The sequence below is a fragment of the Chenopodium album genome, chromosome 10, assembly GCF_948465745.1.
Source record: "Chenopodium album chromosome 10, dcCheAlbu1.1, whole genome shotgun sequence".
NCBI lineage: Eukaryota > Viridiplantae > Streptophyta > Magnoliopsida > Caryophyllales > Amaranthaceae > Chenopodium > Chenopodium album.
The window spans coordinates 52,047,409-52,119,497 of NC_137843.1; the positions used below are offsets into that span (position 1 = coordinate 52,047,409).

General features: G+C 32.6%; 3 protein-coding genes and 1 pseudogene across 3 annotated transcripts in view; 1 reads left to right on the forward strand and 3 right to left on the reverse strand.

The window, feature by feature from the left end:
- Positions 1-26,961: 26,961 nt before the first annotated feature.
- On the forward strand, positions 26,962-27,819 carry LOC145565381 (uncharacterized). Its single transcript, XM_081625407.1, has one exon. It carries the CDS (start codon positions 26,962-26,964, stop codon positions 27,817-27,819), a length of 858 nt encoding a protein of 285 aa, XP_081481533.1.
- Positions 27,820-47,421: 19,602 nt separating this feature from the next.
- LOC145564080 (putative galacturonosyltransferase-like 9 pseudogene) lies at positions 47,422-49,180 on the reverse strand (annotated as a pseudogene).
- Positions 49,181-63,496: 14,316 nt separating this feature from the next.
- LOC145565383 (zinc finger BED domain-containing protein RICESLEEPER 3-like) lies at positions 63,497-65,302 on the reverse strand. The gene is made up of 3 exons (XM_081625408.1): positions 64,714-65,302; positions 64,257-64,587; positions 63,497-64,154 (listed from the first exon to the last, which is right to left on the reverse strand). The coding sequence occupies exons 1-3, from the start codon at positions 65,300-65,302 to the stop codon at positions 63,497-63,499; spliced, it is 1,578 nt and encodes a 525-aa protein (XP_081481534.1).
- A 4,900-nt stretch (positions 65,303-70,202) lies between these two features.
- The window catches only part of LOC145562520 (pyruvate dehydrogenase E1 component subunit alpha-1, mitochondrial-like), a 6,864-nt gene continuing 4,977 nt past the window's right edge, over positions 70,203-72,089 (reverse strand). The window contains exon 8 of the mRNA XM_081622824.1: positions 70,203-70,660. Within this exon, the coding sequence (XP_081478950.1) occupies positions 70,616-70,660 (45 nt within the window). The 3' untranslated portion in view covers positions 70,203-70,615. The remainder of the gene's footprint in view (positions 70,661-72,089) is intronic.

Sequence of the window (72,089 nt, forward strand, 5' to 3'; positions counted from 1 at the left end):
CCTAGTCATCTTCTAGTAAAGCAAATTGTGGAAATTTTTTATTATAAAAAAGTGTTAAATGAACCTTGTACTCGATTGCCCTACTCAACATTTCATACGGTGCTATTTTTATAGCCTTTATCCTTTGTTGCCTGTAAAAAGCTTTCCATTCCTGATATCTCAAGTTAGAGCTATTAATAGACATAATAGCATTTCTAATTTTGTGATAAAATGGACCAATAGCTTGTGTTCCATCCTTCACACACAAGTTAAGAACATGACAAATGCATCTAATATGAAGTGCATCTCCATCTAATAGTACATCGGTCAATTGGGGTTTAACCAAATTTGCACTAAATGTCATAGAAGTTGCATTATCAAAAGTCATATACATGATTTTATCCCTAAGACTATATGCATCAATAGCTTGCATTAAATGATGAGAAATGTTAAGACCGGTATGAGGGTATTCAAGCATTTTAAAATGAATGATGTGTTTTTGTAACAACCAATCATTATCCAACCAATGACAAGAAACACATAATTAATGAAGTCCGTAACCACTATCCCATGCATCGGCAGTTAAAGAAACTCTACTAGGAAGATTACTCAATTCATTTTCTAATTTCAATTTGTACTCTTGAAAATTCTTCATGGCAGTAGAACGAACAGTTTTTCGGGAGATTTTTTTGTGTTGGGGTTGGAGTGCTCGGTTAATTTAATTGTTAAAAGCATCATTTTCGGCGAAAAGAAAAGTTTGTTCGGCATGGACTATCATTCTCCCAAGTTCATCTATATCTCGCTCATAACTATAAGTGAAGCCTTGTGGATGGAAATGAGAAACTTTGGGTTGGGTTGGGTCACTAGATGGTCCACCACATCTTTTTGCATGTCTACTAAGATGTCTTGTCCCTCCCTTGGTTACGGCCGAGAAAATTTTCCTACAACTCCAGCACTTGGCTTTGGTTCCATCTTTACTTAATTGATAAAGTACCCAAACATTACTCTTTCGGTTAGTTTGGGCAAATTCCTCTTCGATACACCACTCGTCTAATGGGTTTGGAATTTGGGTGTTTGGCAATTGGGTGGATTGTTCACTCGACCCAGAGGCTTGTGTTTGGCTACCTTGGCTAGTAGGAATAGAAAATTCATGTTGTGATACGTATAAATGAGGTGAGAAATGGTTTTGTTGAAATCCCGAACTAGACATAGTCCAAAGAGCCATATCATCCATTTGTTCGAACCCTCCCGTGGTTTGGGGAAGAAAGGGGTGGAAGTGTTTGGAAAGGGCATGTTAGGGGAGGTAAAGAAAGAAAGGGGTGGAAGTGTTTGGAAAGGGCATGTTAGGGGAGGTAAAGGGCATGTTAGGGGAGGGAAAGGGTATGTTAGGGGGCGCATTGAAGTGTTTGGGTTTGGTGATTCCCTACGTTTTAACTTGGCTTTCCTAGAGGAGGAGGAAGTGTTCGGGTTTGATGCCATGATTAATATTTAATAATAATAACAATAATAATATCAACAACAATAATAATTTATAAGAGAGTAGGATTTTTTTTTTTCTTTGCACAAAAGAGAGTAGGATTGAAGGAATTAGAGAATAAGAGAGGAGAGATGAGTTGATGAATTGTGAAAAATTTGGGAGGAAGAAATGTGGTATTTATAGGATTTTTGGGTGGGAAAACCATTGAAAACTAGCCGTTTATGGCTGTTGGGGTTCCAATGGCTAGTTCCAACGGCTAATTGGCACAGGCCGTGCCGGGCTGGTGGGACGTGCCAGCGTGTCGACCCAAGGGCCGACGACCGTGCCGCCTGCCGTGCCCGTGCCAATTTTCCATATTTTTGTTCCCGCACGGCCCACGGCCTACAAGTGGGCCACCGTGCCATGCCGAAATCATGTCAAAGCTAGGGATTGGGATACTGGCTGACCTAGGTCTTTGCTTAGTGCCTGTCAAAAAAAAAAATGATAGTTTGGATTATTTTGAGCAGATCGCCAAAAGTTGGGATTATTCCCATCAATTTTTTCCTTTTCTAAAACCAAAAAGCTCTTTTAATAAACTATTTATCAAACATCCAAATTAGCTTTTTAAATTGGTCAAACCTCTAATTGGACAAAAATAAGCTAAGCTCTTAAAAAAAAACTCTACCAAACAAGGCCTTATTCTGAATTTATGTGTATAGCATCCACAACAATATGGAGGATGTCCTTTAGATGGTGCTTGCAGTAACTACATGGCTGGCCAGAGCCGTGTAGTTTCAATATCTTCAATGTAATACTCTATTCGTTTCATAATAATCACAATACTTTTCTTTTACATTTGTATTATAATAATTACAACACTTTCTTATTAGGTAAAACCCACTACTATTGTATTATTTCTCTTTTCTATAAACCCCACTTAGGTCCAGTTTACTTCACCTTAAAAATTAATATTAAGTAAAAATAATTTCAGTTCGGTAAAAATAATTTCAGTTCAGTAAAAATAAGTTCGGTTCAGTAAAAATAATTTTAGTTCAGTAAAAATAAGTTCAGTTCAGTAAAATTCAGTATCTTTAAAGAAAAAATATAATAGAAAATCAATTAAAAAAATAAATAATTTTAGTTCAGCAAAAATAATTTCAGTTAAGTAAAGTTAATTTCAGTTCAGTAAAAATAATTTAAGTTCAGCAAAAAAAATTTCAGTTCAGTAAAAATAATTTCAGTTCAACAAAAATAAGGTGAAGTAGACGGGATCTTATACTACATTTTTATTATTTCTCTCTCTTGTAAACTTTGCTTAAACTTTGTGCGATTACTACGAAACGGAGGGAGTAGCTTACAAATAGTTTGCATGCATTTGGTTATTTTTCTCTAAGTTTTGTCATGTTTCATTATTGTTTAAGTTGCATGTGATTTGGTTAATTTGGTTGAGCACATTTGGAAATCAAAACATACATTAAATAATGTAATACGGTTTGCAATCTATCTATACTTATATATTAAAAACCGTTCCTATAAATGTTTATATGCCACGTGGCACCCTCGCCATGTCATCTTTTAACTATGAGCATTTCTAATAATAATGTCTATCATAAGATTCGAACTCATAACCACAAAAATATGCATTAGTTGTCTTACCATCTCATCCATATATTAATCATGCTTTAATACTCGACTCATAAATATATAAGTATATTGATTGGATGGAGATATGAACATTTAATAACCGCAATTCTTTAAAAAAAAATCGATCCTATTATTTGCTAATTATGCTAATCGAGGTAATACATACAAGAAAGAAAAATTAACTTTTGTTATAAATTAATTTTAGTTTTTAAATTATTTTGATAATAATTATGTCTTTATTTTCATTATATTATAATTTAAATTATAAACAAAGGACACGTTTATATAATTTTTTTTTGACAGGAAAACGTTTATATATTTATCAATAGTTGTTCCATAAATAATTTATTCAAAGACTTAATGAAAAACTATTATAAATTATAAACAATAATGAATATATAAATAATAAAGAATGAACATGTCTATTCAATTACAAGTGTTCAAAAAATAAAATAAAATAAAAAACTCAAAGCATCGCCTGGGCCACACACTAGTTAACTATTATTTGTAATTGATTTCATCTTAATTTTTCGTTATCATATACATAGTATATGATTTTATGTATTTTTAATGCGTAGCTTTGTCTATCTAATTATAATGTTGCATTAAAAATTGTGCAAAATACAAATATGACCCAAAAAAAAAGGGAGTAATAACTTTGGTATTACAAAAATTCAAAATTTATATCAAAAAATGACTAAAAATGTATTTAGAAAACAATTTTCAGAATTAAAAAAAAAAATAAGTTTAAACGATAAATTCTTTTTATTTGTGAAGTAATTAAGAAAAAGTATTCCTCAAAAAAATGGAAAATTTGGTATTATTAATCCCAATTTTAGGTCGTGTATATTAATTAATCTCAACTTTCGATTATTCTTAAATAATCCCAACTTTGAGGGACATTTACTTTTCTTAGGCCAATTGATCGGTGACTTGATGAAGGGGTTATTATTTTTATTATTATTACTTTTTTAATGCCACATGTCTTATTATCATTGGTCACAAAATGTAAGAAAGAAAAATAAAAAAATAAAAACACAGCCACCAATCACCATTACCAACTTCAGCCCCTACCCCCATCAGCCGGCCACCACGCCGATGCCCAAAACCCTTACTCACAAAAACCATCCCCTCCTCCTTCCCCCTTCATCGGTGCCCAACCCAGATCCTTTATCCATCTCCCCTCCTCCATCCTCCTTTGTCGGTGGCCAGACTCACGAAACCACTTATCTCCCTCTCAAACTCACGAAAACCACCAATCTCACCACCAATCTCCCTCCCTCACACACGAAAACCACCGATCTTTCTCCCTCAAGCACAAAACCACCGTTCTCCCTCCCAAATGCACGAAAACCACCGATCTCCCTCCCTTATGCACGAAAACCACTGATCTCCTTCCCAAACTCATGAAAACCACCGATCTCCCTTCCCTCACGCACGAAAACCATCGATATAGGGGTGGTTGTCTACGACGTAACGGGGGATTACTGTAATACCCTGGAAAATTTCTCCTTTTAAAATACTCATTTTTTTCTAAATTAAACCCTTTTTAGGAAATAACCAAAATATTACCGCCACCATGATAACGACTAAGGCTAATTTTTAAAGTCACACAGCAGAAGTCTAAAATATAAACCAACTTTTCAAAATAAAACTTGAGTTCACAACCTCAAAACAAAGGTAGAATTAAATCGTTCACAAGTTGGAATCAATTCAAACATGGCCCTTTTTAAAACCAACTTAAAAATAAACATAACAATGTTAATCCAAAATCAATAAACCAATAATTCAAAACATAAAACAAAAAGTATAACAAGTAACACTCTACACTCATTCCCTTCATGCTTCGAGTAAATGTCACTTTCTCTTTACCCTCTACTCACCATATAAATGGGTCATAGTAGGGTCAATCCTAAGGAAAGCCAAACACAAACACAAAAGCATGAATCAACAAAAGCTGAGTACATATGCACCACGCTAACATGAATATCCTAGTATCAATAAAATAGTTAAAACATGCTCGCCATACAATCACAAGTCAACTTACCTTTGATTCATAACTAATAGCAATATTAATTATTAAATAATTAATTTTGATTATGCATCTAACGGGTTTCCTTCCTTTAAAAATAGCCCATTAAACATGGAGCTTCTAATTAAGGAGCTAGCCCAATTAGCACCTACTATGTCACACTTGTGACGGAATTCCAGCGCATTAATAATAAAATAAAGTACAACGTCCTGTACCCTGGTAGAATCTATGGTTAAATATAACCCCATAACTCTCCCCCATATGTTCATACTCAAGGTATATACATTCTAAGAGTTTTAGTGCGTATCCTCTTACATTTTACGTGATTTACCAATTTAACTTGTAATGACTTCAACCAATTGTTATGGGCGTAATTCCTACGGCACAAAATAAAGTCCAAAGGGTTGTCCTATTACCAAGACGGTCATGTGTTAGACGAGTCTTGGTGTTTAAGGTTGAATTAGATGGAGAATGCCAAGGAGACTAATGTCAATGTCCAAGCAACAACTACGTCAGTGGCGCATCTCAGTGATAGACGTCAATACTTGATGCCCGATGACTATAGTGACGTCTAAAGGCCTCTAGTGACCTCCGTCGACCTCCATTAGCCTCCGACGACCTCCAGTGACCTCTGACGCAACACCGTCAGACGACGTCAGAAGATGACGTAAGACGCCGACGCTCGACGTCCGAACAAGATGCGTCTCATAGTGCGACGCCAGAAAGCTGCGGAATAAGTTAAGGTTGTTACTAAGTGGTTCCTATAAATAAGGATAGCATTTCTACCATCCTTTAATTAGTCAAGAAGGTTGTTACAATGAATGTGAAGCCTCAACCAGTCTACATTCATCATATGACCAAGTCTTGAAGTCAACCAACTACTTCCTAGAATCAAGGAAGTCACCTTTATCTTCCCTCAACCGATTTTCTACCACTTAAAGGCTTAAAAAAGGAGGGCAACGACCAGCCATAAAGGTAGAATAAACACAGCTTATTACAAGCATGAAACACCAATACACTATTGTAGGGAATATTTCAAGCATCCCACACTTGAGCCCCACTGTGATCATACACTTAAGCATGGTGGCGTCCAAAGGGAAGGAAGCTAGAGCAAAAGAGTCGCCAACAAGTTTTAGGAAATTGTAAACCGTTCACAGGGTAAAGTTACACCTCTTCACGATCCATGAGATCGCTAACTCCATAGTGGTACGGAACCATGACTGGATACTAACATGATAATATTAGCAAGATCCTAGGCATGATACTAACATGATATAATAACAAATCCTAGCATGTCACTAAACAATAAAAATCAAAGTTTTAGCCCTAACATGATAGAAGAAAATAGGAAGGAACCTAAATGTGATACTGGAAAGCAATAAATAACATCCTAACATGATACTAGGAATTAAAATAATCTAAGCATGCTTTCTAAAGATATATAATAATAAAACTACTTACTTTGTTGACTCGTATCTCTTTCTATCAAAATAATACACACGTTAGTAACTTCAATGAAAATATTAAAACAGTAAATCTAATCAAATAATTGAAATAAGATTTGGGACCAAACCCTCGGAAATTATCAACCTTTCACGTTTAGGGCGAAGGGAACTTCGAGTTTGGCTAGGTGTGTCTAAGTCTCGTGATGGATGAATGTTGTTTTGAAAAGGCTAGGCTTAAAAATCAAGAGAGAGAAAGAAAGAATAAGCTTTAGCTTAAAGAGAAAGAGAGAGAGATGGTGATTGTTGGTTATTGAAAACGGGGAAATACGACCCTATTTATAGAGAAAAACATCCGAAAATGATCAGAGAAGATCGAATTCCAATCGAAGTAAAACTGCTCCCATCGCAGCGCGACAGGGCTATCGCGACACGATGGCGTTGTGGCGGCGCGATGGACCTGTGGGATAATTTTTCGCCGTATAGAGTCCTTTTTCCAGTATATTTGGATAATTAGAGTCCGTACATTATCACTAAAAATCAGATTTAAACCTTCTTAAAACACTTATTTTATTTCAACTAAAATTCTTTATCTTTTCTAAAATATATAAAAATATAATTTTTAATCCTAATCTCTTTAGAATTTAAAATAACCTTCTAGACTATTCTAGAAAATTAAAATATTTGCTAATGACTTTAGAAATGATAATTAATGGACCCTCCACCTGATCATTGGGTCACCCATAAAACTCATTTAATATCCAATTTAATATTCGGGCCATAACTTCCTCACTATTCATCGGAATTGGGCTTATAATATATTGTTGGAAAGCTCTTCTCGAGCCCCATCCAACTACACTATTATTGGACCCATATCATGGACCAAATTAAATTGGATTGGAAATTTTCTATAAATAAGGTACGAAAAGAAGATTTTTGAAAACAGAAAGAAGTATTTTTATTAAAAGAAGGGAATCACGAGACTCTTTCACATTTCACTTCGTTCGATAATCAAATGACGTGAAAAGTACTCATCACTGGGTTTGGTTTTGGGGAGACACAATTTGGTGTCTACAACTACAAAATACATCATCCAAAAGATACATCTTGAGGCTACGTTCGACGATCTAAACGACAACATGTTTCATCCAATTGTTCTACAAGCTGTAACGATCAACTCAATGTTCATATATCTTCTCAATAGTCTTAATGTATACTCTTAATCTCTTGTTTTTATGTATTTCTTTACTATCTATGGCCTTAGACTCCCGAATAATCATTGTATTTGTATCAATAATGGCTATAACGCCCGTATCATAGTGAATTGGTGGACAAGTAGCCACCCGCGGTTTTTACCCACCTTCATTGGGATTTTCCGTGTCACCATATTGTGTCTTTCTTCTTTTTATTTTATATTTTACATTTCGCAACCCCTTTTAATCTAGTTATCAGCATCCCAACCAAAATTCGTCTCTTTAACGATTTTTGGCATTAACACCAATCAATCAAGAACAAACATAATAACCATCAACACGTACTTCCAATTCATTCTTGAATTAATTATTGATCACATACTATTTATTTTAATTAAGGTTCTTTACCTACTTTTGTGCACAAAATTGCACGATTACTACCTTGGTGCATAATATGCACTAATAAACTTCCTTGACTCAAACTCAACTTATATGAGCGAGTAAGTAAATAAACTAACTTCTTGAATCAACACCAATAATAAATGAATGAGAAATAAATTCATGAATCATATTAAAAAATTCTAATTATAGCTCTTAATTACAAACATACATAAGCCTTGCTTATTAAATTCATGTTTTCTTGATACTTGAAAATAAAACATACTTCAATGATTCATACAAATTCAACTTGTATCATGCCTCAAATAACATATTCACATGCTTGCATAGTAATTCATGTTCAACGAACATCAATTCCAAGCATATAATCAACCAAACATGCTACTAATTCATCAATTAAGTCATACTTTACAATCCTAGCATGATACTACATGTACACAAATATTCTTGTGCACATACATACCTTGAATAATGCCTAAACTCGGTCACACTCGCTAGAAATCACCAAGCTCGAAACTTCCTACAAATAAGAATACATAACTATAATTAATCCACTATTTTCACAAATTTCCAGCAACTATAATACACTTTAAACCTTACTAATCGACCCAATTTAATGACATAAAAGCCAGAAAAACTTTTCTTTAAGTGGGTACTTTAAATCCTTTCAAAAAGATTTAGTTTTTATGACTTAAATAAAATTTCAGCATATTTATTTAATATAAAATATCACTAGAAAATCATATTTAAATCATTAAAACTTTTTCCTCTTGTATGGGTAATCAAACCCTAACACAACAATTAAAAACAAGTGTGTATAATAAATTCCAGCATTAAATTGAGGGCTTTAAACTCATTAAAAACATGTTTAAATCATTAATTAATCAATAACAACAACCTAGGATCAAACCTTAACCATATACATTAGATTTCCCAAATTCTAGGGTTTTTAAATTTGGGTTTTTGATTGAATAAAAATCTGGAATTTATATGAATAATTTAACAACATTAAATACCCAAAATCAATACCAAAACATAATTAAAATCATGCTTCAAAAATAATAAAACACTAGAATTAAATTAGGCAGAGAGAAGAGTTTTTTTTCTTTTGTACCAAACTAAAGAGGAGAGAGAGAATAAGGAGGACGGTGGTCGCCAACCGCTGCTACTGGTCGCCGGTGTTGGAGAGAGAAAAAAATAAAGAGCAAACTTTTGGGGTTTTTGTGAAATCTGACAATTATGATTTTAGACTGAAAATCCTTGAGATTTTAAAGTATTTATACTCCCCTATTAAAACAAAAAATCATAATTATTTGACTGCCATTACTAAATCCTACTCCCCCTTAACTTCTTCCTTTTGGGCCAACTTGTTGGGCTCTTAAGTGTCCTCGATTTCCCAACAAGTTGATCTAACCATTTAAATAAAGATCACCCAATTCAAAATTATTTTATTTCCTCAATTAATGACTCATACTTCCTCTGTTTTTTTTAGTTGACACCGTTTGACTTTTACACTATTCACACAATATGCTTTATTTGATTCGCTTTTGTGGTTTATAGATACGATAAAACATATTCATGTGGGATCTTTTTTAAATCGTTTCAATGTATATTTTATTAATATCCACTTTTTATAATTTTATAATGTTGATAATTAGAGATATTAATCGTTAAAAACATGTGTTGGCAAGCGTGATAATAGAAAGGTGTCAACTAAAAAAACAGAGGAAGTATTATTTTACGCACACTTACAATATATTTAAATAATTAATTCTTTTAATAGAGATATTAATCGTTAAAAACATGTGTTGGCAAGCGTGATAATAGAAAGGTGTCAACTAAAAAAATAGAGGAGGTTTTATTTTATACACACTTACAATATATTTCATAATTAATTCTTTTAAAAATGAAATGAATCATTTTAATTTATAAAAATAAATAGAATCAATAATATATATATATATATATATATATATATATATATATATATATATATATATATATATATATATATATATATATATATATATAGGGGATGGATCCGGTAAGAACCTCTTTTTATATAAGAACCCTAGTTATATAAGAACTAATCTCAATCATAGGATTAGAATGTGATGAGCGGTCATGATTAAAACAAAACTAAAACCAATGTCAGCCAATTCAATTAACTTTCACGTTCGTCACTTTCTCTCTCCTCACTCCTCAAACTCCCAAAAATCTCCATAGTTTTAATATGAAGGATTTTCAACTTTTTTCCTTCAATTTTTTGCATACATTCAACAAGAAGGATCATATAACAAGTCAAATTGTTCAAGAAAAGTACAATTTTTTGTGATAAAACCCTAGATTTCGCAAGTTTCAAATCCATGTACATATTCATCATTGTTTTTGTCTATATATTGTTTGGATTTGTTATTTTGTTGTTCGATTTCAGTAGATTTTCCGCAAATATAAACCCTAGATTTCTGTTTTTTTTTTTACATCGAATTTTTTATGATTGATTTCGTCAATTTTTTTGCGATTTTCTGTTAGATTTCAAGAGGATAATATTTTTTTGATTACTTTGTTTTTTATTTTGATTTTTTCGTTTTTTATGGTTTGGTTTTTGTGCGATTTATGTGCGATTTTTCTGGTTTTTGGTGTCTATGTGTGGGTACTGCTGCTGTTTTGCGGCTGCTATGGTGGTGGGAGTTTGGTGGTGGTTGTTGGCTGTGATTGGTGGCAGAGGAATGAGATGGTTGGTGATGTTGGCAGAGGTGGAGGGTTTTGCGTGATGGAGCAGCATGGGGTAGGCCGAATTGGGGTGGCTATGAGTGAGATATGTGTATTGGAGATGCGGTGTAGGATAAGAGAGGGGTAGTGGTGAAGGTTATGTAGCTGAGCAGCAGGGGAGAACATAGAAAAAAATTTAGAGCACATGCTTAGAACATAGGTAAAAATTTAAAGCACATATTTAGAACATGGGAAAACATTTAACATAGACAAAAAAATTATTTAGAACATTAAAAAAAAAATTAGAACATAGTAAAAAATTTAGAACATATGCAAAAGAAAATTTATAATATAAAAAAAAAATAAGAACATAGTAAAAATCTAGAACATATGCAAAAGAAAATTTATAATATAGGAAAAAAAAATTAGAACATAGTAAAAAATTTAAAACATATGCAAAAGAAAATTTATAATATAGGAAAAAAAATTAGAACATAGTAAAAAATTTAGGACATATGCAAAAGAAAATTTATAATATAGGAAAAAAAAATTAGAACATAGGTAAAAGAAAATTTAGAACATAGGCTAAATAAACATAGAAAATTTAGAACATAGGCTAAATAAATATAGGTAAATAAAATTTAGAACATAGACTGGTTGGTCATCTATCCAGTAAGCTTCCAGCTCTTAGGGCCAAGGTAGATAACTAGTGATATAGATGATGGTTATGTGTCAATTTAATCAGTATACATAGGAGTATTATCTAGTTTAGGAATATTCAAACAGTAGAATTATGTTATATGTTTTTGTACGGAATATACTCTGTACAAGTATGCTTATGAAATAGATGGAGTACTTTGATAAACGTTAGTTTCTTTGTTAGTCATTATTTGCTAGATTTTATACTTAACAAATGTAACCATGAAATAATATTAATTGTTAGCTCTCATATTACTCAAATAAAGATGATGAAGCAATGACTTTCATTGGTTTCTTGATTTGTCTTCAAAACATGGAGTCATGGACATTGATCAAACAATATTCAATTCTGAAAGAAAGCAGTATAGCAAACTACACACTATTAGGAACAATAACCAAATGGGATCCCATTAAGGCAAATTTAGAATATAGGAAAAATTTGGAACACAAGAAAATGATTTGCAACATAGTAAAAATTTAGAACATTGGGGAAAAAATTGGAACATAAGAAAAAAATTGGAACATAGGAAAAAAATTTAGAACATAGATAGAAAAATTTAGAGCATAGGGTGAAAAATTTAGAACATAGGAAGAAAATCTAGAACATTAGAAAGAAAAAATTAGAACACGGGTTTTAGAACATAGGAAAAAAAAATTGATTTACAACATAGAAAAGTAATTTAGAACATAGATATAAAAAAGGAATTTTTCACTTTTACTACCAGTAAAAGCACTAAGAATCAGATTTACTACCTATTTAAAAAAAAAAATTTAATAACTACCACCAAAATCCCCTAACTGTAGAATTAACTACCATATGTTAACCCCGTTACTGTTGCTGTTAGGGGGTCCCACAGCAACGGCTAGTTCAAAGCTCCCCTTTAAAAATGCTCTTCCTCTAATGTTGCTGCTCTGAATCTGTTCGTTGCTCAATCTTTCCCAGAAAAATTCGCCCTCAAAAATCACAAATTCACTTACATATTCATCGACAGATATCAGCGAGGAAGATAATTGGAATTTGGAGATTGAATTTGCGAAGAAACTTAAGGGCGAAAAAGGTTTGGTCGCTGTTCAATTTTATGTAAATTGGTCAATTATTGTTATTTGATCCAAAATTAACACTGATATATGATAAATTGTTGTTTTTAATAATGTTTTGTGTGGTAAATTGAATTGAAACTTGTGGAAAGATGTACTGAATTGAACAACAGAAAATTTAGGGTTTGTATGCGAAATCGTAATTGGGGTTTTTTGCTTTGGTGTGGTAATTGGTAAATTGACAGGTTGTGGTTGGAATTAATGTGTTTGGTAATGTGAATGTTGATTAAATTTGCTTGATTTGTAGGACATCATGTCTTTAATAAGTAGTTTGCCTTCCAAATACAAGAAATGCAACTGTGGCATTCCAATGGCAAGGCTCACCTCTTGGACAAGGGAGAACCCTGGAAGAAAGTTTTTGGCATGCAAGTTTTATGATCCTAACACAGAAACTAGAGGTTGCAGGAGCTTTGAGTGGGTGGATGAAGATGGGAGTGATTGGCAAAAAGAAGTGATTAATCAATTAATCTTGGACAAAAAGCTGATGAAGGGTGAGATGAACTCAATGCGAAGAGAAATTGAAGACCTTACAGTCCAGAGAAGGTGCTTGTTGAGTGAGAACGACAATCTGAAGATTAAGTGCAAAGCTTTGAATGTTGACAGGAAGAAGTATTCAGGAGAAGGGCAACAGAACAGGGGTGGGTGTGGGACTATTGTTGTGGGTGTTGTGTTATGTTTTATGTTGATGTTTGTAGGTGCTATAGTGATGCTTAAAAAAGTCTAGAGTAGTAGTTGTAACAGCTATGTTTGTATGCTCAAATGAATTGGGCAGCTTGAACTTGTAACAACTTCAATTATGAATGAAAGAAACTAGTTTTATGAGATATCAAACACACTTGAGCAAGGTTCCAAGCATATTTTCATAGCATTGCAAAGTTAATTGTTTCATGTTTCATTGCATACAAAACCAAGATAATGTTGAGTAGTTAAGGTTTACAAACATAGATTAGAAACTAAAAATCATAATTCAATCTTACAAACAGACATTAGAAACAAAATGAGTCAACTACACAGGTTAGGGTGCTTTCTTTTTGCCCTTTGATTGCTTCTTGGGGGGACTGATGTTGTTGTTGTAGATGCTTGGGACTGTTGTGTGCATGCTGTAGGCTGGGAGGAGCACATAGGTTGGTGTTGGTGCTGTTTTTCTTGTGGGAAGGACCTGTTGGCAATACTCCAAGGCCCAGCTCCTTCAGCAGTCTGTTAAAAAAAACAGTAGCAGCAGTTAGTAATGTTGACAGGTCACATTACTCAAAGCAATACACACACACACAGTCACTTACATTTCTTGCAGCCCTTGCTGCTTTTTTTATCCTTTGCTCTTGCAGCCAAGGGGTATTCTGGACAGGCTTTCCCCCCTTTTTTGCCTCAGATGTTGATGCTGGTGCTGGTGCTGGTGCAGATGGTGGTGGTTGAGTGCTTGGTTCATTGCCACAAGTTTTGGCATAATGGCCAAGTTGACCACAATTCTTGCATCTTTTCTGAGTCTTAGGAGCCTTAGGTCCTTTGCTTTGTCCTGAACTCTCTCCTTTTTGTCCCTTTTCTCCCTTTTCTCCCTTTTCCAGCTTCCTCTTCTTAGATTTAGGCCTCCCTGGCATAACTCTAACTGGAGGGGGGAGTGGTTGTGGCATGTCATTTTTTTCCCAATATTTTGGCCCTGGCATAGGTTTAACAGCCTCTTGATAGGCTAGAATATAGGTTGCCATGCTGTAATATTCATCAACATAGTCATCTGGATCTGTCCTTTTGTCTAGAATACATGCAAAAGCATGAACACAAGGAATTCCAGTCAACTGCCAGTGATAACAACTACATGTTTTTTGATGCAAGTCAACCACCACTTTATCCCTATTCAACTCAACCTCATAAATGTCCCCTCTGGACAGTTGGACAATGCAATACCTAGCAGCCTTCTCCATTCTCTCAAACACCTTTGCCACATATGGAGTGTTCTTCCCTTCCATTTTCTGAATTTTTTCCCATTTCTCACTATTCCTTTTCATCATATATTTCCTCATCCACTCCATTTGAGTGAGAATAGGCTTATCTCTAGCATCTTATCACAGCATTAAATGTTTCACATACATTGTTCAAGATCATATTTGACTTGCAGAAATCTGAAAATGCATGCCTACTCCAATGTTGTGCAGGTATATTTGCCAAGTACTCAAAGGCATCTTCAGACAAAAACTTTATGGACTCCATGGCTACCTCAAAATCAAACTACCATGACAAAAAGAAAAGGTAAAACACACACTTAGAAGCAGAACAGGAAACATGCAAGAACAGGACAGCATAAGCATGAACAATTAGCTGTACAATTTTTTCCACACAACTTTTATGATTAGATAACAACAACAAGCACCAAGCATACACAGCAACAAGTAAAAAAAAACAAGCAAAATACTCAAAATCTGAACTGGACAGAACAGACAAACAGAATCAATTAAGAGATGATATCATAACAATTACCAGAGTACAAGCCCTAGCTGCATTCCAGAAGAGTTCCTTGAATGTTGAGCCAGTAAACTGGAGCTTGAAATTAGCCCAGATGTGTCTCACACAGTATCTCCTCTCAGCATTTGGTACAAGTTGTTCAAAAGCCTCAAGCAGACCCTTACACATACAAAACATGACACACACAAATACAACATATCAGTTCAAATAGCTAAACAAACAGGAAAAAAAATAAAACAAAAAAATTTTTAAAAAAAAAAAACCAAGAAAAAAACCAACAAAGTATAAGGAATATACCTTCTGCCTATCTGACATGAACACCAGACCCAACCCCTCATGGGCATCACCAACATCCTTCTTCAAACAATCCAAAAACCAGCCCCAAGTGTCTTTGTTTTCCACCTCAACTGTGGCCCATGCAATTAGAAATATTTGATTATTTCCATTCTTCCCTACAGCCACTAATATTTGCCCATGATATGACCCCTTCAAATGGCAACCATCCAAACCAATCAAAGGCCTACACCCTTTGTTAAAGCCATTCCTCAAAGCTGCCAGGCAGCAGTACATCCTCAAGAACAATGGTGGTTGGGGTCTATCAATTCCCTCAAGAACTATGTACACTTTACTCTCAGGGTTGTATTTGAGCACTGCTTTGCCATAATCCCACACCCTAGCATACTGCTCTGAAGCAGACCCATAGATCATCAACTTAGCCCTAGCTCTTGCTAGCCAAGCTTTGCCATACCCAACTTCTACACCCAAATCACTCAACACCCTAGCTCTGAAACTCTTCATGTTCCAGTCTGGATTCACTCTCCACTCCTCAACATACTTTTCAGCCAAAAATTCAGCTGTGACACAAGTATTCTTCTTTGTCCTCATACACCTATGCTTAACTCTCAGTTCTTTTATTTGCCAAGCACAACTACCATAGATCTTCCTAGCAGCCACCTTAAACTCACACTTTCTCACTTCATCACTGCATGTGCATAGTGGCAAACTACTCCTCTTAGAATTCCACTCATAATTACACCTCCTTCTACAAAAAGTTGTGATCCTTTTCCCACCATTGTGAAGGTAGTAGAACTCATACCTGTTTTCTATGGCATGTGTCCTCAAAGCCTTCCTTAGCACTCCAACATTGCTGAACTTGAGCTTCTCAACTAACACCACTGGCTTCTTGAAGTCTGTGTCTTCTCTAGACCAGGGACTTGTATCTTCCTCTTCATTAGAACCATCTAGACTCCTCAGCTCATCTGAGTCACTGCCCTCAACTTGCAGCTGAAGATCCTTGCAGCCAATGTCTTGCCCTAGTTGTGCAATCCTCTTTTCTGAGTTCTCAGCCTTGTCATTCCTAAAACCACTGTCTTCAACAACTTGCAGACTCTTTTCAACCTCTCCAACTAACCCTTTTCTTGTTTGTATATGCCACTCTTCTTGATCCTCTTCACTCCCACCTAAATCTTTTTCACCAGCCTTCCAATCTATATCCAAAGCACTGTCATCTGACTGAGATGAGGATCCTGTTTCTGACCCACTTTCCTCACCCTTAAAAAGCCTCCTCTTACACTCTTTGTCCTTCCCTTTGTCACTAACACCACTCAAACCCTGCTCCTTTGCACTGTTGCTGGTAAATCTGGGACTTCTCCTCACCACAGCCTGAGTTGGCTTCTTAGGTATCAGTTTAGGTTTAGGATTGGCTTTAGGTAAAGAAACTGTTTTTGGCTCACTCTCACAAACTTTGCTAAACCTAGGGCTCCTCCTAGAAACTGGTACAATGCTCAACTCAAGGCTCTTTTGGGGTTTTTCTGGGCCTTTTAAATTAGAGAAATGTTGTGTGTGGGTTGGATTCTGGTGGGATGGGTTTGATCTAGAAGGCCTAGATCCATTAGCATGTGGTTGTGGGTTATTTGGATTTGTATTTGAATTGGTTGGTTGAGAAAGAGATGGGTTGGATGTGGATGGGTTTGACATAGTTACAGTCCCAGGGTGAAACCTGTCCCACTCTTCCATCCCAACTGTTTGATACAGCTCCATATGCCCCTCACTATGTTTAGACTCCAAGAAGTCCCTCACATCATCATCATTGTCAATCCTTCTCTTCCCAGTAACCCAAGTCTTCCCTCTCTCCTTAAACCACAAGCTATAAACCCGAGGTACCTCCCACCCCATATTTATAAACCCTTCACTACAAAGATACCTTAGGTAACTCACACTCCTCACAAATGACACAGGAACAGCATGTTTCCAATACACAAACCCAGCTTCATAAACCAAATACCTCCTCCCGCTTCTTTGCTTTTCCACAAACCCTCCAAATAATCTCAATTTAATATCAATACACTCATCACCAACCTCCATTATTTTACAATTACAGCAAGTCAAACATGCAACAAATCAATTTTTAATTCAACACCAAATCCAACCAATTAACAATTATAAACACAACAGCACAGCATAATACATGACAGTATACACACAAATAATTAATTAATTGCTAATTAATGGGTTAAATTATTCAGAGCACGCAATTCTAGGGTTTACTATCAACTTCTTTGCCTAATTTTCCCAAATTCAACACAATATATTGCAATTAAACCACCATGCATGCTTCGCTGGACCACTACAAGTACGAAAAGAGTTCTTACCTGTCAATTGCTGTCAGAAATATCCAAAAACTTCCACTTCAGCAATGGAGACTTCGAATGCTCCCACCTGGACCTTCTCTTCCACTCACAAGCTTACACGCACCCAAACCCTAGATCTGAAGATAATTTAGAGAGAGAGAGAGACTGAGGAACTACTGTAAGAGAGAGAAAGAGATTCGTGGTCAAAAGGAGGTAAAAAAAATTGAAATGAAGTCAATAATGGAGGTTGAAAGAATTGAATGGGAGGAGATGGAGAGAGAAAGAGCGAAAGTTAGAGAGAGAGAAGAGGATGTTAGCTATTAAGGTGGGCCCCACTGACACCTAACTAACAGAAAACGTTAAATGGTAGTTAATTCTACAGTTAGGGGATTTTGGTGGTAGTTATTTAAAAAAAAAAATTAAATAGGTAGTAAATCTGATTCTTAGTGCTTTTACTGGTAGTAAAAGTGAAAAATTCCTATAAAAAATTTAGAATATTGGGAAAAAAATAAGAGAATAGAAAATAAGTTTAGAACATTGACTAAAAATTTAGTTCATAGGAAAATAATTTAGAACATTGGCAAAATAATTTAGAACATAGGGTGAAAAAATTTAGAACATATGGAAAAAAAAATTAGAAAATAGATAGAAAAAATTTAGAACATATGGAAAAAAAAAATTAGAAAATAGATAGAAAAAATTTAGAACATATGAAAAAAATTTAGAACATATGAAAAAAAAATTTAGAACATAGATAGAAAAAATTTAGAACATAGGAAATAAATTTAGAACATAGAGAAAAATTAGTAATTTAGAACATTGGCAAAAAAAATTTAGAACATAGGGTGAAAAAATTTAGAACATAGATAGAAAAAATTTAGAACATATGGAAAAAAAAATTTAGAAAATAGATATAAAAAATTTAGAACATATGAAAAAAAAATTTAAAACATAAATAGAAAAAATTTAGAACATAGGAAATAAATTTAGAACATAGAGAAAAATTTTGAACATAGGAAAATAATTAGAACATAGGGTGAAAAAATTTAGAACATACAATAAAATTTAGAACATAGATAGAAATAATTTATAACATATGGAAAAAAATTTAGAACATAGATAGAAAAAATTTAGAACATAGAGAAAAATTTTGAACGTAGGAAAATAATTTAGAACATAAACAATAATATGTAGAACATAGGAAAATAATTTAGAACATACATATATTTAGAGTTTAGATTGAAAATTTTAGGGCTTAAGAAGTAAATTTTAGAACATATGCAAAAAATATTTAGAATATATGATAAAACCTATTAGCTCAATTGGAAGAGCACTATGCAAATGCATAGAGTATGTAGGTTCAATTCCTACAAAGGTTATCTCTATAAATTACTAAAAAACTTTCAAAAGTAAACCATAATAACTTTAAAGTAAAACATGGAAATAAATCAAATTAGCACTAAGCTAACGAACAAAAAAATGGCTTGAAATGATTAATGACTATAAAAAAAATTTTGTCACAACTATACTCTCATACAAACTCTCGTCTCTACATTATACAAATGAACCTACGTGGGATTTAAACCCACATCTTTTGTGCATTGGCACAATGCTCTACCTGTTGAGCTAGTAGGCTAATGTGTAATTTTTTTTAGGAAAAATTAAGAAAACAATATTATTGCAACCCAAAGTCCACCAAAGTTTGAATACTTTGGGGGAAAGTGTTCATACAAACTGTCTCCAAACTCTCGTTTGTGTCCCATTTCAAAACAAATGAGCAACGAAATTGCCCGCTCTCTTAGAATGAGCAAAAGAACATTAACGTGCTTGTTGAAGGCTTGAACAACCTCTAGCGTATCTGACATTGTAGGGAATATTTCAAGCATTACCCCAAACTTGAACCCCACTGTGATCATACACTTAAGCATGGTGGCGTCCAAAGGGAAGGAAACTAGAGTAAAAGAGTCGCCAACAAGTTTTAGGAACTTGTAAACCGTTCACAAGGTGAAGATTACACCCCTTAACGATCCAGGAGATCGTCAACTCCAAAAGGTCTTGAACCAAATAGGGTTCAAGGATGAGGGTACAAATCCAACCTAAAAGAGATTGAACCTGCCCTAATAATAGGCCTCTACTTCATTCTTCTCGTATTCATGTGCGCTTTCTGACTAACATGCAAACAATAGGTTAACCCTAAACCTGTTTATCTATGTTGGTTGAATATTAATGCACAAGCAAAACTATTATTGGCGATCACTTGAATTATAATCATATTATCCCTAAACAAGATTATTAATTATCTTATTAAGCGTGATTACAAGTACAAATTCCCTTTAAACATGCATAAAAGACGTGATCAAGCAATAACAATATAAATATATCAAGCAACATAATAATCATAATCATGATAACAATCATAATAATCATAATTATCATAATCATGTTAAAGCATAATATTAATAGCAAGATCCTAGGCATGATACTAACAAGATTAATAACAAACCCTAGCATGTCACTAAACAATAAAGATCAAAGCTTTAAACCTAACATGGTACTAACATGATATTAGAAAAGAGTAAAAGGCATCCTAAACATGCTACTAGAAAGCAATAATAACATCCTAACATGATACTAGGAATTAAACACATTTAAACATGCTTTCTACAAGAATAGAACAATAATATTACATACTTTGATGCCTCGTATTTCTTTCTAATAAAAAAATACACGCGTTAGTAACTTCAAGGAAAATATAAAATCAAACAATTAAATTAAATAATTAAAATAGAGATTTGGAACCAAACCCTCAGAAATTATAACCTTTCACATCTAGGGCGAAGGTAACCTCGATCTCGGCAAGGTGTGTCTAGAACTAATGTATGAGGAATTGTGTAAGAGGGAAGGTTTAGAAAAATAATAGAGAATCAAGAAATTCTTGATGAGAGTTGATTGTAGATGATTGAAAAAAGGGGAGATATGACCTCTATTTATAGGAAAAAAGAGAGTCGAGGAATAAGAAAAGAATCCGAATTCGAATCGAAATAAAACTCGTCGGTCAGCAGTTTTTGCAGATTTTGTTTTTATCATAACTTTTTATCTAGAATTCCAAATAAGTCATATAATATGTCGTTGGAAATCTCTTGAATTCTACTTTCCAACCCAATTAGAATCAGAATAAAATATTTTGTAGATAAAAAGATATGGCCGAAATAGTGGAACGGTGTCAGTTTTGGATAGAGTTTCGTATTCCATTCATATCTTTTTCGTTATAGCTCGGAATTAATATTATAATATATCATTGGAAAGATAATTTCAAGATATATTCAACCATATAAGATTTGGATAAAAATTATGAGGCACGAAAGTAATATCTGACTGTCTTTGAACATCTTTAAATTCGAATAGAATTAGGACTTAAAAAAGGAAAGTTTTAAAAAAGGAAAGTTTTTTATTCAATTTCAAATTCCTTGATTTTATGTTTTCAAAAAAGGATAATTAAGATCTTTTAGAAACTTATAGAAGCTTCTAATTAATCCTAATTAGTTTAGGAATAGGATTAAACCTTTAGACCCTCCACATGATCATTGGGCCGTAGGTAAAATCCGGTTTGAGCCCAATTTAGTATTTTGGCCATAACTTCCTCATTATTCATCGGAATTGGGCTTATAATATATCGTTGGAAAGGTCTTTTCAAACCCCATCCAACTACACTATTATTGGACCCATATCACGGACCAAACTAAACTAGACTGCACGTTTTCATAAAATAAGGTGAGAAAAGAAATATTTTCAAAAACAGAAAGAAGAGATATTTTAATAAAAACATCCTCATCGCTAGACTTTTCACACTTTCACTTCGTTCGATAATCAAGTGACGTGAAAGGTATTCATCACTGGGTTTGGTTTTGGGGAGACACATTTGGGTGTCTACAGACATCCATACATTACTATAACCAAATCTTTAGAACATAATAAGATAAATATAAAGAAACTTTAGAACATATATAAAAACTTTAGAACACAAGTATAAAATCCACCATTGCTTTGTTTTAAATAATTTTTCTCTTCTCATCATCATACATACTTATCTTCTCCAACAATTTCTTTTCATATAATCGAATTATCTTTTCCAGAAGCATGCATCATTAGCAACTTGGTTGGTCTCCTCATACTTAATTTGCAGGAATAAAAAATGGGACCAACAATCTAGCCATTATCCTACATGGTTAAATTTTCTATTCAAACAGAGGAAGAACAAAGAGTGTCCAACCTTAGCATCAGCAATACATCCTTGCATAAGTTGAAGATAACCACTTAATCCAATGAATGAGATTAAGAAATGTACAATAAATGAAAGTATCTAGTTTGGAAGGAAACCAATTAGCAAACCTGATTAAGCTCAAGAAACATATTGAACAAGTAAACCCAATGCGTCTCTTACTAAAGCCCGCATAGTTGCAGCATTTGTAGATAGCCTTGCTCCTATAGCACCATTTGAATTCTCTGCCTCACTCCTCTCTTGAAGCATAATGTTCTTATTTTAGCTACGACATAGACGTAAGTTCTAGATGGAGCGTCGATATGATATTAGTGCTCATATGCCAATGACTACAAACACAAGGGCCCAAAACCTTGAATCTTATCTCAAGATATCAAGTCATTTGTAAAACATTTTAATCACACAAGCAAATGACTGAATATATAGCTAAACCAAACAAAACCATCAAAATTTTGATAAAACATCACAAAATCACACTAAAACACTTTAAAGTACTATGAAAATCATTGATTGTTCAAGCAAAGCAAGAAAATACATTATTCAAGCAGAAATTCACCAAAATTTTAAAAACCTCAACCAAATGAACGAAATTTGATTACAATATCAGAAAAATGCTCCATAACTACCATTAGTCACATCAAAATCAAAGTAAATTGCACAAAATCATAAATGAGCCCCAATTCATGGTAGAATTGCCAGAGTTGCTAATATTATATGAATTCCAAGGAAATTACATCCTGCTAGAGTTGCATTTAGATAGAAGATTGTAAATTCAAATGCTTATCAAGTTAACAATAAAGGATGGTATAAACAAATCAACAAATATGACTTGATTATCAAAATAAGCAAATTGATATTCAATCCTCAAGCTGCTTCAATTAAAACACAAAATTCCGCAAAAAATATCGCAAAAAAGTACATTATAATCTAAAATTGGAAAAAAAAAACACAAAAAAAAAACACAAAAACACACAAAAAACAAAAAAAAAACAAAAAAAATACATCAAAAAATAGTCATACATAATCATAAATTGGGAGATACACAAAATAAAACATCAAATATCCAAAATAATCGAACTAGAAAAAACTTTCATCGAACAAACTGATAAAAATTAAATAATTTGAAAAGCGATCAAAAAATTGATACATTGACGAAAAAATCAAAAACAGTTTAGTAAATGAGGAAAAAAAACTCACAAAATCGAACAAAAAAAAAATCATAATCGAACTAATATTTTGCCAAAATTACCTAAAATTTTGCTAAAAAAATCAAACAATTATACCTTAAATTTCACCAAAAAAATCAAAAAATAATAATCTTAGATGCAGCTTCAATGGAGGTAGCTTAGATGCCACTTCAATGGAAGATAGAAATCTTAGATGCAGGTTTAATGGAGATAGAATCTCGAATAGATGCTTCAATGGAGGAGAGAGAGAGATGGGTTAGTGAAATTTCAAATAGATCAAAAAAATGAAACATTAAGTCATCGAGTGCAGTAATACATTTGAGGTATATGTTCTTTAAATTACAAAAATGTCATTACTCACCAATTAATCTTAGCCTTTAGATGAAATATGGTCAATGGTCCAGATGAGTTCTTATACATAGTGGGTTCTTATATAAAGGAGAGTTCTTATATGAGTCTTCCTATATATATATATATATATATATATATATATATATATATATATATATATATACGGAGTATTACAATTACTATGGGCAGGTGGAGGGACGATGCTAGGGGTGGGGGAGGGACGATGCTAGGCTAGCGAGGGGAAGGACTGAGACTGGGTGGTCATGGTGGGGGTTAGGGTGGTCCAATGAGGGGAAGGGGAGAGGTTGGGGTTTTTGTTTTTTTTCAATTTTTTTATTTTTATGATTTTTAATTGTTTTTTTTTACCAATTAGGGCTTGACACATGTCAAGTTACCTGTTATAATAGGTCATTGACTTTTGTTGACCAGTTATGACCTGATAGAAGTAAATACCCCCAAAAGTTGGGATTATTAAAAAATAATCAAAAGTTAAGATTAATTAAAGTAAATTGCCTAAAGTTGGGATTAATAATAACAATTTTTCCAAAAAAAAAAAATATTAAAAAGTATTAGTAGGATAATGAATATTATGTGGAGCCTACAAAGTTATACTAAGGGTCTGTTCACATTTAAAGAACTGAACTGAACTGAATTGATTGGAGCTGAACTGAACTTAATAGATCAGAGTTCAAATGAATATTTTATGAGAGAAGGAAATTAGGAGCTAAACTAAACTGAACTGATTGGAGTTGAACTGAATTAAAATTAAGCTGAAGTGAACAGGCCCTAACTTGTTGCTATCTAATGTAGAAGTTGTAGCTTGGATTGTATATAGTTTGAGAAATATGAGATGGCACAGCTAGCTACAAGGGTTGTAGCTAGTTGTAGACTTGTAGTGGATGTTCTTACATCACATAGACAAATTTGTGTTTTTACCTTTTTCTCTCTTTCTATTTCCCACAACCAAAATTACTGTGCCCAACTTATATGGTGCAATAATAAAAAATAAAAAATATATATATAAAATACGAAGGAAATATATACTGTATTGCAAATACAATAAAATATTTTATCAATAATTATATAAGTCATGTATCAAATTTTGTAAGTATCAATTTTTTTTTTCTTCTAATTTTCTATTCTTTGCATTTAAAGGTATCAATGAATCAAATTAAATATAAATTATTTAAAAAAAAATATTTGAAAAAATTAAGTGTAAACGACCTCATATTTTAGGAGAAGAATCTATTACTCTATACAAAAGTAGAATCTCTTTTGGAGGGAATTTCTTCTTCTAATTTAAAGTCTACTTCATTCTTTTTTGAAAAAAAAAAATATAACATAATTATTAACTTTTCTAGGAGCATTATTATCTAATTCTTTATTGTATTGTTATGCATATTTTTCTACACACTTTAAATTAATTAATTAACAAACTTAGCGTCATTATTTATTTATTTATTTATTGATGGATTCATTGTTTATTTATTTATGGGTTGACTATTGACTTATACTTTATAGAGACTTCCAAATCTCAATTACTTATCCGTATTAATTTTTAAAACCAAGCGTGACTCGGACATTATCTAGTAAACAATCTAATCTTTTATATAATTTAAGAGTTGTTTTTCTAACTTCTCAACAAATTCCTCCAAAACTCCAATCCTGCAATTTTGTCAACTTTTTTTTTTTTTTGGTAATAACCTCTAAATAACTTCCCTTCTTTTTATAAAAAAAAAAATATTAAAAAAAAAAAACCCTTCCCCTTCTTCATATAAAAAGAAATTCTACTTTCAAACAAAACTAAAAGAAATTCTATTAAGTAAAAAAAACCTTTAAAAGTTGTCCCTCGTTTAGAATTTGTGGTCCTTGGCTAGGGTTACCGTTTTTTCACTCTTTTCTGATCGATTTTGAAGCTTGATTTCGCTCAATTTTAACTTTCTGTCTTGTGCAACTTGATTATGGCTGACGATCTTGTCAAAGATTGGGAGAAATTTCGACTCACTGAGGATGAAACTGTCGTGGTGGGTGAAAAGTCTGGAAGCGAAGATAAGGACAAGTCAAAACTATGTATTCAATTAGCTTTGGTAGGTAAACTTTGCACTGTGAAAACTTTTAATTTTGAAGCTATGAAAAGAACCTTATCGAATGTATGGCAGTTGGAGGATAATATTGCTATTAGGATGGTAAATACAAACCTTTTTATTCTGCAATTCATTAATGAGGAAGATAAGAAGAGAGTTCTTGATGGGATGCCATGGTTTTTTGATGGAAAGCTATTGTTAATTAAGGAACTAAATGGTCACGAACAACCTTCTGATGTTGTGTTCGAAAATACACCCATGTGGGTGCACCTTTTAGACGTTCCTTTCAACAAACGTAATCTGACAGCAATGCAGAAAATAGGAGAGTTCCTTAGGGGCTTTCTAGAGTTTGACGATGCAGATCCGCTTGGGTGGGGGGAATTCATGAGAATCAAAGTTTCGGTGGATGTGAATAAACCTCTTAGAAGGGGTTTGTTTCTAGCTACAGGGGATGGAAAGACAAAGTGGGTTGACATTAAATACGAGCGCCTAGTTAATTTTTGTTTCTATTGTGGTATCCTTGATCATACATATAAGGAGTGTCTTAAGAAGGAAGGTAATGATAAGGAAGGCAATGAAGTAGTGTACCAATATGGACCATGGCTGAGAGCCTCTCCTTTAAAACTCTCACGGTCTTTGTTGGTAGCAAAAGAGAAGGAAAAACGGCTATTTGAGAAGATAGGTGCTATGAAAGGGGGACGCTCAATTTCATACAGTAACCCGAATTCAATAAAACTGGGCCCTATTGGTGCTGCTAGAAAACTAAGTTTTACGTCCCCTAAATCTGCTAGCCCGAGTGACACACCGTGTGAAAGAACAGCAAGGCTCACTTTGGTTGAGGATGAACGATCTAGAAGGTTAGTGCTCCGACCGAAGAGTGTTAATGAAGAGAATACTGGTAATCATGAGGTGAGTAATGTAGATACTATTAAGGGGCAGGAGGAGGTTGATGAGGGATTTACAAAAAAATGTGGTGAAGTAGGAAGCAACATAGGGGAGAAGTGTATCAATCCATTTTCTGAACGTGACCATGCACTTGGTGGTCCTATCAAGAATAAGGTTGATATGGTGAGTGGATTTGGCAGGAAGTGGAAAAGAATTAATAGAGATGGTGATAAAGACCAAATGCTAGTTGACAGTGAGGAGTTTGTTTCTAGAGATGGTGGGGCCTTCAAAAGAGCTCATGTTGATTCCAACAATTTATATAGTGGAGATGGGGTATCAGGCTTAGTGAAAAAGTTGAAGGTTGATGCTAGCTCTAAGTCTGATGACGGTTTAAATCAAGTAGAGGGATGTGGCATTGGTCAATCCCTCGAAAAACAATGAAAATCTTCAGTTGGAACTGCCATGGGTTGGCCAACCCGTGGACAGTTAAAACCCTCCGAGATTGGTGTTGGAGGGAAAGGCCTAATATTGTCTTTCTTACGGAGACAATGATTGATACAATTAGACTTGAAAAAATTCGTAATAAATGTGGTTTTGTAACCGGCGTTTGTATAAGTAATGTGGGTTTGTCGGGGGGTATGGGATTTTGGTGGCGGGATATTAATGTTTCGGTTGTCTCATACTCGGAACATCATTTCATTGCTGATATTTTAAGTCATGATAATGTTCCTATTTGGCGTGCAATTGGGATCTATGGATGGCCTGAGACAGAGAATAAGCATTTAACATGGTCGATGATGAAAGATATTAGGGCTACTAGCTCTCTTCCATGTGTGATGTTTGGAGATTTCAATGAAATTTTAAGCCTGCGAGAAAAAGATGGTGGAGTTCCAAGAGCCGAGAGACTTATGGATGCATTCCGAGAGGCAATTGATAGTTGTGGACTACGAGACTTGGGGTACAAAGGCGGTGTGTATACTTGGAAAAGGGGTACAAATCCAGAGACTTTTGTGGAAGAAAGACTTGATCGATATCTAGCTGACTCTGGGTGGTGCAATGCTTTCCCGTACTACTCTGTTCGACATTTCCCAATGTATCGATCTGATCACCCTCCGATAGTTTTAACAGCCAGTAATTATTATGACAGGGGGCGATCATCAAAACTATTCAGATTTGAGGCGTTGTGGCTATCAAATTTGGAATGCGGGAAAGTTGTGTCTGAAGCGTGGGTTAGTAATGCAGGAAGCTCAATGGGTCAACGTATTGGAGGGTGTGCAGAATCTTTGTCAACATGAGCTGCAAAAACTTTCGGAAATATAAAAAATAAAATCAGAGATACCTAAAGTAAGCTAAGAGAAGCGCAATGTATGGATCTTGATGCAGAGATGTTACAATTGTGTTCCTCCCTTTTCGTTGAGCTAGACAACCTCCATCAACAAGAAGAATCATATTGGCACTCTGGAGCCCGAGCCAATGAGCTTCGTGATGGTGATAAGAATACTTCATATTTCCATCACAAGGTGAGTCAACGAAAGAAGAAAAATTTTATTTCGAGATTGTTTGATGAGAGTGGCTCGTGGTGCACTAATAAAGATGAGCTAGAAAAAATTGTTTCATCATATTTTAGGTCTCTTTTCACGACAGAAGGGCCAAGTGATTTTGATCAAGCAATGGAGGGGTTATCTAGAGTGGTTTCCGATGAGATGAACCAGAAACTAATTTCAGAGCCTACCGATGAAGAAATTAAATATGCACTTTTTCAAATGCATCCGAACAAAGCCCCAGGCCCCGATGGTATGCATGCCTTATTTTTTTAGAAATTTTGGCATATTATTGGTGGCGATGTGATTATGTTTGTGAAAAATTGGTGGCGTGGTTTGATTAACCTTGATGATATTAACAACACTTGTATGGTTTTAATTCCAAAATGCAATGATCCAAAACGTATGACTGAATTTAGACCTATAAGTTGTTGTAATGTAATTTACAAAATAATATCAAAAACTTTAGCAAATAAAGTTAAACCTTTCCTAGGTAATATTATTTCTGAAAACCAGAGTGCTTTTGTGCCAAAAAGGTTAATCACAGATAATGCTCTTGTTGCTTTTGAGATTTTCCATGCCATGAAGAGGAAAGGGAAAAGCAGAGAGGGATCTATTGCGCTGAAATTAGATATGAAAAAGGCCTACGACATAGTAGAATGGGTGTTTCTAGAGAAAGTGATGTATAAGATGGGTTTCTGCGATGATTGGGTTCGGAGAATTATGGAATGCTTGTCTAGTGTGTCCTTCACTTTCAAACTGAATGGGAAGAGTTCGGGTTCTGTGATTCCGACTAGGGGACTTCGTCAAGGTGACCCTATTTCTCCCTATTTATTTCTATTTGTTGCAGATGCCTTTTCTACCCTGTTAACAAAAGCTGCCTGTGAAAAATTAATTAATGGGGTTAGAGTCTGCAGAGGGGCTCCTAGGGTGTCACACTTATTTTTTGCTGATGACAATATATTATTTACAAAAGCAACGGTGAGAGAATGCTCGGTGATTGCTAACATTATTAGCACATATGAGAGAGCATCGGGTCAAAGTGTTAATCTTGATAAAACAGATGTTTTTAGCAAATGTGTACCTGTTGAAAGGAGGCAAGAAATTGTGGATACATTGGAAGTTAGAGAGGTGGAGAAACACGAGAAATATTTGGGTTTACCGACAATCATTGGCAAATCAAAGAAGGTCATTTTTGCATCATTGAAAGAAAGAATCTGGAAAAAGCTCCAAGGTTGGAAGGAAAAATTACTATCAAGGTCGGGTAGGGAAATCATGATTAAAGTTGTGGCACAGGCGATCCCGACATATATGATGAGTGTTTTTAAAATCCCAGATGGCTTATTAGATGAAATTCACTCCCTTCTCGCTCGGTTTTGGTGGGGGTCGGATGGAAGCTCAAGGAAGATGCACTGGAATTCTTGGGATGCTCTATGTAAACCAAAGGCGTTGGGTGGCATGGGCTTTAGAGACCTCAAGGTGTTCAACCAAGCTTTGCTGGCTAAATTGGCTTGGCGTTTACTTACTGATGATTTCTCATTGTTACACTCGGTTTTGAAAGCCAGGTACTATAAACATTCGTCAATCATGGTGGCATTACGTGGCTATGACCCAAGTTATACTTGGCGGAGTATATGGGGAGCCAAGTCTTTGCTTAGAGATGGCTTAAAATGGCGAGTGGGCTGTGGGACTAATATTTCTGTCTGGAGCTCGAGTTGGATCCCTGGAAGCAGCAATCCCCCATTACCGAAACAAGGTTCTAATGCTGACCCAAATATGACGGTTGCCCAGTTGATTGATCCTGAGTGTAGGGGGTGGGATACGGCACAGCTTGGAGACTATTTTTAAGAGGAGGTCTGTAACCACATCGCTCAAATTCCCCTATCTGTCCACGTACAGCAGGACTTATTGTACTAGAGTGCCACCTCTGATGGTATATATTCAGTGAAGACAGGGTACTGGTTGGGGAAAATGGGGTATGAAAAATCATATTGTAGGTAATGCTTCGTCACTATGGAAGTTAACATGGAACCTTGGTGGGCCACCTAAACTTTCTCATTTTATGTGGCAAGTATGCAAAGGAAATGTGGCTGTGAAAGAACTTTTCAGAAGACATATTGCACATGATGAGCTTTGTTCTTGCTGTGGGATTGAGGTGGAGTCCATTAATCATGTTTTGTTTGATTGTGATAGTGCGAGATGCATATGGGAGCAAAGTGATTTCTTGGATTTAATTCAAGAAGGGGTGGGTATGGATCATGTGCAAAAGTTTCTATGGTTTGCTAGCAAATTAGAGATTAGTGACTTTCGAAAATTAATGTCTCTATGCTGGGCTACTTGGTTCTGCAGAAACAAATATGTGCGTGAGCAAATTAACCTTGATCCATGGACTACTGCAAGGGGTTTTATGCAATTAATTGATGACTATCGCTCTTACTCAAAACGTGTTCGTGGCCTTGCGGTTGGACCTACTCGGTGTTTATCTTCCGCTAGCTGGACAGTCCCTCCTCAAGGAGTTATTAAACTGAACATTGATGCTCACATTGCTAGTGGTGGCTATATGGGTTTGGGTGTTGTGGCTCGAAATCATGAAGGAAACTTGTTGTTTGCTGCGGTGAAAAGAATGGGAGGAACATGGCTTGCGACTACTGCAGAAGCTGCTGCTGTCCGCTACGGTTTACAGTTGGTGCAGAGACTCGGGTACAGCAATATATGGGTGGAGTCCGACGCTCTTGAAGTTGTTCAAACTATCAACAAGCAAGCCTATGGAAGAGCTCCTATTTTTCTGTTCTATGATGATATTAAATTGTTGTCTAATATTGTTTATGTTATTTTTTTTTCCCACATTAGGAGAGCGGGTAATACCGTTGCTCATTTTGTTTCGAGATGGGACACTAACGGATGTTCGGAGTTAGTTTGTATGAACTCTTTTCCCCAATGTATCCAAACTTTGGTGGACTGTGATTTGCAATAATATTGCCTTCTCACCTTTTCCTCAAAAAAAAAAAAAAAAAAAAAAAAAAAAAAATTCTATAACTTTCACTTCTACTATTTTTTTTCTTTCAAACTATACATACGAGTTTCATGCACTAGCACGGATACAGTCTACTATTTTTTTTCTTTCAAACTATAACTTTCACTTTTAACGAGAAGTCTCCAAACCCCCAATGCTAAACTCTCATGCATTTAAGTTTTTTTTTTTCGACAATAACTTCCCATCCCACTACTTTTTTTTTTTTTTTTTTAATTTAAACTTTTACAAAAAATCAATAACTACTCTTTTTTTTTTTTTTTTGTAATTTTCCAAGGGACTACTACTAACATTTCACTTTTTTTTTTCTTTTTTTTTTTTTTTAAAAAAACACTGCTCCGTACTAACATTTTACTTTGTGTTTTTTTTTTTTTTTTGTATGTAGTATAATATAGGAAAAATTGCAAAAAATCACCTTTTATAACACCTTTTTTGTGAAAAAAACACCTTATAAAAAATTTTCTTGTGGAAGCACACCTAAAACCACTTTTTTTACGAAGTAACACCTTAACCTGGTTTTCGGTGTTTGACCTGGCTTTCCGGCATTGACTTTGCACGTGCGGGTCACGTGATCTCATAAAACCGTCTTCCTTTAGTTTTTTTTTCTCTTTTCCCTCACCAACACCACCTCACCACCACCGCCACCACATCACCGCCACCCTCACCAACACCATCTCACCGCCATCACCGATTCACTACCACCCTCACCAACGCCATGTCACCTAATAAATCTACTCCCCTGAAAATTCCACCCCCGTTAATTCATCCCCATCCACCCAAAAACCCCACTCCACCTCCTCACACCCTTCCTCCGTTGAAGACCACATTGGTGTACATTGGCCACTCGAAATTACTCCTAATTCCATCATTGGTGGGCAAAAACGAAGAATCCTAAATTTCAATTACAAACCCTAATTTATGAAAATTCGAAACCCAACATTATGTACAACAAATTTCAGTAATCACAACAACTTACCTTACTCAAAATTAGGTTAGTTGCAGCAATTCACGCTTAAAAATGGGATTTCCTTTGTCAATGGTGAGTAATTGGGGCTTTGTTGGAGAAGAAGGTAGGAGAGAGAAAGTTGAATTGGAGAAATAGAGGGTAAATTGGGAAAAAAGAAAAGAAAAGAGGGAACTGATCGGAACACGTGCTTCTCATGTGCAAGTCAATGCCTGAAAACCAAGTCAAATGACGAAAACCAGGGTAAGGTGTTAATTCGCAAAAAAAAAGTGGGAATAGGTGTGCTTTTACAAAAAAAAAATTATAAGGTGATTTTTTGCAATTTTTCCTATAATATATGCCATGCATTCATACGGGTATACAATTCCTATATAACAATCCACAATAGCAATCAAAATCCTCAACCTTTCAATTATATGCATTTTTTTTAGGAACCACCCTCCAAACAACTTCCATTTCTCTAATCATTGAAACAAAAAAAAATGTTCAACACGCTTTTTGCACGACTGGCCCCATCGAATAACTGCTTGCAAAAGAACAAAAAGTAACTCCTAGAGCACTAATGTATGGCACTAAATAAGTAACTCATATAACATTGAACGGGTAACCTCTATAGTTTTGACAATAGTAAACCCCAAAATAGCTGGCCACATTGCATGGCCACCGACATATAAGAGTAAGACCCAGTTCTTTGAGCTTCTGAGCAAGCACAACAAAGAACATCAGATTTCAGTAGAGCAGAGCAGGTGAAAGCAAATTATCAATACTCAGTAGAGTAGAGCTACGCTACTCTATTATCAATACTCAGTAGAGTAGAGCACAACAAAGAACATCAGATTCCAGTAGAGTAGAGCTACGCAGGGTTCAGCACAGCAGAGCTACGCTGATCACAAGTCCACAACAGACCCTACATCAGCTCAAAAAATCAAGATCTAAGTTACAACATCAAAATCTACTTTTCGTATTTTAAATATATTCTTTCTTACATTATATATTTAATATCTTTGTAATATAATATATATCCCGTGTATTTTGAACGGATACACTCTGGTTCAAAGTAAATGGAGTTATATATATTTGTTGTAAGCAATCAACACTTGTTAATTTTTTTGTAAAGGTTGGTAAATTTGTTATACCAAGAAATTCAAAAGGTTATTACCCAGTTTACTCCTAATGTTTGGCCAGCCCGCAAATACTAAACGAAAAAAGTTGTGAGAATTAAGGCCTAGTCAAAGCTCTTCTCATTAGCATTAATAAAAAAAAATTAAAAAAAAAAAAAAAAAAAAAAGCAAAAAGTGGAACATGAAAGCCAGTGTTTGTGCCTTTAGTTCAAAATTGAAAATAAGAGGCCCAACTTGCATGGTTATAGTTCAAAATGTTAGGGGTATTGACATTGGGCTTGAACCAGTATATACACACTACCATTATTGCTTGGTACTCCGTAGTTACTACTCCTTGTTTTATTCTGTAGTGTTGGCCATGGCCAGCTCGGTGACTCGGTGATCATTTATGGATATTCGCACGAGCACAACATTTTTTATGAGTGGTTCAAATAAGAATTCCGAATGTTTCCCTACCATGTTAGGTTTATTACTCCGTAACATATAACAATATTGTTGAAATATATCCTATCAAATAACACATGTAAGGGCCTGTTTATATTTACTGAATTGAGTTGAACTGAACTGATTGGAGCTGAACTGAACTGAATTGAATAAAGCTGATATGAATATTTTTTTGTGAGAATGAAATTAGGAGCTGAACTGAACTGAACTGAATAGAACTGATTGGAGTTGTACTAAACTGAACTGATTGGAGCTGAACTGAACTGAAATTAAGCTGAAGTGAACAAGACCTAAGTGTCCCATATTGAGAAAAGAAGAGAAAGTTAAATACTTTATAGGGCTAATGAGCTATTCTTTCCATTGTAATAGCGATACTAGTGAGGTAAATCTATTCAATTAAATATTTTGGCAAATTTGGGTGATGGAATTCATTGGTTAAAAAAAAATAGCTCACTTTTTTATACATCTTAAAATTTTAAATAAAAATCAATGTTAAAAATCGTTAGCATGTCGTCTCTATGAACATTCTATGTTTAACAAACTAAGCAAACCTGAAAATTAAAGTACGTAAGAATAGATACCTTGTTTTTGCCATAATTCAAGTAGGAAGTAGTAAAACTTGAAGAAGTAAAGAAAACGCTACGAGTACGTAGTAGAAGAACAATTTGGCATGTGACTATACGCAAAGCAAGGAATTAATACATTTCTTGGAATAATTTCATGTAATGTAGTGACTTTGGATAAAGAGAAGCACCTTTCAAGTAAAATATATAATGACATGGTGCACTTGCCAGTTGCCACGATATGATTTATTGATTATATGAATCATTGGTTTTTGATTTAGTAGGCCAATATAATGGACCTTAAATTAGTGCCTCTTTTTGTAGTTTCATATGTACTTTTTTTTTTTTTTTTGTTTAACATACAACTTTTAGATGATTATTAATTAAGTATTATTAGTAACTAACTTGATCGAGAGGTTAAACATAATCGGGTGAATATCGGTTTATATGCAGTGATGTGTATGATGTTCATACTACTTGAGCATGACCTGCATATTATAGAATATCAACTTTTTAGTGCAGCAGGCTGCACTATGTAGCAGGGGTTATTCGAATTTTTTTACTAAGGATTACCTGAGTTTTTCAGTCAGGGGTTACTTGAGTTTTTCAATTAAGGATTACTTGAATTACTCGGTCAGGGGTTACTTAAGGGTTTCGGAAATGAGTTACTCGAGGGGTTCACTTGGTTAAGGGTTACTCAATCAAGGGTTACTCAAGTTTCTCGGTCATGCCGCATACAAAAAAATGTGACTCGAGTAACCCTTGACCGAGAAACTCGAGTAACTTCGACAGATCAAGTAACCCCTGACCGAAAAACTCGACTAATCCCTGACCGAGAAACTCAAGTAACCCCGTAAACTCAAGTAACCCCTGACCGAGACACTCAAGTAACCCCGGAAAAAGTCAAGTAACCCCAAACCGAGAAAATTAAGTAACCCCGAAAACTCAAGTAATCCCTGACCGAGAAACTCAAGTAACCCCTGCCGTACGGTATAACAGGCCGCATATAAAAATTTGTGATTATAGAGGAGAGTGTAATCTAGATATCTCTTACCCTTATAATGTTTGTCAATCTATAAATATTTGTTGTAAGTATGTATGATAAATCAATGAAATTATAAATACGTATGAGTTGAATTGAAATTGTTGCTAATTGCCAAATAATTCAACTTTCTTGAATAAACCAATTAGTTTTCTTATTCTTCGATATGATCGTAATCAATTTCAATACAAATTAATTTGTTTAATATAATTTAAATACTCAAATTAGAAGCTATTCCACTTAATGAGCTTGTATGATTTTATATTTGACTCCTTATAGCTGACATCTTTGCTTTTGAACAAGTATAAACATTCAATTATAATTTTTTCTTTGTGATCATTCAAAAACGAAGTTATTAATGTAATTGAGATTACTTAGCTAGAAGCAATCACACACATTACCAATAGAGCTTTGTGATACTCTTATGTTTTGTACCTAAACTTGGTAAAGTTGACAGCGTATACCTTGTTATTAGTGGATCAATCTCATAACAAGTTTGACAAATAAATTGAAATCGACGAAATTGAAAAGTTTAGCAAATAAATGAAATTGTGACAAATATATACATATGAGTTGTAGTTGTTGACTAGTTACTACCGAGTAATTGCAAGCTAAATAATTTATTCAACTCTATTTTTCTACTAAATAATTTATTCAACTCTATTTTTCTACTACTTTGGTGGCTAATGTATGCGATGTGTATATTATATCTAATCATGTTCGATGAGCTTTTTCAGTTTTTTGGCTATATTAATAAGAGAAAATGTATAGTAAACAAATATTTTAGAAATATAAATGACGTTAAACCTGTAAACATGCATTTTGAGGGACATGATTGGCAGCTCATAACTATACTTTATATGAGGCAGTCCCTATTTATTTCCTTGCATGATATATTAATATTAACCTAGCAAAGCTTGGTGGATTTGGTGGGAAACTCACCTTGTGACTTTGAGGTCACGAGTTCGAGCTTCATCAACTACAAAATGCTTGGGAGTAGGGGGATTCCCTTACCTCCCCCCTCTACTCTCAAGCGATGACCTGCGGAGCTGGCTGGCTAAACTTGTAAGAGGTACCGGCTCAGCAGCGTTCTTCTTCTTACCTTCAAAAAAAAAAAAAAAATTGATAAATTAATATTAACAAAAATTATACTCCGTAATTCTCAGGAAGGGAAATAAATTAAGCGCATGAATTGTTGAAGGCTGGATAAAATATTATGAAACTTGAAAAAGGTTAATCGAAAGTACTTCATCCGTCCCCAAAACTTCGGTCATTTTGGGTTGATTTCGCGATTATTAAGAAAACTTAAATAAAAAGAAATAAAAACATATTAGAAAAATAAGTTTACATGAGGTTTGTAAAAAAGTAGAGAAATAAAGTATTAAAAATACATGAAAAAGCAAAACTTTATATGGAAAGCTAGATTTACACAAATATTATTGTAAATTAGTGCGTATTTTAATGCAAATGGGTCGATCATTTTGGAACTAAAATTAAGCCAAAAGGGTCGAAGTTTTTGGGACGGAGGGAATAATAAGTATACGTGGGGTCCTTTATGTGAATAAACGTCTAATCGTACTCCCTCCGTCTCATAATATAGTTCTTGTTTTTCTATTTTAGAGATACAAAATGTTGTTCTTGTTTCTACTTTTGGATAAAATGTTAAGACCATTATACCCTCACTTTTTTAACTTTATTCATTGTACTTCCTAAATTAACATTTTCTCACTTTAACTTTTGTCTATAATTGTACTTTTACTTTTATTAATGTACTTTATCCACTTTTTCCTCCTATTTCTTAAATACTGTGAAAAAATACAAATAAGAACTATATTATGAGATGGAGAGAGTATTAGTTTTGGGTTTAAACTAACCCATGGTTAGTGGTGAACTTGTTTCTGACATCGCGTTGTCCAAAGCATTTCCTTCTCTGTCCTCTACATCGCACAACCACCATAGTCCATTGACCTTCGTGGCTAAAGCCAGCCAGCCCACAAAACAAAAGATACCCTAATTGCAAAGCATGTAAAATAGGCCCATACTATAACTCCTTAAGGAAAGGAATTTGCTTGTGCAATGGTTCTAATAATCTAGAGATGGTGTTAATAGTCATTCGGTGGTCGTGGTCCGACTTATTCTTGTTCGTCATGTTTAATTTCGTCTCCAGATTTCTTCTTGTTCCAGTTTCAACTTGAATTCGTCTTCTTTGTCGGGTTTACCTGATTTAGGGGTGTCTATTCGGTTTTCAGTTTGGATCTGGATTTGAATTTGGCCAAATTCAATCCGATCCGATATAAAATTCGGTTTTTAATTTTCAAATCCAATCCGATCCAAATTTCTCATCAATTCAATCTAATCCAATCCAAATTACAATTTGTTTATTTGGATCCGATCCAAAAATCCGAATTAAAATATATTACAAAATTTTAGGATCTAAAGTATTATAAAAATCAAATCTATCTAATATATATATATATAAAGGGGAGTTTTTTCCCGAGTTTTTAGAGAGCCACGTAAGATTTAATTTTTTCAGCGAGCCATGTAGGATAATACATTTTAGTAGTAGCCAATTAACTACGAGATTATTAATTTCTTTTAGAATTAAATAATTTAAATGACACGCAAGCAAAATTGGCGAATGAGATTTTCTAGTTTATATTAATTAAATATAAAATATTATCTTCTGATATCAAGAATTTTATCTAAATATGTAACAAATTTTAGCACATAAAGTTTTGGGGTTGTGGCCTTGTGGTGATCTTATATTTTATTCCTAAACTGGTAAAGTTGACTAGGCATACTAATTATTTAATGTAAGCCAAATCAACCAAGGGGTCCGTTCTGATTTACTGAGTTGAGTTGAACTGAACTTAACTGAGTTGAACTGAAGTGAACTGAATTGTTTATGAGAGAATATAATTAAGAAATGAAATGAAATTAAGATGAAAAGAATGAACAGGTCCTAAGTAAGATCAATAGTATAGTCAAAAATTCAAAATTATAACCTAATACTTATTTTTTATTGTAATTAACTAAGAAAAAAAGTACTCCGTACAAAGTATATTCTACACTCAGGAATTCTATACTCCTATTTACATTTATCTATTTTTTTTTTAAAAGAACTTATCTAAATTTAATAGAACTTATAATGTACATTATTTTGAATAGAACTTATCATAACTAGTAAATATTGATCTTATCTGAGAGTGAGCGATAGCTCAAGTGGTTAGAGCCCTCTCCCGATTCCAGGATTCCTGAGATCGATTCTCATCTCCGCCCTTGTAGCTCCCTAACGCCCAAAAAAAGATATTGATCTTATCTAACTTATTAAACTGAAGTGCTGAACAAAACATGGCTTTACAAAGCCATTCCATTTTATTTTTTTTTAAAAGGTAAAACCATGGTTTTTTTTTTTTTGTTTTTTTTTTTAATTTTAAAACATGGCTTTACCGTTTTGTTATGATAGATTTTTCACACATTAATCATCACTATATAGAATTGAATATGACCCAAAATAAATTGCCAAATCCAAAGCTTAAATCAAATAATTAAATTGTACTCCGTATTATGGATTGAGTTTATTTCATCCGACTTAACCTGCTCGTATGATAATTTTGCTTTGAAGATGTTTTTTTACCTCTCCAACTAATAGATAAGCATGATGTCAAATACACAAATGAGCAACTAGAAATTTCTCGAAATCCAGCCAATCATTTTTATCAAAATCGCAACTACCACTAGTTAACGCCCTCGTTAAAACCACCCCCCCCCCTTCGTCTCCAGATTTCTTCTTGTTCCAGTTTCAACTTGAATTCGTCTTCTTTGTCGGGTTTACCTGATTTAGGGGTGTCTATTCGGTTTTCAGTTTGGATCTGGGATTTGAATTTGGCCAAATTCAATCCGATCCGATATAAAATTCGGTTTTTAATTTTCAAATCCAATCCGATCCAAATTTCTCATCAATTCAATCTAATCCAATCCAAATTACAATTTGTTTATTTGGATCCGATCCAAAAATCCGAATTAAAATATATTACAAAATTTTAGGATCTAAAGTATTATAAAAATCAAATCTATCTAATATATATATATATAAAGGGGAGTTTTTTCCCGAGTTTTTAGAGAGCCACGTAAGATTTAATTTTTTCAGCGAGCCATGTAGGATAATACATTTTAGTAGTAGCCAATTAACTACGAGATTATTAATTTCTTTTAGAATTAAATAATTTAAATGACACGCAAGCAAAATTGGCGAATGAGATTTTCTAGTTTATATTAATTAAATATAAAATATTATCTTCTGATATCAAGAATTTTATCTAAATATGTAACAAATTTTAGCACATAAAGTTTTGGGGTTGTGGCCTTGTGGTGATCTTATATTTTATTCCTAAACTGGTAAAGTTGACTAGGCATACTAATTATTTAATGTAAGCCAAATCAACCAAGGGGTCCGTTCTGATTTACTGAGTTGAGTTGAACTGAACTTAACTGAGTTGAACTGAAGTGAACTGAATTGTTTATGAGAGAATATAATTAAGAAATGAAATGAAATTAAGATGAAAAGAATGAACAGGTCCTAAGTAAGATCAATAGTATAGTCAAAAATTCAAAATTATAACCTAATACTTATTTTTTATTGTAATTAACTAAGAAAAAAAGTACTCCGTACAAAGTATATTCTACACTCAGGAATTCTATACTCCTATTTACATTTATCTATTTTTTTTTTAAAAGAACTTATCTAAATTTAATAGAACTTATAATGTACATTATTTTGAATAGAACTTATCATAACTAGTAAATATTGATCTTATCTGAGAGTGAGCGATAGCTCAAGTGGTTAGAGCCCTCTCCCGATTCCAGGATTCCTGAGATCGATTCTCATCTCCGCCCTTGTAGCTCCCTAACGCCCAAAAAAAGATATTGATCTTATCTAACTTATTAAACTGAAGTGCTGAACAAAACATGGCTTTACAAAGCCATTCCATTTTATTTTTTTTTTAAAGGTAAAACCATGGTTTTTTTTTTTTTTGTTTTTTTTTTTAATTTTAAAACATGGCTTTACCGTTTTGTTATGATAGATTTTTCACACATTAATCATCACTATATAGAATTGAATATGACCCAAAATAAATTGCCAAATCCAAAGCTTAAATCAAATAATTAAATTGTACTCCGTATTATGGATTGAGTTTATTTCATCCGACTTAACCTGCTCGTATGATAATTTTGCTTTGAAGATGTTTTTTTACCTCTCCAACTAATAGATAAGCATGATGTCAAATACACAAATGAGCAACTAGAAATTTCTCGAAATCCAGCCAATCATTTTTATCAAAATCGCAACTACCACTAGTTAACGCCCTCGTTAAAACCACCCCCCCCCTTTCGTCTCCAGATTTCTTCTTGTTCCAGTTTCAACTTGAATTCGTCTTCTTTGTCGGGTTTACCTGATTTAGGGGTGTCTATTCGGTTTTCAGTTTGGATCTGGGATTTGAATTTGGCCAAATTCAATCCGATCCGATATAAAATTCGGTTTTTAATTTTCAAATCCAATCCGATCCAAATTTCTCATCAATTCAATCTAATCCAATCCAAATTACAATTTGTTTATTTGGATCCGATCCAAAAATCCGAATTAAAATATATTACAAAATTTTAGGATCTAAAGTATTATAAAAATCAAATCTATCTAATATATATATATATAAAGGGGAGTTTTTTCCCGAGTTTTTAGAGAGCCACGTAAGATTTAATTTTTTCAGCGAGCCATGTAGGATAATACATTTTAGTAGTAGCCAATTAACTACGAGATTATTAATTTCTTTTAGAATTAAATAATTTAAATGACACGCAAGCAAAATTGGCGAATGAGATTTTCTAGTTTATATTAATTAAATATAAAATATTATCTTCTGATATCAAGAATTTTATCTAAATATGTAACAAATTTTAGCACATAAAGTTTTGGGGTTGTGGCCTTGTGGTGATCTTATATTTTATTCCTAAACTGGTAAAGTTGACTAGGCATACTAATTATTTAATGTAAGCCAAATCAACCAAGGGGTCCGTTCTGATTTACTAAGTTGAGTTGAACTGAACTTAACTGAGTTGAACTGAAGTGAACTGAATTGTTTATGAGAGAATATAATTAAGAAATGAAATGAAATTAAGATGAAAAGAATGAACAGGTCCTAAGTAAGATCAATAGTATAGTCAAAAATTCAAAATTATAACCTAATACTTATTTTTTATTGTAATTAACTAAGAAAAAAAGTACTCCGTACAAAGTATATTCTACACTCAGGAATTCTATACTCCTATTTACATTTATCTATTTTTTTTTTAAAAGAACTTATCTAAATTTAATAGAACTTATAATGTACATTATTTTGAATAGAACTTATCATAACTAGTAAATATTGATCTTATCTGAGAGTGAGCGATAGCTCAAGTGGTTAGAGCCCTCTCCCGATTCCAGGATTCCTGAGATCGATTCTCATCTCCGCCCTTGTAGCTCCCTAACGCCCAAAAAAAGATATTGATCTTATCTAACTTATTAAACTGAAGTGCTGAACAAAACATGGCTTTACAAAGCCATTCCATTTTATTTTTTTTTAAAAGGTAAAACCATGGTTTTTTTTTTTTTTGTTTTTTTTTTTAATTTTAAAACATGGCTTTACCGTTTTGTTATGATAGATTTTTCACACATTAATCATCACTATATAGAATTGAATATGACCCAAAATAAATTGCCAAATCCAAAGCTTAAATCAAATAATTAAATTGTACTCCGTATTATGGATTGAGTTTATTTCATCCGACTTAACCTGCTCGTATGATAATTTTGCTTTGAAGATGTTTTTTTACCTCTCCAACTAATAGATAAGCATGATGTCAAATACACAAATGAGCAACTAGAAATTTCTCGAAATCCAGCCAATCATTTTTATCAAAATCGCAACTACCACTAGTTAACGCCCTCGTTAAAACCACCCCCCCCCCCCTTTCGTCTCCAGATTTCTTCTTGTTCCAGTTTCAACTTGAATTCGTCTTCTTTGTCGGGTTTACCTGATTTAGGGGTGTCTATTCGGTTTTCAGTTTGGATCTGGGATTTGAATTTGGCCAAATTCAATCCGATCCGATATAAAATTCGGTTTTTAATTTTCAAATCCAATCCGATCCAAATTTCTCATCAATTCAATCTAATCCAATCCAAATTACAATTTGTTTATTTGGATCCGATCCAAAAATCCGAATTAAAATATATTACAAAATTTTAGGATCTAAAGTATTATAAAAATCAAATCTATCTAATATATATATATATAAAGGGGAGTTTTTTCCCGAGTTTTTAGAGAGCCACGTAAGATTTAATTTTTTCAGCGAGCCATGTAGGATAATACATTTTAGTAGTAGCCAATTAACTACGAGATTATTAATTTCTTTTAGAATTAAATAATTTAAATGACACGCAAGCAAAATTGGCGAATGAGATTTTCTAGTTTATATTAATTAAATATAAAATATTATCTTCTGATATCAAGAATTTTATCTAAATATGTAACAAATTTTAGCACATAAAGTTTTGGGGTTGTGGCCTTGTGGTGATCTTATATTTTATTCCTAAACTGGTAAAGTTGACTAGGCATACTAATTATTTAATGTAAGCCAAATCAACCAAGGGGTCCGTTCTGATTTACTGAGTTGAGTTGAACTGAACTTAACTGAGTTGAACTGAAGTGAACTGAATTGTTTATGAGAGAATATAATTAAGAAATGAAATGAAATTAAGATGAAAAGAATGAACAGGTCCTAAGTAAGATCAATAGTATAGTCAAAAATTCAAAATTATAACCTAATACTTATTTTTTATTGTAATTAACTAAGAAAAAAAGTACTCCGTACAAAGTATATTCTACACTCAGGAATTCTATACTCCTATTTACATTTATCTATTTTTTTTAAAAGAACTTATCTAAATTTAATAGAACTTATAATGTACATTATTTTGAATAGAACTTATCATAACTAGTAAATATTGATCTTATCTGAGAGTGAGCGATAGCTCAAGTGGTTAGAGCCCTCTCCCGATTCCAGGATTCCTGAGATCGATTCTCATCTCCGCCCTTGTAGCTCCCTAACGCCCAAAAAAAGATATTGATCTTATCTAACTTATTAAGCTGAAGTGCTGAACAAAACATGGCTTTACAAAGCCATTCCATTTTTTTTTTTTAAAAGGTAAAACCATGGTTTTTTTTTTTTTGTTTTTTTTTTTAATTTTAAAACATGGCTTTACCGTTTTGTTATGATAGATTTTTCACACATTAATCATCACTATATAGAATTGAATATGACCCAAAATAAATTGCCAAATCCAAAGCTTAAATCAAATAATTAAATTGTACTCCGTATTATGGATTGAGTTTATTTCATCCGACTTAACCTGCTCGTATGATAATTTTGCTTTGAAGATGTTTTTTTACCTCTCCAACTAATAGATAAGCATGATGTCAAATACACAAATGAGCAACTAGAAATTTCTCGAAATCCAGCCAATCATTTTTATCAAAATCGCAACTACCACTAGTTAACGCCCTCGTTAAAACCACCCCCCCCCCCTTTCGTCTCCAGATTTCTTCTTGTTCCAGTTTCAACTTGAATTCGTCTTCTTTGTCGGGTTTACCTGATTTAGGGGTGTCTATTCGGTTTTCAGTTTGGATCTGGGATTTGAATTTGGCCAAATTCAATCCGATCCGATATAAAATTCGGTTTTTAATTTTCAAATCCAATCCGATCCAAATTTCTCATCAATTCAATCTAATCCAATCCAAATTACAATTTGTTTATTTGGATCCGATCCAAAAATCCGAATTAAAATATATTACAAAATTTTAGGATCTAAAGTATTATAAAAATCAAATCTATCTAATATATATATATATAAAGGGGAGTTTTTTCCCGAGTTTTTAGAGAGCCACGTAAGATTTAATTTTTTCAGCGAGCCATGTAGGATAATACATTTTAGTAGTAGCCAATTAACTACGAGATTATTAATTTCTTTTAGAATTAAATAATTTAAATGACACGCAAGCAAAATTGGCGAATGAGATTTTCTAGTTTATATTAATTAAATATAAAATATTATCTTCTGATATCAAGAATTTTATCTAAATATGTAACAAATTTTAGCACATAAAGTTTTGGGGTTGTGGCCTTGTGGTGATCTTATATTTTATTCCTAAACTGGTAAAGTTGACTAGGCATACTAATTATTTAATGTAAGCCAAATCAACCAAGGGGTCCGTTCTGATTTACTGAGTTGAGTTGAACTGAACTTAACTGAGTTGAACTGAAGTGAACTGAATTGTTTATGAGAGAATATAATTAAGAAATGAAATGAAATTAAGATGAAAAGAATGAACAGGTCCTAAGTAAGATCAATAGTATAGTCAAAAATTCAAAATTATAACCTAATACTTATTTTTTATTGTAATTAACTAAGAAAAAAAGTACTCCGTACAAAGTATATTCTACACTCAGGAATTCTATACTCCTATTTACATTTATCTATTTTTTTTTAAAAGAACTTATCTAAATTTAATAGAACTTATAATGTACATTATTTTGAATAGAACTTATCATAACTAGTAAATATTGATCTTATCTGAGAGTGAGCGATAGCTCAAGTGGTTAGAGCCCTCTCCCGATTCCAGGATTCCTGAGATCGATTCTCATCTCCGCCCTTGTAGCTCCCTAACGCCCAAAAAAAGATATTGATCTTATCTAACTTATTAAGCTGAAGTGCTGAACAAAACATGGCTTTACAAAGCCATTCCATTTTTTTTTTTTTTAAAGGTAAAACCATGGTTTTTTTTTTTTTTGTTTTTTTCTTTAATTTTAAAACATGGCTTTACCGTTTTGTTATGATAGATTTTTCACACATTAATCATCACTATATAGAATTGAATATGACCCAAAATAAATTGCCAAATCCAAAGCTTAAATCAAATAATTAAATTGTACTCCGTATTATGGATTGAGTTTATTTCATCCGACTTAACCTGCTCGTATGATAATTTTGCTTTGAAGATGTTTTTTTACCTCTCCAACTAATAGATAAGCATGATGTCAAATACACAAATGAGCAACTAGAAATTTCTCGAAATCCAGCCAATCATTTTTATCAAAATCGCAACTACCACTAGTTAACGCCCTCGTTAAAACCACCCCCCCAAAAAAAAAAAAAAAAAAAAACCTGAGTACTTATAGAGCCAAAATAAATGTGGAAACCCAAGAGAATAAGAAATTATGAAAGAAAAATACAAAAGAAGAAAATCAGATGCTCTGACATTTTTGCATAAAAAGAAAATGACAGCATAAACACAGCTCATAGCCAACCAAGTCTTATTTGGCCCATTTTACTAAACATAAATAATTTAATTTCACTACTACAAATCCTTTCTTTTCTCAGATTTTTTATCAAGTTGACAAAAATAAATAAAATGGCTGCTCATAAAATCATAATAATGCCTAATAATAACAAAAAAATTTCATTGAGTTCAAAACAAAAAAAAATAAATTAAAAAAAAAAAAAAAACAACAACAATAATTTCAATAAGTTTTGTTTCTATACTTTGCTATGCGTTGGGCCATGGACCCCGCTATGTTCACATGGCCTATTTGGTTGATGCACATGTATAAAACCTCTATTTTTTACCTGTCAATTCTTAATTAAGCCCATAATTTAGGTCCAAATTGACCCAAATAAAAAATAATATAAAGAAAAATAAAAAGAGAAAGATACTTGTTTTAATTTTATTTATTTAGAGAAAATAGATTTGAAAAGTAAGAGGGAACAAAGGTGCCCAAGCCAAGTAAGGCATTTTTATGAATTGTTATGGTTTGCTGTCAATAGGGCCCATGAGAGTGACTTACTGAAAACAATGCTTTGCTTAACTCTATTAACTCTAATTTAGCGTGTCAGCCACTCACTACTTTAATGTTACATTGAAACCCTCTTCTTATTCCACTAAACCTAATTGTCAATTTACATAGCCATCACTAGCACTATTATTAGCCTTCAAATTGTATTTGTATTTTGAATTTTTCATGATTCACCTTCGTATGTTGATGGTGTCCTGTAAGAGCTATAACTAAACCGGTCTTGTACTTCATCTTCTCTCGAATGAGTTCTGAAGTAGATGAATAATCCTTCCATTATGTGATAAGTGATGTAAGTAACAAAGAATATACGTACTGATTAACAACTTTGTGATAAAAAAGCTGTTAGTTATTAAAATTGAACGATGGTCCAACATTACTTTCAAAGTTAAATTATGCACATTTTTAATATTCGCAATTTTGACACATCTTCTTCCTATATATCTCGTTTTGATTTAAAGTGCAACTTATCTCAAGCCACCCAAGCATGAAGTTCCAATGCTCTCTCTCACGCGTCACTATAAGAGAACCATCCTTTATTTTCCTTATGAAATAGCGGGATTGGAAGACTAACTAGTTTAATTTCTACATCATTTTAAAGCAACTTCTCTACTTATCTAGTTACCTTCCTCGAGAAGCAATGCTTGATCGTAAGGTTTGGTGAATAGAAACATCCAAGTACCTAACCTTAACCCCTATAACAATAATCACTAAAAGATAAATAAGTTATTTATTGAGTTAGTAAACTCTTTAATTTGGTAGTTAAAATTTTACAAATAATAGTTGATTACTACCAAATTCTTGAATTTAAAGATACTACGGAGTACTCATATTACTAATTTCTTTAACCTTCTCTCCAATTAACAACTAACAACATAAATTGCAAACAAATGGCAAATCCAAAAGTTTCTTGGAAAAATATCAAACAGAAAATGCCATCTGTATACAGTAGTGGAGGTCCTGCATTATTGTCGGCCAGAAAAAACAGAGGAAAGTGATGAAAAAGAAACGTCAATTTTTTCTTTCTTTTGTCAAATTCTTCTCCAATGCACCGTTTTTGTCTTGGATTTTGTTTTGTTTTTTAACCTTAAACAACATGTACTCCAATTTAACACACTTTCACCAATCGAACAACGTAAATTCTTGTATTAGACGTTCACACTTACACCAATCGAACAAGGGCATTATATACGAATAACAATAAAAGTTTAGGCAAAATACGTAAACATAATCAAAGAAGGATGAATCCGAAAAAATTCTACTATTCTGCTTATTTTTATTTTTTTCCTTTCATTCATATAGATACAAGAAAAATAGACCTCAAAATTTGGTTCCCAAGAAAAGAACCCAGAAATTATAATATCTTTCAAATTAAAAAAATTGAAATGTACGAATTAAATGCATCCTCATCTTCCCAATCTGTACATCCTCATCTACCACCATTTCTACCAAAGAATTCAATTCAATTCAAACCCCCAAAAAATAAATAAAAAAAAAAAATCCACCCAATTTCCCCTTGTTTTTCTGGAAAGAATCTGTAAAATAAAAAATAAAAATGAATTGAAATTGACTTACAACCATCCAATTAAAGAAGAAGCAGAACCCACAAACCCAGCAAACTGCTGTTGTTGACGATGAATCTCTCTCTCTCTTCTCCCTTTAAACAAATCATAGGGCTCCCAAAGATGATCCAATGGACATGGTTTCTTCCCATCAAGTCTCACCCATGGCTTCCCTTTCCCACTCCAATGCAACAAACTTACTGGACCCGGATGAAGCGATCTACACGAACCTCGAACATTATCACCCCCTAATCCATGTTGATTCCATCTATGATCAATCGGCTCAATTCGACCTCCAAAAACCAGTAAAAATGGCGGCAATGAACCCAGCTCATATATCCTCGTTTTCTTCTGGATTTCCATCCAACTCTCGATTTTACTCCTGTAATTTCCCAACCTCCATTGATGTAGATCCATCACCATTACACCCGTATTGAAGTAACAGGGCTTCCGGGTTGTTGACCCGAATGCAGTGGTTTTATGATTCGGGTCGGACCAAAATGTGGAAGTAAAATACGTTGTGAAATTTGCGTGACAATATTCAGGAGCTCCGATTATATGAGAGGATGAAAGAGAAGTGTTCCACAGTTTGTAAATGTCGTCGACAAGAATAAGGTCCGAGTCGAGGTATATGACCCGGTTAACACACGGGTCAAGAATGTCACCCAGATAGTTTCGGGCGTAGTTTAACGGGTTCTCGAGTGCGACCCGAATTGAGGAAGAGATTAAGTTGATTACAGAATCTTCTCGAAAGATGTAGACCTTGAAGTTCAACGAAGGGAACGTTGACCGAACGAGTTGACTCAGGACGCGAGGTGAGAGTGAGTCGAACTCGGCGGCGATGAAATGGAAGAAGATGTTTTCTGGGCAGGAGGAGTGTTTGAGGACGGAATGGACGGCGGCGATTGAGCCACGTAGGTACTCGTAGTCAAGAGTCATTGCCACGTGGACCAATGAGGGGTCGCAGTGAGTGAAAGGGGAGGAAGTTGAAGAGCAGCCTACGCCGTTACGGTAGTCCGGCGCTTCAGAGAAGTGTAGCAGGTGGTGAAATTCCAAATTTGCCCCTGATCTTGAGAGAGATCGGATGCCTAAGCAAGAAGGAGAGAAGAAGCAGAGGATTGTTAAGCAAGTGAATAGGAGGAGTAAAACGACGGCGTTCCATCGGTGATGGACCGCCATTGCTCGTTTCTTGATAAACAGCTTCTTGTTCTTCTGAAATGCTATGATGAATTTCTGTAGATTTTTACTTTTTTATTTTTTTTTGTGGGGTGAAAATAAAATTGAAAGTGGAAGTTAAAAAATCATATGATATGATTTGGAATGATATGGATATTTGGATTCAAAGGAAAGAAAAGATATGGAGGAGAGTAAGAAGAAAAAGGAAGAAGACGAGTCTTTAAGAGAGGAGAGAGAGAAGGGAAGGTGTATTTATATAGAGTAGTGCGAAACAGAGTATGAAATTGAAAGAATTAAAACGAGGAAAGAGTTTTTTTAATAAAAAAATTATTAAAGGTAAATTTGGAGCTGCGGCTGAACGCTGAAGAAAGGTATATAAAGTAGGATCGCGTCAATGTGCTACGAGAGTACTTCCTCCATTTCTTAATAAGAGCCCATCAAAACAATAAACTCGTTCTCGTACTTATATAGCACATCTTGTTGATTTTATGTCGAAATATTTAAGTTAAGTGAGTCTTCCCTCAAGATTATTGTCGAAATATTTATGATGAAATTGAATGAGTAGCTATTTATTAACTAATGTGAAAATAAAATGTTTTGAAATAGGTGCTATTAATTTTAGTGACGGTAAAAAATAGTTTGCTAAAGGGAGTAGTCCGTACTGGTATTTATAGTGTGGGAAATATGACGCGGTTTTGATTAGGGATTCAAAGTAAAGTAGTGAAGTATTGAATGTATGATTACGGATTTAACATGAGCTTAACACGTTATTAGGAAGATGGAGATGTTTTTTTTTTTTGGTGGGACGGAAGATGGAGATGTTAATTTGGAGCTTGTGTTAAGGAAATTTAAAAGTTTGTTATTTTGGGATATATCTTATCTTTTATGATTTTGATATTTGACAACTAGACTATAGACTGTTTGACTTTATTCAGATTTTTATTTTCAAGTTTAAAAGCATAGTGGGTTATCAATTAATCCTCTATATTCAATTAAATTTAATCCTTTTTCCTAATTTTCCCTCCTTTCAAACTCTATAATTAATACAGAGTATCGAGTTAAGTGTTAAACGTGTTTGACAGTAACTCTTTAATTTTTAGAGGTTGACTATTGATATACCATTTGAAAATACTCATTCATTTCCGTTATTGTGGGATTTGACAATATTTGAGATAACGTTTTCAACAGAGAATAAATATTACAACGACTACTTTTATCGAATCTATATTATGTAGTACTTCGTATTTTATAACTTATTCTTAACAAATAGTTCAGTAACATTTAAGTTATAATTGATTACTTTAATCTTGGTCATTCTATAACTTACAATCTAATCTATGGTCATGTATTTTAATTTTCATTTCACCTTACCATTAAATTTCAGTAAAAAAAAAGTGTTAAGTTTAATTTTTAAAAAGTAACCAATAAAAATTATAGGTTTTGCACATAAATCATATAGTGAATCCAAATATGTCATTGTTATCTTATTCCTTGACTTTTCAAGTGGAGAGTTAGTTGAGGGAAACCCCTACTCAAACTAGTTTTTGGATAGTCAATAATTCTATATACATGGGTAATCCCTCCATTTTTAAAAGTTTGAGTTTTTTTTTTTTTTTTTTTTTGGAATAGAGGTTTTACAATTTGTAAACTACATTTGAAACTAAATAAAATGTACGGAGTATGAATAATTTTTTTGTTTTTTCTTTAAAGATTCTTCTCATTTTGGTATTCAGAAAATTTACTTTGAATTGAATTTAACTAAACCTACCATGCAATCATGCATGCATAATTGTACAATCAATTATGGTAAAGTTCACTTTGAAGTTTGAACACACGAGGTTTTTTTTTTTCTTTCTTTTTTTTAAAATAAATACATTAATACTATAAATGAGGAACTCTAAAAATATTTATATTTCTACCTTATGCTTCAGACTAATTTAAGGCATGCATAGTTGCATACAACTTTATTTCAAAACATATAAAGAAAGCCTGCATACAACTTGTGCATTATATATATTTACTAGCTTAGGCCTCGTGCCATGCATGGTAAGTCCAATTTTTTTTAAAAAAGTAATTAAATTTAACAAATAAAATTTGATAAAACATACACATTAAATATATAGAAATTATATTGTTACAAAGGTTACACCGGACACAAAACATGTTATATTAAAAGGCAAAGCAAAAGATTAATATATAATATCATGAATTAGATTAAAAAAATTATAGGGTGGTCAGTGTTACAAAGGTTACACGGCACACAAAACATGTTTGAAGATTTAAGTCATGTTAGTTTTAAAGTAATTTCACTAATATCAATTAAATGAATCAATTCTATTATAAAGTATATTACTTTTTTTGGCAAATAATAATCCGGTTAAAGTAAGTTCGTTAATATCAATTATATGAATCAATTAAAAGAGTTGGACTAAGATTTTAAGTAAATGTGTATGGAACAATTAAAAACATCAAATAAAAAGGAAAATATTTATTACAAAGATAATATACAAGATTTGAAAGAATATTATTATAATTGTATTATATAAATATTCTAAAAAAAAATGCTAAAAAGGAAGGGGAAATTTAGAGGGAAAAAATAGCACCATGATGTGACACTTGTCACCTTCGATGTCTGTTTTAGTATTAAGTTATTGATTGCAATTTGCAAAATTTAATTAGTATACACAATTATACAGTACATGTCAATGAGACAACGAGGACCCTATAAATGCCAAAATGTTAGTTTAGGTGATAAATAAACATCGTTTGTTAGTGATAATAAACTGCAGGGAATCACATTAGGTGAATATTAGCATCTTCCAACAAATAATGGCCAAAAAACAGAGGAAATTTCGTTTTTATTATACAAAAACAAATATCCCCATCAAATTAAAAAGAGTTGTCCACCTTAGAAATACTCGTACGTAAAATAATATTCCTGTTCACATTATTTAAGCTAGTATGTAAAATACTCCTTATGTTCCTATGTATTTATCTCATGATTGATTGTACATACGAGATTTTTGTGCAAGTCGAATAAAAAACAATATGCAAGTAAGTTTGATTATACTCTGCTCATCAACTATTGTCCTATATTTAGAATGTTTCCCCAAAAAAAAAGTTTGATTATGCTGTGTGACATCCAACTCAACTGAAAATTAGAAGAAAAAGAAAATGGGTCAAGTAAATTGAAAGTACAAATAAAAATGATCTGATAAGGTGATAACTGGTGTTAAGTATTACTCTTCGTAACTAATTAAGTTGCACTTCCTTCATTTAGATGACACATTTCATTTAGAAACGTTTGCCAATGCATACTTTATAATGCAAATATCCTTGATTACATATTAGCAATAATTATAAAATTTTGATATTTGAAAAATATATGTTGATATGAATATAACAAGATCCCACATGCATGACTACTTTTTTCTCAATACAAAATCACAAAGCGAAGTCAAAGCAAGTTATGTGAATAGCGCACAATGTCAAACTGTGTTATATAATTTGGAACAGAGGAACCATATTGTAATCGTTTCTTTTTCCTCTTATTTCGTGAATCAAATAAAAAGGTTCGATTCAAACTTTCAACTTATGAAGTAGTCTATATGATGATATGCAACGTGCATATTGCTAAAATAATATATTAGGACTTGATCAATATAAACTAAAAAATTACAAGTACGAAGTATTTGGTTGAAGACTTGGTTATGTAACCCTATGTTGCGCGTTGAACAAGCGTGTTCATTGATTGCATGATTGCAACCAAAAGAGAGAAAAAAAATAGCATATAACATCCCTCATCTTTGACAATTCAAGAATAGTCTTGGAAGTTTATATGTTATTATTGCATGCGATTTTATGAATACGACCTTCCAATTGTCATATAGTCGAACCCTTTTATAAATGCGCCACGCATTTGAAGAATTTTCTAATATCAATTTATTAGTAATAATGAGCAGTTTGTATAATAGTAAAACCCTAACAACCCAATAAATAAAGAAGCAAATATTTGAGAGTAACAAGTAAGGCTATTACTCGTGGGAAAAAATTGCATCTCATAATAACAATCAAATCCCCACATTAAGGAGGGGTTTCCTTACCTTCCTTCAATCCTCCCCCACTCCTAAGATAAAGGGACTTGTCCCGCTAAATAAAGCTAGGTAGATCCGTGTTAGGTTTTGGATTGATAAGATTTTCTCTTTGGCTACCAAAAAAAAAAAAATGATAACTAAGCTTACCATATTTATTGCATGATTTGGAACAGAAATTATTCATTCCTTAGAAGTTTTGGGTTTAAGGCTTTAAGCTTTGAAAAAGCAGAATTCAACAAAACTCATGATGCAAGTTTTTTCTCGTTTGAGGATTGAAAGCTCAAATCGGATCCAATCGAGCTTCCTAGTCTAGCATTCAAAAAGAAAGTATAACTTCATAAGATTAACTTTCATTGATTCTATTGTAAACTTGGAATGATGTTCACTATGCTCCATCCACCCCTTTTTACTTACCTCAATTGTATTTAAGCCTTTCAACATACTAGCTTCATTCTTTTTTAAGTACTTTCTCTATTTTTTTTTTAATTATAACACTTTGATCGATACGAAATTTTATGCGTTTGATTTGAATAAGTTAAAATATTATGTACGCAGGGTGAGATACAATACTGGATGAATATTTTCTGTTAAGGTATGGATGTAATAGAAGGGTAATATTAAATTAATAAAAAAAATATGGGTGAGATAAGAGTAATCAACTTGGAAGAACTGTTTCTCAATAAATAAAAGTGTACAAAAGTATGAAGGGAGTAATTTTTTTCACCTTAAAGTTTTCCCAAGTTGATTTTCATATTTATTGATCCATTTTTTGTACTTTTTCACTCTTCTAATATCTCATGCAAAATGTCATACTACCAAATAAAATCGGAGAGGAGTATATTGCAATGGGTCCATAACTCCATACTATGAATCTATGATAACAACAACTCTTGATCGTTTGTGTGGTACTAAAAAAAACGGGTAAGTAAATTAAAGACATGACTAGCATAACTTGAAAAGTTGAGAATTGAGACTTGAGTTATAGGAACAAGAGTTACTAGACCATAGACAAAATAAGGGTCATTAATGATCTTCACCAATTAATTTTAGAGTGTAATTAATTAGATGCAAGTTATAGCACTAGGCAGTCGGCACTACTCTTACAAATGTCCCACTTCTTTGTACGAATTTATTCAAGTTTTGTACTATATTATGTAGCCATCAAAAAACAATTAAACTGTTTTTTCTAGGTATAATCCGGCCAAGCCAGCTCTAATATGTCATAATCAAAGGATTTGTAACCATTTAATAAATTAAACCCAATTGTAGCACCTATAATGACACTTTCACCACCTTGTAGGAGAGGTTCATAAGTATTTGTTTGTCTCTAATATTAATTTCATAGGAGTATTATTCGTACGCACTTAATTAATAAAAAGTTTGTTTTAGCTTAATTTGGCCAAATCGGGACAATATATAGTTCTCAATATTTAAAAGTACATCAACCTCTCTAATTTTAGTGTCTAATTTCATCCCTGGGAATATGTGCTCATAAGGGAGGCACGGAGTGCCAATACATTAAAATTTTGAGATTCTATATACTTGCAAAAAGTGATGACCTAATCACAAATTCACATTACGAGAAACCTACTGAAAGTAATTAAAATTGAAATTGACCTGAATCGATATGATTATTAATACTCATTCAATTTTTCACTTAACTCTAAAATTCGAACCCAATATTATGCAATAACCAACCTAAGGAAACACAACACTTGCCTTAATCAAATAACTTTAAATTGAATTGAACCGACATCCAACCCAATAAAAATCCGAAACTCGGTCTAACCCAATAACAAATGCAATCAATTAATCGGCCGGCCGATCAAACCTAACCCTAAGTTGAAGTGGATTGATTAAAAAAAGACATGTAATGGTCATTTTAAGTAATGTTTATGTTACAATAGATATTAATAGGACTCCTAATCGCCTTAACTTGAATTTCTTGCTTTGTAGGTTATAGCCGTATAAACCTTTACTTATCATGGTTATATTTATGGATCTTATAAATTAATTACTCATATCCGGATAAAGATCATATCAACAGATTTAGATAAGTCTATACGAATTTGACATACCAATTAACAATAAAGCAATCAAACTTGACCTGAATTTGATAAGTTGATAACACCCTACAAAAAATCTAAATTTAAAATAAATCAATAAGAATTCGTCTTGAAACCAAACTAATTCAAATGGAACCCAAGATTGACTCAAGATAAAATTGCATGAGCTAAATCCTTTCCAAATCCAAGATATATAGATGAAGAACATTTGAGTTCAACTAAATCTAGAGTAACGCAAAGTGATCTAATTAATCAAATAATGATAACACTGACTCGACATTATCCAATTTCTACGTGATCTAACCCATCCATAGTTGATTCAAACTTAAACCACAAACGCGATAGGAGAGCTCTACAACACCACATCAACCAACATTATCAATCAAACAAGGGACAACCCACATTCTTCCTTAACCCCAATCTTTAATTCTTTTATTGATTCTACCAATAATCTACCTTAGCTAGCCATATATCATTGCCTTTAAATCATTAAATGTGGTAAATAAGAAGCATACCAATTTGTATGACAAATCATTAGATGCCCCACCCCAAAAAGCAAACAAATCTATACAATATTGTAAAATAGACTACTAGTAGAAACTAAAGCTTCAAGTAGATTGCATATAATATATACTACAAGTACTTTAGAAGTTTAGAACCTGAATATAAATTCTCAATTATGAAGGTTCATGAATGAAGCAACCAATTTAATTATTTAAATGATTTTTCCTCGCTGGATTGCCATTCACCAACCCCCTTTTTGGCTTTTCTTTCGCCAAATTTATTCTGAGCTTTACCTTCCACCTCACATTTATTTTTATAAAACAATTACTTCCGCGTAGTAGTCGCCAATTATATTAAAGTTTCTCCCTATCATTTTAAAGAAAAAAATTTAATGAATCACCATATTTCGGAGTATTATATATATGCTAGTATAACGTAACTTTGAGTATGGGTTAAGTATTCCAATATCCTTTATTTGCATATATACTTGTACATTGGATTCGGAGTTCTTGATGTAACAGTTCATTACATGATTGATGCATGGAAGTAATATAGCTGCACTTAAGATATACCCAGTAAACAAGATTGGATCTTATATTTTATGAATTATCTCGACTTTAGCAGCTGATTAAACCATATTTAGGTGTACTTATAGTTCCGAATTTTATTATTTGACACATATTAGTCAATAATCATTTGATTTTCACTTATTAGAACTAACCATAACTTTAATATCAGTCATTAATTCATTATTGACCATTTATCATAACTTATCTTATTTAAAATTATTACTAATTTAAACTTACTTTTCTTTGTAAAAGTAAAAATACGATGAACATAATAAAGCCTTAGGATCAATACAACAAGGAATTCTTAGCCTCTAATAATTAGAGTCAAATGACTCTAATAACACACGTTGGTATTTCACATGATACCAACGAAACATTTTTGCATTTATTGGTATCACTGAGTAAGGTTGTTGGTATCATGATGATACCATCTAAAGTATAATGAAATACCAACGCGTGTTGTGATACTTTTTTTTTCCCAAATGCGACAAAAATGAATGGACGGTTATGCCCTTATTAGAGTCATTACTAGAGTCTAAGAATTCCTCCAATACAACATGCATATATAAGTGCATAAGAGCATAATGCGTTCATTGTTTAAAAATTACTCGTACATAGTACTTCGTCATTACTATTAACTAATGTATCAATTGAACCCCAACAAACCCTGCTAATTTAGAGTACTGAAACTAGTATAACCGTATAAAAAGTGGAATATTTTGAAAGTACTATAGCACAGTTGGCAATGGGTTCAGATCATTAATTAGGCAATATAAGCTGTCTTTATTGTGTTGTGTTTGGTTAAGACTTAAGAGGATGAGAGTAGTTTTATAGAAAGTGTAGCACTGGCAAAAACATAAAAACAAAAGTGTTGCTATATGCCTATATATAGTCATATAGCGTATGTAATGTTGGATACTTTCACGTCCCACACCAGCCTGTATGTTTGAGACCCCAGCCTGTGTTTTTAATCATCGGTTTTATCTATGCATAATACTGCGTGCCTATGTGTTAAATTATCTACACAACGACTTCAGTGTACATTTGAAATTTTTCCGGTTGACATGTTTTGATTTTAAGATTGCTTACAAACTAAGTTTAGATTGTCTTCTTTTATGGTTTATGCTTAAAGAAAAATGCAATGTACAGATGTACTTTGTAGTCACGTAGAATGTTGTTAAATTTATCTCAATGTTGTCAACACTAATGTAAAAAAAAAAGTAGGTGATTTGAAGATCACTAACGCGACTTCCACTTCAATTCTCAAAGTGAGGCTGCTCTATCTTGGAGGAGCACCCTATATAATAAGGCCATGCCCTAGACCCGGCCCGCTTATCACCTACCAAACAATACTATTTTCAAAGAGAACTAAGAGGGAGGAAGTAGACTCTAAAAAAGAACTGAAAAATATACCATTGAACTTGGAAGGACCATTGCATAGTAGTGGAGATAATCTTTTTGTAAGTGGGTTTATGTATGTTATACGGAGTAGTATATACCAATATGGGCAATATCATAAGTTTAATGATACAGCTTACATTATAAAACAATAAAATATCAATTCAAGTATATATAGTCAATCTTTTTTTCCTCATAAAATAGCTATGTTATTCCACTGTAAGGACCACGACAAAGTATATTGTATTGTTCTCTCATATTTGTGTGCTTTCACCAACTCAACCTAATAGTTGGATTAATCCATAACAATTGGTATTAGAGTGTGTTTATATCCTAAGCATAATTGGCAAGTACTACGGAGCACTTTATGTTAAACTACAAACAATTTAAAATGCAAAATTTAATAGAGAGAAAATAATGTGTCAATGAGTCTAATTAATGTTATATTTGAATTATTATTTTCTTATGTCTTTTCTTATTAATCTTCTTAAAAGCAATCCATATTATTTTCTATTAATTAAGTGGTTCTTTAAAAACAAGTTTTTTTTTTTTTTTTTTTAATTAACTCAGAGCCTATTCTCTTCAGCTTAATTTCAGTTTAGTTCATTTCAGTTCAATTCCAATCAGTTTAGTTTCTAATTTTCTTCTCTCATAAAATATTCATTTCAACTCTATTCAGTTCAATTTAGTAAATCAGAATAGAGTCTCAATCATGTCATTAATATCATAAAATTTATAATACTATTCCATTTTATATTATTCTTTTCATTAAAAATCTTTTTTTAAGGCAAATTTGCTTAAAGTGAGAGGAACAATATAAAATGAGATGTGCCCAAAAAAAAAAAAAAAAAAAAAAAAAAAAAGTGTCAATTATTGCTGAAATTAGAGAGCATGAAACTATGGAAGTCGACTTTTGAAAAGTCCACTACCATATCTATAATTAAAATAAAATAAAAAAAAAAAAAAAAATTCACATTAACGAAGAATGTGATAAAAAAAAAATTGGGCCATAAAGGCCGGTGAGGAAGATGACAAAGTAGGTAATAATGTGGGTCTTGTGGCCTGCTTGCTTAGGATACTCTGCAACCACCATAAAAAGTGTGGGATTAACTACAAAGTACAAAGTTCCACCTTATTTATTCACATTTATTCCTACTGTAAAACTCAGAACAAAAAGAGTAAAAAATTAAATGAAAGAAAAAATTACAGTGGTACTTTACTGTAATTAGTGCACGGGTGAACCTAAAAGTTACAGCAGTACTTTAGAATTAGCTAAGCAAATCAGCAATTAGTGCACGGGTGCACCTAATTTTGTCAGTCATTACTATTTTACCCTTAAAGTATTCACTATAATCTTATATAGATAGTGATTTATAGTACTTGTACTATTTATGGAATGTAAATTTGGACCATTTTATGCACGTGGAAATGCTAACAATTGTAGGAAGTACCGTAGTAGTAGTAGTATCTTGTATCCGATACGATTACCAACATCTTCTTTTCATGTTTCAAGGGCATCATGTTTACATGTTCGAGTCGCAAATATGATAAAACTATTGGTAAGTTTTTAAAATTTTTTAATTGTATGATGATTTTGTGTTCTTCAAATTCTTTGTATTTGGCCAAATGAAGTTGAATGCATTGAGCCGTACGGTCTAAAAAAGTAAAAAGTTTAAATTAAGCTTCTCAATAAATAGCTTGAGTTCAAAAGCTTTTTATAAGTTCTAGGAAAACACTTCATTCTATTAGTATATCTCATTTACCTAGTTCACTCTAATGATTCACAGTAATATCTTTTGTGAAAATTTTACATTAGTTTTTTTTAAATATGACTACCATAATGTTTTAATGATTATATATTTTATATTTGACATATTTTTCTAAGTAATTAAATTATATTACTTTATTAACGGTATTAAATTGTATTATCAATTTTTTATTTATTTATCAAATTTTTAGTTTCATTTATGTAATTTTTATCCTTATTTTATAGTTTTTCAAAAAATATTTATTTTACGTTGAATTACAATTTCAAACTTTATATTTACATTGTTGATAGTATAAGAGTAACTGTGACCATTTTATAACGTGAAAAAATACACCGATCATATTATATATCATTAAAATAATATGGTAGTCATTTTTCAAACGACTACTGTAGATATATGTAAGGAAAAAAAAAATAAATAAAAGTTGAAACTAGATAGATAAAGAGTTAGGGCATGTTCTGATTTACTAAATTGAACTAAACTGAACTAAGCTGATTGGAGTTGACATGAAATGAATTGTTTATGAGAGAAGGAAATTAGAAACTGAACTGATTGGAGCTGAACTGAACTGGAATTAAGCTGAAGAGAACGGGCCCTTAGAGGGAGAAATTTTTTTTTTTGTTTTTTCTTTGAAATATAGGGTAGAATAACTTTTTTTTTTCTTTGAAGAAATAGGGTAGAAAAACTTTATAGTCTTCAATTCTCCTCTTACATCCTCAATCAATTCCTATTCCCTCTACCTAGTTCTTACACAAATAAAATTATTCTTATCGACTAAAAAAAGTCTTGATTACTCTATATTAAATTGATTTTTATGATTCATAACACATACTCCTTCCGTCTCACATAAATTGCCCCATTTGACTCAAAAGCTATCATAAAACACTATCAGATGGGATAAATACTAATGGAATGAAAGGAGTGTATAACTGAAATCATTAATGAACTTTACTCCGTAGTTCATAGCTTAGGCAATGAGAGAAGCTAAACATGAAGCAGGCCAAGCAACCCGCTACAGCCGTGCTGAGAAATGTGTGCATGGGCTGGTTTTTATTAACATGGGCCTTGATCATTCAATTTATTGTTAAACATATTTGAGCTCGCTCTTTTGTAACAGTTTGAGCTCTAATCTGAGCTAATATACTGAATAAGAGAGGTAATTCCTAATGCCTACAACCCCCTCTAGGCAATGCTGCCTACTCCCCCCTCCCACAATTACCAGAATAGCCCTAACCTCACCCCACTAACCGCACTAGTTAGAACTTGCAGTTAATTCCCCAATTCTCTTCAACACCATATTCTCTCTCTTCAAATACTCAAAATCGCTACAATTCAGGAAAAAAATCTTCAAAATTACTTCAAAATTACTGCAAATTGCATCAAAACATCTAAAAATGTCTAACATTCGAGATGAAGTTCGTCAATCACAACTAAATTCCGAAAAAGAAGAGTAAGAATTTGTTCATTTAAGTAGAATTTTGAATGTAAACCCTAGATTTTATATTTTTTTGCGTTTTGATATTCTAAAACAAAATTTACTATAATTACACTTATTTTTGTGCAAAATAGACTAAAATCAACTATATTTGGTGGTATTTTTAATTTGTAGAAACGAAACAGAGAAGAACACTTCGAAGGTTCCGTCAGAGAAGACGGTTGCTGAACAAATGTTCATTTTCGGTAAATGTTCATTTTCAATTTAATAGATGTTCATTATGATATTAGTATATGATCATTTACATTCTTACCTTACATCTACTAGCTAGGGTTCATTCTTGAGAGAAGATTATCCTAATTTTGTTTGTGATATTTACATATTAATGAATGTTTACTGATATTTAAACATATGTTTATTTGAATGTAAATACGTACATGTTCATTCTCATATTGAAAATATCCACATAGACTATAATAATACATGTTTAACTTCATATTAAATTATACGCTCATGAGCGTCATTTGAATATTATATTACATACATTTTCGCTCTAATATTGATAGATGCTTATTCGAATTTGATACATAGATGTTCATTTGGATATGTGTATATTATTCACACATATATTAATGTATGTTCATTCACATGTCAAAAAATGTTCAAAAATAAATTACATATTGTTCATTCATCATAAACCTTTGATGATTCTATTTTAAAATATGATTTTATTTTAAAAAATGTTCAAAAATAAATCACATATTGTCACTTACATTATTTGTGATATATATATGTTCATGTTATTTGTGATAATTTGTTCATTTATATAAAACAGAATGTACATTTTTGTTTTGCCAATTGAACATTCATTAAATTTGTAATATCAATATAATGTTTATGCATATATATTGATATACAAACACAACATATATTGTAGTGATGTTCTATATAGAGTGAAACACACGTTGCAATAATTTAGAGATGAAAACTCTGAGCCTATATTTATACAGGAGATAATACCATCAATTATATTGAAAGATAAAAATGAACAACATAGTAATTGGTGGGAATCATATATTGATAGAAACATGTTGAACCACAAGTAAGTTAATTTGACATATAGCATAATGTTCATTTTCATAACAATGAATACACACATTGACATTGTAATTTGTTTGAATTACAGATAAACCAAATCAAAAAGATGAGAATACAGTGCATTGCTCAATTGATGCTATTTGGATTAAACAGAAGCTAGAAGCAATAGAAAAGGAGCAAGAAGATTTATGGAAGCTTAGATTACTAAAAATATTATTCTTTTGGACATTTGATCATTTATGGATTTCTAAATGATCGAGTACATTAATATTCATATTTAATTTTTAATTCATTAATGCTTGTTTTAAATATATATATATATATATATATATATATTGGAATGAAAATGTTCATTATCAAGAAGTCATATGTTCATTATCAGAATAAAATATGTTCAATTACGTAACTGTTATAACGAAATACAATAAAATATTCATAACCAAAAAGGCAAATGTTCAGTGTCAAAACAAAATATGTTCAATTACATATCACTTATCAGAAATAAAAATTAAACTCGAACAAATATATATTGTTTCAATCCAAATTCTTACTTATTATTATTTGCCAACCTATTAGCTACATTAGTGTCAAAAAAAGCTAACAACCTATCATACTTAGAAGAAATATGTTGACTAGCTACCACGTTGAATACTTTGAACTAGGCCTGTTCACGGATCGGATATCCGATCCGAAATGTGATTTCGGATCGGATATCCAATTCATCGGATGTCAGAAATTGAAATCCGAATCCGATCCGAAAATTTCGGATATCCAATATCCGATATCCGAAATCATTCGGATCGGATATTTCGGATATCCATTATCCAATGTTTAATGAAAACTCAAAATTTTATGGTTGTATTCTTGTAATCCTGTACGGCTGTACCTGTTAATCCTGTACTTTTTTTTTTGAAAAACCTGTACAATAATTGTAGTAGTCTTTTTTGCAAATTAAATTAATTAAAAAAAACCATTAAATAAACTCCACAAACACAAGCAGAACTGCAGTAGCATACTAGCAATCTTAGTGCATTACAAATCCAACTCAAATAAAAAATACAAAGCTTAATAAAGTCTCAATATTACAAAGTTTACCAAAGTCTCAATATTACATTTTACTAAATAATAAAAACAGTAGCAAAAATTAAAAAAAAAAACAGTAGCAATAATACTCCTCAAATGCATGCCTCAAATGTAGTCATCAACAACCGAAACCTGTGGACAGTTCTATACCAAAAAAAAAAAAAAAAGTTAATAGTTATCATTTAACTCAAGGCTAAAATAAAGAAAATAAATTATACTTGAAATCATACAAAGAAAAAATATATTACCTTCTTCAATCTTCTCAAGATCTTCAATACGCTCTTCCACCACAAGTGGTTCATTTGTCATTCGCAACCAATCTTGTGCACAAATTAAAGCTTCTACCATTGTTGGTGAGAGAGAACTACGAAATGGATCAAGCACGCGACCACCGATGCTAAATGCGGACACCGAAGCTATGGTGGACACGGGAATGGCTAATACATCTCTAGCCATAAGAGAGACTATGGGATAGCTTTCCTCACGTTTTTTCCACCACTCTAATGCATTAAAATTCTTTCCAATGACATGTGGTTCTCTTTCATCTTCTAAGTACTTGTCTAAATCACTTATTCTTTTGAACAACACTTTGTGCACCAACATCTCTCTCAAATTCATAAACTGCCATATCATGCTCATCATAGTTTTCCAAATCTTGTGAAGACAAATCATCTAACTCAGAAGTGGTGGACTGATTTTCAGATTGTTGTGTGGCATAATGCTCATATAAAGAAGTCAAAGTCTCCTTAATCCTACCATACAACTCCCTAGCTTTATCCGAATCATATTGATCATCAATTTCCCACTTAACATAATCCAACTTACGCCTAGCATCAAGCACAACAGCAATATACAACATCAAATTGATATTATCTATATTTTCCCAATACTTATCATGCTTTGCCTTCATCCCATAAGCCATCATTTTCTCATTATGATCATGAGAATCACACCTTCTCTTAATCATTCTATTGATTGTCACAAGCTCTTGCAAGTACATATTAGAGGTAACAAATAAAGAACCAGAAAGTCTAAGAGTGGCATCATAAAAAATTTTAAGAAAAGGTATCAAAGAAGCAACACGGTCCCAATCTTCATCTTCGGGAACACCACAAGTCTTAGACAACTCGGTTCTAAATTTACCACCATCACAAGTTTCAAGCAAATCAAATGCTTTACGATAAATCAAGGCATAATCTAACATCAAGTAAGTGGTGTTCCATCTAGTATCAACATCTAGACAAAGTTGACGTTTTGACTCGATTTGCTCTTGATTTTCACAATTTTAAAATTATTGCATTCTTGCCGGAGAAGATCTTACAAACCTCACACCATTACGAATTCTTTTTATTGAGTTATCTGTTTCTTTCAAACCCTCCTTCATAAGATTGAGAATATGAGCTGCACAACGCATATGCACAAACCTACCATTCAAAACAGTACCATATTTCCACCTTTGAAACCTCCTTTTTAAATATTGAAGTCCTACATCATTTGAGCTTGCATTGTCTACTGTTATGGTTAAGACTCTAGTAATGCCCCACTCAAGCAATCTTTTCTCAACTTCTTTACCAATAACTTCTCCAGAGTGACCACTAATTGGACAAAAGTTCAAAATTTTTTTATGTAATTTCCAATTCTGATCAATGAAGTGGGCTGTTAAACACATATAACTCAAATTTTGACAAGATGTCCATGTGTCAGTGGTGAGACAAATACGTGAAGAACACTTACTAAAAAAAAATTTTAGATTTTTTTTTTCATCTACATAGACACGATAACAATCCCTAGCCACAGTAATACGAGAGGGAATGAGAAAGTTTGGTTGGACAACCGACATAAAGTAACGAAAACCCTCACGCTCGGAAAACCTAAATGGCAATTCATCTATTATTATCATTCTTGCAAAAGCTTTACGACCATCATCTTGCTTAAACTTCCACAACTCTAACTTTCCTTTCTTTTCCCCCACCACATTTTCACCAACACTATCATCTTTGGTAGTTTGTTCACTTTGTAAAGAAAGACGTCTTTGTGACTTATTAATGTTAGGGGGGTATTCTTTACAAATTTGAAGGTGATTTTTCATAGGAGTTGTGCCAAGTCTAGAGCTACCAGAAACATCAATTTTACAATACAAGCATTTTGATCTTTCAACCCCATTTTTATTGATTTTCTCAAAATGTTCCCAAAGCCAAGATCGTTTTTTTTTACCTTTACTTGGAGCAGCTTCTTTGTTTGGTCTTTTATTTGAATTAGGAACATCTTGAACTTCTGGTTCAGATTGTGGAGTTGGATTTTCTGGAATTTGTGTACCTTCCTCATTCAAAGGAGTGGCACTCTCACTCGTCACATCAACGGTTTCATCCATTTACCTACAATTATTCATATACAATTACAATATAAGAATATGAATTCTCCAACAAAAACTTAAACTCACATAATTATGTTGAGTATAAAGCACTAAAGCAGTAACAGAAAATAAGAATTTGAACAAAAATTAACAAAGAAGCAAGAAATTCAGAAAATAAGCAACAAAAAATAAGCACGAAATTCAGAAAATAGGCAATAAAAATTCAACAAATTAACACAAATAGATAGAAAACTAGATGAGTAAGATGACAAATAAACTAGCAGAAAACTACAAACAATAATTTGACAAAAAATTAACACAACTAGATAGAAAAAAGTCAGATAAAAATCGATATTCCAAACAAATACTAGTAGATCGAAAATCTAACAAACAACCGATTTTCCCAACAAATAGAACGAAATTTAGATAACAAAACGAAATTTACAACACATATTAAAATAAAATTGACAGGCAAACCACCAAAAACATCAAAACAATGAATTCGAACTACATACCTTGTTTGAGGCCGAGCAAATACGAGTAGAAGGAGATCTGGGCGAGTGAACTGAAGGAGATCTGGAGCGTGGTGGTGGGGTGGGGTGGCGCCGTGGCAATGGGGTGGGGTGGTCGTGACTCGTGGCAGCTTGAAGCCTAGAGCGGCTGAGCGTAGAGAGGGAAAGGGAAGAATTTAGGGTTTTTAGTGAGAGAAAGTGAACAAGTGAATAGGTTGTCTAATGTCTACTGACTTACTGAGTATTGATTATTAATTTTTTTTAATAATATTTATTTTTTTAAAATAAAAATATATTTAATTTCAATATTTACCCTGAAAATTATCGAATATCAGTTCGGATATCCGATATCCGATATTTTTCGGATATCGGATATCCGAAAATTTAGAAATCAATATCCGAAATTGTATCCGATATCTGATTTTTCGGATCGGATATCCGATCCGAAATGAAAATTCGGATCGGATATCCTAAAATTCGGATCGGTTGCGGATCGGATTTTCGGATTTTCGGATTCTCAGATAGTTTTGTACAGGCCTACTTTGAACATCTCTTGGAACACTTGGAGGAACTTGAAAATTTCTTGGAACACTTGGACGAAATTGAACCTTTTTTCTTGGCACGCTTAAAGAAACTTGGACATTACTTGGAGCACTCGAAGGAACTTAGCCTTTTCTTGGAGCACGCACTTGGACAATACTAAACTCTTTCTTAAAAGCATATTCATTGTACCTTTTATAAGCTTCTTGTTCAGAATTAAAATCTTTAAAAAGTAACTTTGATTTAGTTACTTCTTCATACAGAATTTCATCACTAGCACCCACTACATAAGTTTTTAAAAATGAACATAATCGATAACAGATATGTACAAATACAAAACAATACATATATAAATGATCATTTAGCATCATCAATTTAATCAAAATAATAAAATAAAATAAAGTACTAAATATTTAAAATATAATTTAAACAACTATAACAGAACAGTAGTTTGAATCATAATGATCATTTAGAATTATGGAATTGATCAAAATTATAAAGCTACTAAAAAAAACACAAAAACGTATATAAAAAATATAATCAATCACAGAAAACATCTACTTAATCACAATTAGCAATCAATAAACTAAAAACAGCAAACAAACTTGAATTATAAATCATACTGATCGAAATAAGAGACAAAATTAATTAAAATAAAATTTCAATTCACTTGAATTATAACAACAAACCAAATTGAACTAAAACAGAGGCTAAATTGATTAAAAAAAAACTTGAAAAATCGAATAAAATCAGCAAATAATTTAAAACAAAACAGCTAACAAAATTGAATCAAACAATCGACCAGCAAGCATTAATCGAAATTAGGGACAAAATTGATCAAAATTGAACAGCTCCAATCAGAGACAAAATAACTTCACAATCGCGATCAAATTCGGCAATCGAAGAATGCAACACTTCATTATCACAATCAACAGCTCCAATCAATGATTCATCCATGAATAAGAGGAAAAAACGTGATTGAAAGAGAAATAATGTTGAAGAAGAGAGAGAAAATGCAAAAAAAAAAAAAAAAAAAACGAACGAAAAACAGAAAAATAGGTTTTAAATTATATATATAAATGACTTGAGAAATAAGAAAAGTAAATAATAAGAAAAATGTTGGGAAAAACTCCAATTCCTAAACTACAGCTTCTTTTTCTTTTATTCCCAAATTACCGTCCACGTAAGCAAATTAGAAAAAGCCGATTTTTTTTTACCGGTTCAGGGAGAAACCGCTACTTGAAGTGGCGGTTTTCAAAACTAAATACCGCTACTTCAAGTAGCGGTTTTTAGAAGTGAAAACCGCTACTTGAAGTAGCGGTTTTCTGTTGTAATTTAAAAAAAAAATTATACATTAAAAAGCTAACAACATAATTCTTTCAACAAACAAATAATCAAAAAAGAAAAACAAGTTCACATGATTATAATTCTCCAAGATTAATAGTTATACTTAGAAGAAAACAAAACAGAGCCCATTATGATTGCTAATACTCCAAATGAAACAAAACTTAAAAAAAGATAAAAAAAAATTAAAACTTAGTATGATTAGATCTGGAATACACAATTACAAAAATTGAATAAATTAACAAGTGAATTGAAAAAATAGAAATGAAATTAGGCCTAAATTAACAATTGAATTGAAAAAATAAAATGAAATTAGGCATAAACTATACTAACCCTCCATTACCCCTAATTTAAACATCAACAATCTCGAGCGTGAAGTGCGGCTCCGAGGACGGAATCAGGTAGGTGGAACAATTTTTCTCCATGTTTGAGCAGTGTGAGAAGTCGGAGAACAAATAATGGCGGAATCAGGCAGATTTTTTTTTGTTTCTGTTTTTACTGGAAGCCAAAAGTGAGAAGATGAGAGAGAATGAAGTTTAATGTGTTTTTTTTTATTACTCAAAGACGTAAAACCGCCCACTTCAAGTGGCGGTTTACTAAGATAAAAACCGCTACTTGAAGTAGCGGTTTTAAACCGCCACTTCAAATAGCGGTTTTCACATATAACCGTAAAAAATAAAAAAATGCTTGAACCGGTGATGTGGACGGTATTGTGGGAATTTATTAAAAAGTGACCGTATTTGTGGAATTGAATTTTTTGGCAACATTATTTAGGGAAAGGGCTCAAAAAAAAAAAAAAAAAAATCAGAAACAGAGTAAAACGACGTAGTATAATTGGGGGGAGTAGGTAGCATTGGCTAAAGGGGTTTGTGGGTAAAAATTTTCATAAGAGAGGAGCTTTTATTACACCAAATTAATATATTCAGCCCAAATAATAATCTTTCGAATATTAGTTATTGAATTATTTTTAAATTCATAAAACATTAATTTTTTTAATTATACGGAGTACAACAATTAATTGTTTTTGGAATATTGCTGGATTAGTGTCCGTGGATGCACAATAGTAATTTGTGATATAATATGGGAAATTGTTCCGTGTACCCCTGAGGTTTTGAAAAATGCACCTTGTACCCTTGAAAACTTTCTTATGCACCATGTACCCTTGAGGTTTGTAAAAAAATGCACCACATACCCTGATCGTCTTACAAATGCACATATCATTGACTCATCAAACTAAAATTATGCCCACACACTGACTCATTTTTAGCACTTTATATTTGTGGAATAAAACCGCCTAAAAGCATAAATTACATCAAAATTTGAACTCCGTCGATCATTCTAAATCCTAAACTTTAAGGCGTTAGAATTTGATTTATCAATTAAGTTTGCTTGATAATTAAATGCTTTAGCATTATACTAGCATTACAATGTAACAATTTAATAGAATTTGATACTTATAGCCTAGATGGGATCTCAATTTAACAAAATTATCATTTGTTATATGAGTCTAGGGATATTTGGTGCAAATTTTTACAAATCTCAGGGATACACGGTGCATTTGAAAGTTTTCAGGGGTACACGGTGCATTTTTTAAAACCTTAAGGGTACACGAACAATTTCCCTAATATAAAAATGACTTAATGATGCAACTCATATGAAATAGATAAATACAATATATATATAAGAAAAATGAAATAATAAGGCCAAAATTAGTAAAATTAAATTTGTAGACAAAAATTATTGTTAATTAGTTGTGTTGAAAATATTTAGTATACATTATACGGAGTATTACATTAATGATGCATGTTTTTCCCAATAAAATTATACAACGTACTTCCAAAACAAAAAAAAAACAAAAAAAAAAAAAAAAATCAAAAATGATGTAAGCATGTTTTATTTTAATACTAACTAAAGAATAGATTTTTTTTAATAATACTACTCTCTCGACCTCCGTCCTATGATATAGTTCTTGTTTTCCTATTTTACAAATCCAAAATGTTGTTCCTGTTTTTATTTTTTGGATAATATGTAAAAACCATTATACCCTCATTTTTTTTAACTTTATTTATTGTACTTTTTCCACTTTCCCTCTCTAACTTTTGTTTATAATTGTAATTTTCACTTATATTAATATACTTCATCCACTTTTTCCTCCTACTTCTTAAATACCGTGAAAAAACACAAACAAGAACTATATTGTGGGATGAAGAGAGTACAATTATCAAGCGTATAAACTGACATACATAAATAGTACTCCGTACCATATTAAGCACTACTCGGATAACAGATGATACTTGTTTTCTTGTGGCCCAGTGGACTTGGCAATATTGACTCAGAAAAATGACACCCAATCTAAACTATTATGTAATCTGGGCCAATTCCGCACACTTGATTTTATATATGGCCTAAATTTCCAAATTTGATACTTGGTCAATGTCATAGCTAACAACAGCATCAATAGTTTAAGCATACAAGTGATACAACAGGCAATGAATACCCAACACAGAGCATCTAAACACTCCTAAACAAAAATTTTATGTTTCAAAAAATCAGCAATGTATAAGATAGAAAAAATAACAATAATCAGCCAAGGCCTTTGTGCTTTCAGCAGCAACTTGGTGTGTTATTTGTATATTGTGATTTGTGAAGCACAAAAAGCGCTTTACGTAAGTCAACTTACTGACTTGTGTATAAAGCTCTAATCAAAGCAACACAACTAGATCCTGAAGCACACATGAAATTTCGTTAATCAATACATGAGACAAATTTAGAGCTGTATCGCATCCACTGCAACAAGGCAGTGGCCCTAATTTGTAGGAGCGAGAAAAACCTATACAACAATAGAAAGCACAAGCCTATAAAAATTGGGTCAAAATCTTTTATTTCAAGTTTCCATCTCATCTCCATACGACTCACATCAAAATGTTACTTTGGCTCATGGTAGAGCAGTTCTTAGTACTTTTCTGTCAGCACCGAATGACTGCAAAAGATGAAAATCACATGTCAGTCAGAAAATATTCAGAAATTAAACAGCAGTCACCCATTGTTAGCATATTGTAGCAAAACTGTGATTTAAATCAGGCAGGGAATACAAAGGCAGAAGCCACCTTCTAAAACAGCAAAGGACTGCCAAGTTGGGCATTCAAGGTCACTAGGCAAACAAATAATAAATTCACGGTTTTTAAGTGCTGGGATAAAATAAAACAGATCCAGTAGCACGGGCTGCAAAGGTGAAACAATGATACGCAATTTAGGTCTGTTGAAATATGTCATCCACTCATCATATGTAAACTGTTGTCCTTTTCCTGCCCCTTTAGCTCTTTCACCCTAGCCTGTTTAAAGCAACTACGACACACCAATGCTGTTTCAGCTACATCAACCACAATATAAGGTATAGTTTAACTCTAGTCCAGACTATTAACACTTCCAACACCTGCCGTTCCAGTACATTGTCTTAAATGTTGTAAATATTTAAAATAGAGAAAGTGTTTAAACGAGTGGTACGCCATTATGATGCATACTAAAACTCTTAACATATGCCATTCTAGTGGATTGTCTTAAATGTGTAAGGATGATAATAGTAATTTTAAAAAAAAAAATTAAAAATTAAAAATATGATATTGCAGAAGTAGATTTATTTAAGGAATACGAGTGAAAAAGGCAAAATTATAACCATTGACACCAACTTTAAGGGGTTTTACATTTATTGACACCAACTTGTACCACTAGTTAAATTGATACCAACTTGGATTAAAATATGTAAATAACATTAATGATGCTAGAGTGGGGTCCACTTGACAGAAAGTTATAATTTACAGTATTATTATCGTTTTTAGTACTTTGAAATTGATTATTAAAACAGATTTTGTAATAAAAAGCAGTTTGATTTAATTTGCAAACAACTGAACTTGTAACAAAGAAGATGAGAGATGACTGATTGAAGAAAGGAGAGAGAAAATTGGGTTTTGCTATTTTAATTAGGGGCTTTTTTTAAAAACAATAATTAACACATTAAACTTAATTACTGCTTTGATAATGCATTTCAAAATACTAAAAATGAATTTAATTCAGTAAATGATAAGTTTTCGAAAAGTGGACCCCACTCAAGCATCATTAATGTTACTTATGTTTTTTTTTTTTATCGAAGTTGGTGTCAATCTAATTAGTTGTACAAGTTAGTGTCAAATCTGTCAATAAATGTAAAACTCCTCAAAGTTGGTGTCAATAGTTATAATTTTACCGATGAAAAATTTGACACTATTGGATAGGTCAATGGAGATCTTAATTCCAGATTTCAATCATCTCACATTCTCAGCTTCATCAAAATTTTAGGGGGCATTTGGTTTGCGGAATATAGGTATGAGGTATAGGTTTAATCAATCAATCAATCAATCAATCAATCAAAGCCT

Coding starts and splice junctions, on each gene's coding strand:
- LOC145565381 (XM_081625407.1), top strand. CDS start 26,962: ATGAAAATCTTCAGTTGGAACTGCCATGGGTTGGCCAACCCGTGGACA.
- LOC145565383 (XM_081625408.1), bottom strand. CDS start 65,302: ATGGATGAAACCGTTGATGTGACGAGTGAGAGTGCCACTCCTTTGAAT. Junction 64,588..64,713: donor TATTACTGTGGCTAGGGATT/GTTATCGTGTCT, acceptor TGTGTTTAACAG/CCCACTTCATTGATCAGAAT. Junction 64,155..64,256: donor AGAATTCGTAATGGTGTGAG/GTTTGTAAGATC, acceptor TGTTGATACTAG/ATGGAACACCACTTACTTGA.